Below are 56,476 nucleotides of genomic sequence, written 5' to 3' on the forward strand. Positions count from 1 at the left end.
GGCCCGACCGCCCCCATCCACCCCGCTCACACACCCGTGCCCAGAAGTCCCAGTCCCCCAACACACGCCTGCCCGGACCCTTCCGCACCCCCCACACCCCTGCCCGGACCCCCAGCCCCCGCCCCGCCCACACCGTGGCCGGGCCCCAACCCCCACACTGCCCACACCACGTGCTCCCGCCTAACCCATCTCACGCCCCCGGCCCCGCCCACACCCTGCCAGGACCCCAACCCCCTCCAACACCGCCTGGACCCTACGTTCCCGCCCCGCCCACCCCGCGCCCCAGATCCGCCTGTAACCCCTTCTCGCCCCGCCCCTTCTGTAGGTCCCGCCCCCAGCCCCAAGTGGCCCCGCACGGCTCCGTCCCCCACGCGCCGCGGCCGCGCGCAGACCCCGCTCTGCCCGCCACAGCGCAGTCCCGCCCCCCGCCTCACCAGGCGGCCGGCCCGGCGAGGCGGGCGGCGAAGGCACGTCCAGTCCCCCTGCAGGCCGCCTGCAGCGGGCACCCACGGGCCTCGCGACCCCCTTCCCCGGGCTGAGCCCCGAAGTCCTGAGCGCAAGACCTGGCGGGGTTCTTCCCGCACACCCTGGAAACCCGCCAGGGATCAATCGGAGCCCTCCAGCTACCTGCAGCGAGGGCGGCCACCTGCGGGCACAGGCGTGGATGTCCCCTCCTCCCTGCCCCCCTCGGCCCTCTGTCGGCCTGTCCGGAACCTGCGGGCAGCGGGACCGGGACCGTGGGGGGGGGGTGGCGGGGGCGGGGGAGCTCGTGCGTCCCCTCCCCTCGGCGCAGACCTCACCCAAGCCCCCAGCTCAGGTTCATCCGTGGCCTGTGCGGTGGCTCCAACGCCAGGATCCTGTTCCTGGAGACCACCTGGCGGGTTGGAGGTGGGGCAGGGCCGGGATGGCCCCCGGGCCCAAATAGCGGAACATGCAAAAGGACTGACATTTGGGCCAGGGAGAGGACGGGGTGAGGTGCTCACCCGCTAAGGTTCCTGGAGCCCCACCAAGAGTGGCCCCTGAGTGCCCAGGCGTGGCCGGAAGTTAGAGCCGCAGGTGAGTGGCCACCTGCGCTGAGGCTCCCAGAGGGCACCGCGGGCTCGCGGGGGGCAGGGCGGCTGGACAGTGGGGCCCGGGTGCTGGGGGGTAGGACACCCTGGCCAGGAGATGCGGGGTCAGGGTCCTCGGGGACCTTGATCAGACAGGGCCTCGGTGCCACTTAGCTTCGGCTTTTCTTGGGGTTCAGAGGAGGCTCTGCAAGAGGGTGGAAGTGAGGCTCTTCCTGGGCCGCTGGGGTGCAACTTCCTGCTGACACTTCCTGGCTCACAGTCCCTGCCCAGCTCTACGCAGAGGGCGTGTGGGCCGCCCTGGCCAGCGACCACGACAGTGACCACTTCACCCCGGAGGCCCGCCAGCAGGGGTGGAGACTGGGCAGGTGGGAGGCAGGTGGGGGGACAGGTGGGGAGCACGTCATTCCAGGGGCCACAGCGTACAGAGAGAACTGCCCCCGACCTTGACCTCTGACCGGTGCGGCCTCTCCCAGCCTTCCCAGAGGCCTGGTGGGCAGCTCACCGCGGCCTCCTCTGTGGGGCAGGGGACAGCCTTGACCCTGCTTCTGGTCCCCCGAGTCCAAGGCAGCCATGGACAGGGAGGGGAGACCCTGCTGTCATGACGCAGCCCCTGCCCAGCAGTGCCCGGCGTCCAGGGGGTCTGTCCCGGGAGGAGCTCGGCGCTGGTCTGCAGCACAGAGGGGCCCGGCACCTGGAGGAGCTGGGGTGGCCCGTCCCAGCCGCAGGAGGCTGCCGTGGACAGCGCTGCCCTCTGCTGGCAGGAGCGCGATAGCGCCCCAGAAGCCACAGCCGAAGGCGAGGAAAACTTGGGGCCCAGTTCCCTGGGACCCTACTGCCACACCCCAGTCTGCCCCCCACAAGGCCATGCTCCACCCCTTGGACACCCACGTGTCCCCCCCAGACACACTCAAGCCACAGCCACATGACTCGGAATGCGGTCAGTTTGGAATGGGGTTCCTGTGGAAGGCGGTTCAGGCTGAGGTCTGGCCAGCCCAACTCTCCAGCAGGGAGGACACCGGGGGAGGCTGGGGCCCCCACCTCGGGGGTCTGGCCTCCAGGCTGGGGGCGAGGGCACTGCTCACCTGCCCTCAGCCCTTCCTGTCCAGGCAACAGTCGGGCGCCGAGATGCCCGTCCCTCCAGTGGGCCTGGCCCATTGCCCAGAGCCCTTCACCCATGCTTGGGCCCCCAACCCCGAGACAGAAACGCCAGCCTGGACCCTTCAGGAGTTTGTGTTGGGGCCTGGCCCAGTGACCCCCTGTGCCCACAGTGCCCCGGTCCCTCCCATTACCCATCCATGGGCCTTCCAGACCTTGGCCTGCACCCCGCGCTCCCCATCACTATCCTCACGTGGGGCTTGGTGTGGAGAGGATCCCTGGGCCCCTAGGCGCCGCATCCTGGGGCGAGTCTAGACCCGTCCGGGTCACCCTTGCAGACAGGCACGGGCCCCAGTTCTCGTTACCGCTGTCACTTGCAGGCACCCCAGCGCACACTCCAGACGCACCCCGCCTACACCACAGGCTACACCTATCTACCCCCCCCCCCACTGCTGCCCTCACCCTGCCTGCCCCACCCACCGCCCACACCCATCTGCAGCCGCCTACACTCACCGTACCCGGCTGCCCCTGCCCACAGTCCCATCTCCCCATCTACACACTAGACGGGTCTGCGTCCCTGCTATGCCCCCTTCTGCCCAACCCGCCCCGGGCTTCTCCCCCCAGTGCACAAGCTACTCCTGCTCCTACAAGCGTCTGGCAGCTCAGGGGCCCCAGCCTGAAAACCATCTCGCTTGCCAAGCCCCGTGCCCGCTCCTCACCCACCCTATCCACTGTACCCAGACCGTCCAGGGTCCTCTAGCACTCTCGTCTCCCCACACTGTCCTCTGCACCCTCCCCCCGGGGTCCAGGCACAGTAACTAGCCCTGCGCCGGGCTGGGTGGACACAGACAGGCCCAGGGCTGCTGCTCCGGGTACCGCAGCCTCCACGGGGCGGGCAGGGGCGCATGTCCTGGGTGCAGCTCCCCACTCTGCCTGCCTTCTTGGGGGGCTGCAGCAGAGCCCAGCTCTTTCTGGGTTTTGTCCAGGGGCCGCGGGTGTCTGTGTGGACAGAAGCAAGAGCCCGGCTTCCGGGAGCCATCACTGGGGGCTCCCTTGGAGGAAAGGAAGAGGGAGTGAAAGCACCCCAGCCCTATGCCAGCACCGCGGGCATGGGGGGCCAGAGGAGAGGGGCTCCTCCCCAGGCCTGTCCGCAGCGCTCTGGACAGCCAGGAGACCTTGGCACATGCCGCTGGAGTCCACGCTGGCTAGGCTTCAGGGTCTTGGGATGGTGCCGGGAAGAGGAAGGGAATGGAGAATTGGGCATCTCTGAGGGACGTGAGCAAAAGTGACGGTGACGTCTGTGATTGAGACGCCACAACTCAGTTATTTCTAGTTGAGCTTCAGGTGTTGAGGGTTCCAGCAGCACCCCCCCCCCCGCCACTGCCACCTTCCTCCCCGCCCTCTCCCTGGGGGGCATCCTGTCAGCCTGGGGTCCCTGAGTCTCCTGTTCTGTTGCCCGAGCACTGAGCACTGAGCCCTGCCTGCCACCACCCCCCAAGTTGCTGGTCTGGGGTTTCTCCCAGGGGCTGGTTGAAGGAAAAGAATTTTGGCACTCTTCTTCCCAATTCCCACTTCGGGGCCCCTCGTTCCTGTTGAAGGTTCTCCTCTCTTCGGGGTGCCGCCTCTGGGGCTGGCGTGGTTGCCTGCGCCCTCCAGTCTTCACTACATCTCCAGAGGGGGGTCACCTCCATCCATTTGGTGGGGAGGAGCCACACCCAGTGGTACTCAGAGGTGACTCCTGGCTCTGTGCTCAGGGGTCACTCCTGGTGGTGTTGGGGGCTGGGATTGAAGTGGGTGCCTACATGCAAGAAAAGCACCTCGCCCCTCTGACACTCTGGCCCCCTGCCTGCGTGCTTCTGGGACAGTGTTCGCGACAATGACAGAAGAACTTCAGGTCACTTCTTGGTTTTATGACTGCCAAAATTCACTGCCCGGGCCTATCCACGTGCCCGCCTAGTTCCAGATCCTGGAGACGAGGTGAAGGGGCTGGTGCTACTGAACATCATGCACAATAGGACATAGATGAGGCAAAGACACAGGTGTAGACATGGATACACACACAGAAACACGCATATACAGATACACGCAGAGGTACAGAGATACACACACAAAGAACCCAGCACACAGCAATGACTAAATGATGAGCAGGGACAAAGGGGAGTGGAGGGTCTCTCCAAAGCGCCCGAAACGGACTGGGGGAGAATGGGCACTCAGGCCTGAGACAAGAGGCTCGCCAGGGAGGTGTGCAGGGAGCCACCTTGCGCCCCAAAGAGGAAGGAAGAGGGGTTGCACCAGAGAAAGTCCCTCCCACAGAGTGTGCTGCCAAGAGGGGGAGTGAATGCTCCCATGGAGTGCTGCTAAGGGCAGGAGAGTGCTCCCAGGGGTCCTGCAAGGGCGGGAGAGTGTTCCCAGGGATTCTGCAAGGGCAGGAGAGTGCTCCCAGGGGTCCTGCAAGGGCGGGAGAGTGTTCCCAGGGATTCTGCAAGGGCAGGAGAGTGCTCCCAGGGCTCCTGCAAGGACAGGAGAGTGTTCCCAGGGATTCCGCAAGGGCAGGAGAGTGCTCCCAGGAGTGCAGCTGAGAGCAGGAAAGCAGGAGAGTGCTCCCAGGAGTGCAGCCAAGAGCGGGAGAGCAGGAATGCTCCCAAGGGTGCAGCCGAGAGCAGGAGAGTGCTCTCAGGGGTTCCGCAAGGGTGGGAGAGTGCTCCCCCCGGTGGCGGCTGAGAGCAGGAGAGTGCTCCCAGGGCCTACAGAGCGGCCACTTGGGCGGAGCCCAGAACGGGCAGGCGCAGGCAATGTCCAAGGACCTGTGCGAGGATGTGCGTCCTGCGCCGTTTCTATCCACCGCAGCCAGGGCAGAGTGGCCGCAGCGCCCGGGGCCCCTGTACTAAGGAAGCGTCCAGGGGTCAGTGCCACCCGCTGGACCCTCGCTGCCCCTGAGACTGCGCTGGGCACCGGGAGCACATGCGGTGGTCGCCCGGAATAAAGGGCAGTGTCCGGGGGTGTGGGGACTGAGGCAGGCGGGCGGGCGTCCAGGGGCGAGGACGGTCGCGTCTGGGAAGGGGCGCTGTCCAGCCCGGTGACCGGCTGGGAGGCCTAGGCGGTGACCGGCGGCTTCCAGGTGGCTGTAGCGCAGAAGCGGGGACGCGGGCAGCGGGACGGTGACCCGGGCGTAAGCCCGACCCTATTCCGGAGGCCGCTGCCCTCAACAGGAGGCGAGCCGAGGCGCTGGTGGTGGGCCGCGGGGTCTAGGCCAGCGCCGCCCCCGCCCACCGCGCAGCGCCGGTGTCTCCCCGGCAACCGCGCTCTCGCCCCGCCCCTCCCTCAGGCAAACAGGAAGTGGAAATGGGCGTGGCTTGGCGGCCGCTTCCGGCGCGGAGAGGGGCGGGGGCGATTGTGACCGGCGGCGGGGCGGGACCAATCGCGGAAGGCGGCGGAGGCACGGGCCAATGTTGAGGGCCGGAGGGCGCGCGCGGGGGCGGGCCCGGGGCGGGGGCTCCGGAGCGGAGCCAATCGCGGCGGCCTGGGGGCGGGGCGGGGGCCGGGAGGCGGCGCGGACGGTGGCCGCGTCGGGGCGCGGGTCGGGGCCGGCGGCGGTCGCGGCGATGCTGCAGCTGCGGGACTCGGTGGACTCGGCGGGCACGAGCCCCACGGCGCTCCTGGCGGCCGACGAGGAGGTCGGGGCGGCCGGGCTGCGGCCGGGGGCGGGCACGCCGCAGCGCCAGACGCTGTGGCCGCTCAGCGTCCACGACCCCACCCGCCGCGCCCGGGTCAAGGAGTATTTTGTGTTCCGGGTAGGGCGGGGCGGGCCGGGGAGGGGCCGGGGGGCCGGGGGGGGGGGGGCGGGGGCGCCCCGCGTGGACGCGTCGTGACCGACCCTCGCGCCCCCGCCCAGCCCGGGACCATCGAGCAGGCGGTGGAGGAGATCCGCGTGGTGGTCCGGCCCGTGGAGGACGGCGACATCCAGGGCGTGTGGCTGCTGACCGAGTAAGCGGGGGTCCCGGGGTCCGCGGCCCCCGCGCCGCCGGCCCCACGCTCACCGCCGCCCTCGCGCAGGGTCGACCACTGGAACAACGAGAAGGAGCGGCTGGTGCTGGTCACCGACCGGGCGCTGCTCATCTGCAAGTACGACTTCATCAGCCTGCAGTGCGAGCAGGTGGTCAGGGTTGCGCTGGACGCCGTGGACACCATCTCCTTCGGGGAGTTCCAGTTCCCCCCCAAGTCACTCAACAAGTAAGCCCGTGGGCCCGGTGCGCGGTGGGTCCGTCCCCGCGGACCGGGAGCTGGCCGGGCCCCTCGCAGAGGGCCGACGCCGGCAGGGTGACAGATGCCAGCCCCTGCCTGGGCTGGGCAGTGCCCGCTTACGGGCACTCTGGTTCTTGGTTGTTTTTATTTCTTAAGAGAAAGAACAGCACCCTTTGAATTTTCAGATGTCACAGCATAGCTGGTAAGTTAAAAGACGTCCGTGGTCAACTGTCAAGAAAATGCAGGGGAGAGGCTGGAGTGATAGCACAGTGGGAGGGCGTCTGCCTTGCAGTGGCTGAATATGGTCCCCCGAGTACCTCCAGGAGTAATTCCTGAGTGCAGAACCAGGAGAAACCCCTGAGCATCATCATGTGTGACCTAAAAAGCAAAAAAATTTAAAAAAATTTTATAAAATGCAGGGGAATTTTCTGAAGTGCAAGAGAGCTGGGAGTTCATAATATGGATTAAATAGTTGAGCTTAATGGTCCGTTCCAGAGTTTGGGGTCTTGGGTTGGAATCCAGGTGTAGAGGGCCTGGGGGCAGCAGGGACCCACTCTGGGTTTCATCTGGAACCCCCAAACCAAAAACTGCAGCAGCGTGGCCGGGTGAGTGTCAGCTGCACCTGGTCACGGCGCCAAGGCTGGGCTGCCTCCTCAGTGTGGCCTGTGCAGAGAAGGCAAGGACAGGGGGACACAGCACCCCCGCCTCTCCTCACAGCTTGGCCGCCTTCTCCCCCTCAGGCGAGAAGGATTTGGGCTTCGTGTCCAGTGGGACAAGCAGAGCCGTGCCTCGTTCCTGAACAGGTGGAACCCCTGGTCCACCAATGTGCCCTATGCCACCTTCATTGAGCACCCGATGGCTGGCGCTGACGAGAAGACGGCGTCCCTGTGCCAGGTGAGGGGTCGCCTGAACTCACTGTGGCTAGTCAACCCCCAGGCCAGTAGCTGAAGAATGCTGGAGTGGCTGTACCCTGTGGCCAGTGGTGTCTGATCAGCCAGCTCTACTGTGGCCTCCCTTCCTCGCGGCTCGGGCCAGGAGGGTGTGCGTGCTTGCCTGCTCTTGGCCTTGCTCACGTGGCCTTGGGGGTGCTGAAGGCAGTGGGGGGGGACAGCTGGAGGCGAGGAGGGGTCCAGGGGCGCGCGGGCGGGTGTGGGGCTTTCCCTGGGGGTCCTGACAGGCCCCTGTTTCTCTAGCTGGAGGGTTTCAAAGCGCTGCTGATCCAGGCAGTGAAGAAGGCGCAGAAGGAGAGTCCGGCGGGTGGCCAGGCCGTGAGCGTGCTGGTGCTGGAGCGGCCGCTGCTGATCGAGACCTACGTGGGGCTCATGTCCTTCATCAACAACGAGGCCAAGCTGGGCTACTCCATGACCCGCGGCAAGATCGGCTTCTAGGGCCCCGGAATCGCGGCCCCTGCCTGGCTACAGGCCAGCGGGCCAAGTGCCCCTGGGCAGAGGGCCTGGCGCCTGGCTGGACGCACCCCCAGATGCTCTGCTTCGCGCCCTCCCGACCCGCCTCCTCGCATGGGCCCACTCCCTGTGCTCCCAGGGCGCCCGCACTCCGGCCTGCGGCCATGTCCACTAACTGCCCGGCTCATTTTGTACCCAAAGTTCCGTCTCTGTGAAGCTGGTTCAGAGGCAGCGGCAGGCCGGGCAGGGCCATCTGCTCATCAGCTGGGCACCGAGTCGCTTCTGTAAATGGGCGTTTGACCCAAGTCCTGCTTCTCAGAAATGAGTCTCTATCGTGTTCAGCCCTAGTGTCTGCAGATGGTCCCAAGGCCTGTGTGGTTGGGGACAGTCGTTCTGACAAGCGGTGCCAGGGGTGGGAACTCTGGGGAGAGCAGGTCTCAGGTGGCCCATGGGCTCCACGGACCCCGACTCCCTAGCTGCCCGGGGCCCTGTCAGTGCACAAGCTGCTCCAGGCGCGTTTAGCTGTGGGGTGCTTCCTGGGCCCAGGCAGGACCCACATGTACTGGCCACACCCCCAGGCTGCCAGGGTGCTGAGCCCCACGGTGCTCGGTGGGCTTGTAAACACATTCACAAATTGACGGGTGTGGGCACAGGTGCAAGCCCAGCCGAGCACTGCACGGGGCAAGTGCAGCACGTGGACAGTTCCTGGGATGCCGCCCCCTCGTGTGTGCAGTGACCAGGGCCCGGTGGCTTCCTTTCACAGCTGGCTTTGCACTGGCCCGTGGGCCTGGGTCTGGGTCCCTGGTCCTCCTGGCGGGCCGCTCAGCCCTGACTGCTGGCCCAGACCTGCCTTGTGGCCCACGGGGAGGGTAGCCGCTGGTCATTCCCCCAAGGCCACCCACACTCCTGAAGCCTGCCCCCCCCCCAGACACCCCCAGAGACCTCAAACCATACCTCGGACACCACGCCCAAAAAATCGGCCAATATTTATTTGTAGTAACAAAACAAGCTGTACATATTTACAGACGTGCCTGGCCCGGGAGGCCACACCTACATGTGCTTCCCTGCGGCCATGCCGATGCCCTCCTGCTCCAGGAAGCACAGGCAGAAATGGTCCTTGCCGAGGAGGGCCAGGGAGTCCCCCGAGCGGTGCCAGCACATGGAGAGTACCTGGAAGTCTCCTGCAGGGACAGGCGGGTCAGCGGGTAGCAGTGAGGGTGGGTGAGCCCTGGCCCCGACTCGCAGGCTTACCTTCACCAGGCACCTGTACCGACACACAGCCGGCAGGTGACCACAGGTATACTCTGGCCCCACCTGTGCACACAGCCAGCCGCGGCTGCCGGGGGTCCCACAGGAAGGAGCGCACGGGGGCCAGCTGCTCCAGCACCGCGAACAGCCTCAGCTTCTGCACATCCCAGATCCATACGGCATGCGGCATGTTGTCTGGAGGCGGCGCAAAGTCAGGGCGATTCCTGCTCCGCAGCCTCCGCCCGGCCCTGTCCATAGGCCCGGGTGCCCGCACTGACCATTCCTCGTTGCCAGGAAGTAGTTGTCGGGACTGAAGGCCAGCAGGCCCACGCCGATCTTGGGGTTTGCTCTGTCAGCCACGGGCTTCAGAGTCTGGAGGGAGACGGGCACCGAGGCGATCTCATCTGGAACGTCATTGGGGCGGGCGGGGTGGGCAGCCTTAGCAAGCACTGAGGGACGCCTTTGTCCCATGTCAGGGGAGCCAGGCCTCGGTGCGGGGAACGCCGTCAGTGACGAGCCTGGCAGCGGGCCTGCAGCCGCCCCCACCCGCAAGCAGCTGCTGAGCCACTGGGACCCCGTCCTCACTGTCCCGGAGCAGCCCCGCCATGGCCTCTGAAACTAATGGGGGTCTGTCCAGCTTGCATGACAGCGCAGTGACCTCACCACACGGCTAGTCAGCTGTGACTGGGGCTGCCCGCTCGGGCTTGTGCTCACATTTGCTCTCCACAGAGGCTCCGCGTGGAGGGAGGGGGCGCTGGCCCAGCGGCACACGGGGGCTCTTCTCGGCTTCCTTGTACACGACCTGGACGACACCATAGCAGCTGCCACTGCGAGGTAGCACTGGCCACCACCACCACCACCCGCAGGGTTGAGGCTGGCTGGCCTGAGGTGAGGGACACACACCCGGTGCCTGCAGTGCCGAGGCCCGGGGCATGGGCCATCAGCTATGTAGCCAGGGTGACACATGAGAGCAGTGACAGTGAACAGGCGGCTGTGACCAGAAGTCAGGTGCAGGGATAGGCGGGAGCTAAGGAGGCCATGGCCTACCGGGCACTTAGATCTCCCACCGTCCACAGGGTATCAGGGAGTGGGGTTCACTGCGCAGTGTGGGAGGGTGCACAGTGCAGTTCACTGGGGCCCCAGGGTGTCTGTGCATTGTCCCCGTGAGCATTCAGGGACATCACCCCAACTTCCCATACGCCCCGGAAGTGAAAGGTGGCCCTGCATCCTTCCTGGGAGCACTCACGACTTTGGAACTGCTGATGGTGGCGGGGTGCTCAAACTCTGTGAGCACCTTCCAGGTCACATGGTTTAGGACGCGCACCTGGAAGGGAGGGGCGGTCAGATGCGGGCCTGCACGCCGGGCCACGAGTTGGGACAGGGGCACTGCCCACCTTTCCGTCGTAGCTCCCGATCGCCAGGAACTGACTGCTGGGGCTCCAGGCCACAGACTTGATGCCCAGGGACCACTCATAGGCGCAGTAGGTGGCCAGCAGCCGGCCATCCAGGGAGTAGAGCAGGATCTTGTACTGCGGGTGGGAGCTGGGTCAGGGGTGGGCACGGGAGGCACCGGGCTGGCAGGGGTGGGGGGCGGGGCCGCACTCACCTCCAGGCAGCTGTCCCACACGGCCAGCACGCAACCGTTGGGGGCCCAGGCCACGCCCGCCAGGTCCTGTGTGTCCGTTTCAAAGTGCTGGCGGGAGAGACGGGTGAGCGGGGCCACTCGCCTCCTGGGCCATGGCCCCGCCCGCTCTCCCAGTCACCGCTGGCCGGGTCGGCATCAGACACGGTGAGACCTGGGGCTGGACGCAGTCGCGGGGACTGGGCCCTGCCCAGTGCTCCACCCAGTGCCCAGCCGCAAGCACGGGCCTCACCCGCAGCAGCTGCCAGTCGCCACAGACGAACACACTCACGTAGTCCTTGCAGTCACGCCGCTCAGCCACGGCCATGTGGCGGCCGTCCAGTGTGAAGGCGATGCCTGCAGGGGACAGTGGGGCCTCATTGAGGGTTGTGGCAGGGGCGGGGCCAGGGACCTGGTGGGTGGGGAAGGGACCTGGTGGGCGGGGCCAGGGCATGAGTGGGAATACAGGGGCAGTCCTCCAACCAGCACCCTCCAGGGCCCTGTGTAGAGTAGGTCTGGGGGTTCCAGCAAATACCCGGTGGGGGGCACAGGGCCATGGAGCGGGAATACGGAGCCAGAAGGGGGAGGCCGTGGCCGCCCCTCCCATGCGCAGTGGGCTCACCCTGCTGGCAGGCCTTCGGGTACTTGATGTAGGACACGGACTTGGTGCACAGGGACCAGACTGTGATGCGGAGCTGTAGGGAGAATGGGGGCTTTGGGGGCTGTGGGAGGGCACATGGCTCCACTGTCCGGCTGTCACCGTGTTTGAGGGGTCCCCTGGGACAGGGCCCCCACAATGGGGATCCCTGGGAGAGTGCACTGCCCAGAAGGGCAGGCTGGACTGGGGGCAGCTAGGGAGGAAGGGAGGAGGGGCGGAGGTGAGCCCCAGGCCAGGCCTCCTGCATGCAGTGTCCTGAGGAAGCAGCTATAGCAGCCAGGCCAGTTGTTCGTCCCTGCTGAGCCCCCCACAAAGGTGTGGCTTCTGGGAGCAGCACAGACGCGGATTCAGTCCAGCTGGTCTGCCCATGTCCAACCTCAAATCCCTGGCCTGAGTCAGTCTCTGCCCTCCCCCTGCCCTCTGCAGGGGCTTCAGAAAGGGTTTCTCTACCATGACCACTCTCCCATTCCCAGCTGAGGGGCAGGGACGAATCCCCGCAACGTGCGTCTGTGTCTCGTGAAGGGTAGAGCTCAGACAAGCCCCTGAGGCAGCAACTCGGCTCTGAGTGCGCATCCCACCCCCGCATCGAGCGGCCTCCAGCCCCACTGGAAATGCACTGTCCTGAGGGCAATAAACGCCTGGGAAGCCTGGCGGAGGGCAGGCGATGGCACTGTTGGGAGGAGCTGGACAGACCCTGCCCCTGGCGGACAAGGAGGCTCCAAGGAGCCGGACAGTGATGCGGCTGGGAAGGGCCTGGCGAGAGCCACACCGCAGGCGCCATTCCCAGCTCTGGCCGCGGGAGAGTGCTGAGGGCAGACGGACAGACAGACTCGTGAGCCCAGGAACATGCATGCAGGCGACGACGGTCCTGCAGAGCTGCCCAGTGTCACTGGGCTGGGGATGGCAGCGCTCACCCGCCCGCACATGCCCACCCCACAGCTCTGGCCAGTCCCTCTGGACAGCGGCTGAGCGCAAGACGGGGCTCTGCCCTTACAGGATCCTCCTCACGGGAAGAAGGAGACACCGACCAAACGGGCACCCGACGGACGAGCCGCCACCGAGCATCACTTTAAAGCCTCACAACTCAGAACACAGAGATGGGAGGGGGGGAAACTGGCAGTCAAGCCCAGTCCAACCCCAGCACCACAGAGACCCGACCCCCAGCACCACCAGGAGTGACCCCTGAGCACAGAGCCAGGCCTAAGCCCTAGCACTGCCAGGTGTGTCCTCAGAACAAATCAGAAAACTGAGCATAAAGATGGTATCCCAGTGTCAGGGCCTGACCTCCTCCGACCTGCCACGAAAACCCCCGCCATGCCCCCCCCTTGCAACACCCCCCCAACCATGTCTGCGCAATCCCCTCGGGCCACACTCACGTGGAACTCGGTGGTGTTGAGGATGTGGCGCCCGTCGGGGCCCCAGCAGGAGGCCACCAGCCCCGCTGAGCCCTCGTCAATCCTGCAGTGCCACTCGGGCTGCTCCAGGGACCACACCTGCACGCAGGGGGAAGGACAGGCTTGCCAGAGGGAACGCGGGGCACAGACACCAGCAGGGCCTGTCACCACCTGCTGGGTGGGCGGCCAGCATACTTCTGGACGGCTGCTCTCTCAGCCACCCTCGCACCCGGCACTTGGAGCTCCCGCCCCGCCCCGAGGCACCTCTGTGCCAGGGTCCGGCCGGGCAGCACCCCGAGAACCAGCCCGGCGTGCGGCTCCCCTCCCCCCCGCACTTACCTGCACCAGCCCCCGCTTGTACATGGCGCAGAGCAGGAAGAGAGAGTCGGCCGACCACTCTAGGTGCTGCACCCGGTCCAGGCACGGGAACAGCCGCAGCACCTGCAGTGTGTGCACATCCCGGACCACCAGCCGGTACTGAACGCAGGATGCCTGTGCAGGAAGCACCGTGGCCGCGGGGTCAGCGGGCAGCACCCGACCTTCCTCCAGACGGGGTGAGAGTGGGCCACAGTGGGAGGAACTAGCTCTGCACACGGCCCACTGGGCTCAACCCCTGGCATCCCACCGGGTGCCTGAGCTTGCCAGTTGTGAACCCTGGGCACTGTGGTGTGGTCCCAAAGCACAAAAATGAAGCGCTGGGAGCTTCCTTCCTTCTCTCCCCAGGGAGTCCAGCCTGGGAGCAGGTCTGCAGGGAGGATGCCTGGTCCAGGCCCTCCCTTGGGCCAGAACATGGGTCTCTGCCCAGTTCCTGCTGATTCTGAGGGAACTCTGGGGACTGTCAGAAAGACCAGCCCAGGAGGAGGGGCTCGGCAGTCCAGCCTAGGGGCAGGGGGTGATGGAAAGTTCCAGAGCAGAAGCCTCCAGAGGTCTGCACTGGGCCCTCCCAGGCTCTGTCCAGCTGAAGTGGGAGTCATTTCCACTGGGCGATTCCCCCCACCCCACAGTGCTGGGGTCGAAGCAGAGCTCACGCAGTGTGGCAGAGCTAGGGGCTGGCCCGTCTACGTGGACGAAGGCGGGCCTGGGAGACTGGTCTCAGCTTCCCCAAGGCCTGTGCCAAGGAGAGAGATGGGGACTGCACAGGTGAGGCTGAGGGCACTGGCCTCCCCTTCTCTCAAAGCAGTAGGCGGCTTCCAGTTTCCATACTAGGAGGGCTTAAGTCAGGGTGCAAAAGCAAAAAGGGTCCAAATTAAGCAACAACAAATAGTGTCTCTTTCAAATATCCACTGCAGTTTCCAAATGTTATTTGAAAGTGTAAATATACATGGGGGGAGATATTTGGAAAACATCTATTGGGGTTTTTTGGCTCAGAATGACTCAAGTGCCAGAGTTCCTGCCTGCCATCACATGTCCCCCAAAGTACCCCTTAAGTTAAAAAAAACTACTCTCAGGTTTTGGGGAGATTCTAGGATAAAGCTTCGATCAATAGGCTCACCTGTCCTGCCATCACACCCTCAAAAACCAGGACCCCGACTCCACAGCGATGGCCACCAGCCGGGCATGGGGGAACCCCTCCCGACCCCACCCAGGGCCCAAGTGTCCAGCATCTCCCAGGCTCTGAACCAGGCCACTGAGCCTCCGGGGCACAGGACCGGGGTCTCTGCGCCTTCTGCCCGCTGCAGCCAGGCACAAAGGTGCAAATCCCGGCCTGGGTAAGACCCACGCCGGGCGCTCCAGCCCCCACCCGGGCCCCAGCACGCACCACGGCGGGTTCCGGCGGGCATGGAGCAGCGGATTCCGCACCGGCAGGGACGCGAAGGGGCCGGGAAAGAGCGCGGAGGGCAGCAGGCACCGGGCAGCCCGCCCGGCTGGGAACCCACAGCCACCCCTGCGGGACGGCCCGCGCGCCCCTGACCACGACGCCGGGTGCGGGGAACGGCCGCTCGAGCCCCCGCGCCCCCCTGCTCGCTCCCCCCCCGCCCCGCCTGCAACGCTGCCAGGCCCCCGCCCGCCTGCTGCGCCCCCCCACCCCGCCTGCCTCGCTGCTCGCCCGCCTACCGAGCCCCCCGCCCCCCTGTCTGCCCCTCGCCCACTGCACCGCTGCCCGCCCCCCCTGCCCGCGTCCCCCGCCCGCCTGCTGAGCCCCCTGCCCCTCGCCCGCCTGCAGCGATGCCCGCTCCCCTGCCTGCGTCCCCCGCTGCCCTGCCCGCCTCCCGCCCGCCTGCAGCGCTGCCCGGGCCAGAGCTGCCCGGGTTCCCCCGAGCCGCCCCTGCGCTCGGATCCCGGGGTCCCCGAGGCCGCTCACCAGGTACTTGCCGTCCGGAGAGAACTTGCAGAGCTGCCCCGAGACCTTGAACATCTCCGAGAAGTCCATAGCCGCGCCGCCCGCTCGGACCCGCGCCGACAGCTGCCCAGCGCCCGCGGGCTCCCGCAACCGCCAGCCGCGGCCGGAAGTGAGCGCGAAAGCGGACTCGGCCAATCAGCGGCCGGGGCGCCGCGCGGCATTGTGGGGCTTGTAGTTCACGGGCCGGCGCGGCCGCGCTTCTCACGACCCGGGATTTCCGCGCGGGCCCGCGGGGCTGCAGCTCCCGGGTTCGCTCCCGCTGCGGGTGAGCGCGGGGCTCACGCCCGCGTCCGAGCTGCGCCCAGAGCACGCTCACTTCTCTCTTTGGCTGTTGGCTCTCGGGCCGCGGGCTACTCCCGAGTCGGTGCTGGGGGGTCGCTCCCGACGGTGCTGAGGGGACCCTGCGGGGCTGGAATCGAACTTGAGTCTCGCGCACCCAAAACCTACGCTCGGCCCCTCGAACGGTTTCCCTGACCCCGGGAACGAATCGTTTCTTGTGTAATTATGTCCCCGAGAACTGCCCTGGCACCCTCGCCCTGACGCTGGAAGCAGCCGCTGGTCTGAAGTTCGATTTCTCGGGGCGTCTGCGCTGGGTTCCCGCAGCGCCACTTTGCTCCGCGCCCGCGCGCGACCCCGCGCACGCCGAGCCCGCTCACAAACGCATCTCCACACTAGAACATTCGTTATCGCTTGTGTTTGGGCTGAGCCGGGTGTGCACCCCGCTCGCCCAGGGCTCCTCGGATCGCAGAGAGAACGGGTCTGGCCTTCGGACCCTGAGCAAACGCGTGGGGAGTGGCCGGGGTGCCCCAGCGCGAGCCCCGCCGCTGCCGGGTGGGAGGCCGTCGGGCTTGGTCTCCCGGTGTCCGGTCCGCGTCCCCTCCGGGCCTCGCCCACGCGGACCCCGACTGGACCGCGCGAACCCCGGGTTATGAGAAACTGCACCCAGACAGGCTCCTCCTGGCACCTGGCGTGCCCAGCGCCCTACCGGCCGTCTGCGGCGGCCCCGTGCGTGTCCTGCGTCCTGGGTCCCCGTCCCCGCGCTGGCCACCTCCGCCCCAGTGACCGTCTCTAAGCCACTGCAGTGAACAGGTGCAAGCGGGCGCGGGGCGGAGGCCCGCCCGACCTGCCGCGGGAGACGCGGGTCCGGGTCCGGGTCCGAGAGCGGGGACGGCGCAGGGAGCTGCGCGGGAGGTCTGCAGCGGACGCCGCGCTCCCGGGCCAACGCGTGGACACCGTGCGGGATGCAGCGCGAGCCTGCCGGGCGGAGACCGACCCGGGCACGCGCGGCCCTCCCCGGGCGGCGCCTGAAGGTGGCCCCGGCCCCCCACCTCGGTCAGGGCCGCCCCTCCCGCGGGACCCCGCGCTGTCCCCCGCGGAGCCTCCGTACCCCGCCGCGCGTCTCCCGCCGCCGATCCCGAGGCCGGAGGAGAGCGCCGGCGTCGGGGAGCGGACGGCACCCGCGCGCCCCGCACCCCGGTCCCGCGCGCCCGACCCGCGCCTCCCCGCGCGCCCAGGCGGCCGGGCCGTCCCGACAGCGGGAGGCCGGCGCGGCCCGCGTCCAGCTCGGGGCAGGCGGGCCCGCAGGGCGGGCTGGCGCGGCGCGCGGCAAAGGCGGCGGGAAGGAGGCGGGGCGAGCGCCCCGGGACCCCGACTCGGCCGCGGCCAGCTGGGGGGGCGGAGCGCCGGCGGCAGCCTGGCCCGGGCCGGCCCCGCCGCCCAGATCCTCCCGCCGCCCGGCCGAGCGGCCCGCGCTGCCTTCGCGCCCGGCCGGCCGCCGCCCCCGCCCCGCGCCCCCGCCCCGCGCCCATATAACCCGCCTCGCCGCCCGCGCCCGCCGCCGTCCAGCCGCCGCGCCCCTGCCCAGCCGGGCCGTGCCCGGCCAGCGCGCGTCCCGCCTCGGCCCGACGGCAACAGGTAGGCGGCGCCGGACCCGCCGGGGGCCTCACGCCGGGCAGCGCCGCGCCGCAGCTGGCGGCGGGACACGGTCACGCGCGGGGGCTCCCCGGCCGGGAGGAGAGGGCAGGGCGGTAGCCGCCCGGTCTGCAAGAGGCGGGCACCCTGCGGGTGCGGGGTCCGGGGGCGAGGCCTCCCGGGAAGAGGGTCTTCAGGCGCGAGTGCCTGCGGACTCGGCTCCCGGCCCGCCCCTGGCGCATGGCGGCGCTGGGTGGACCCCAGGCGGTGCCCTCTCAGTGGGCCGGATAGGAGCCGGGATCTAGGGACATGCGGGGCTGTCCAGAGGCGAGTGGGGGCGGGCGGGGCCTCTCTTGGCCCTGCCAGCCTTCCGCGTGGTCCAGCTCACTGCCCCGTCGGCCTGTCCTTCTGTCTGGCTGCACACAGACGGGCACAGACTGGCATACATCTCCATGCCAGTGTCGCGGGCCTGGGCGCTAAGACTGCAAGGTTCTTTCTGCCCCCGCACTTGGGCCCTGCGCCTGCTTTCAGGGGCTGGACTTTGGAGGGCTGCTGGAGTACCTGTACCCCCCTGCCAGCGGCCCAGGCGTGCTCTGATCGGGAGTGAGTGGGGTGTGACACGGCAGTCCTTTTCCTCTGTCAGCCGGTGACAGGGACCGTGCAGGGGCTGGGGTGTCCCCCATCTGCGAGGGCCCAGGGCTCTGTACCTGCTGCGGGGGCTCCTGCGTGGGGGGGCGCCGGTCCCTGTCTGCACTTCATCAGGGTCCAGAAGGGGCTGGTGAGCTGCAGCAGACCAGAGGCGGTGACGCTGGGACCCGTCCCCCTGCTGAGATGCAGGCCCAGGGGCGATGGGCAAGGGTCGGCTGGAGAGGCTCTGAGGTCAGCGTGGTGAGACCCCCACCTTGATAAGTAGAAAAGCCCCCCTCAACAGAGCAGGAAGGGGCGACCTGCCTCCGCCCAGGACAGCGCCCCACGCACGGTCTCCCTAGTATGGGCTCTCGGAGGAGGTGCTGCCCTCCTCACAGCCAGAGTTCCCTGGTCCTCCCTGCAGACCCCCTGCAAAGGGCACAGCAGCTTCCGATGCTCTGAGTCTGCCAGGTGGTGTAGCCTGTGTGTGTGGGGGGGGGGGGACTTTGTTTTGTTTTAGTTTGGGGGCCACACCCAGCGATGCTCAGGGCTTGCTCCTGGCTCTGTACTCAGGGGTCACTCCTGGTGGTGCTCCAGTGGGAGCCCGGGAATCAAACCCGGGTCAGCCAGGTGCAAGGCCAACGCCCTCCCCACTGTCTGTCTGCCCATGGCGTGAACATGCCCTTCCCGGGTGACTCCGTGCACTGAGCAATAAGGAAACGGATGTTCCGAGCGTCAGGCCGGGCCCTGCCAGGGCTCCCCAGGCTTCCTCACCCGCAGCCCGTGTGGAGCCTGAGGAGCCGTGCGTGTCTCTGCTGTCGGTCCTGGCTGTGCCATCCCCTCCCTGTCTCTGCCTGGGTTCATGGGAGGATTGGGGAGCCCGAAGCGCTTCCCTGGGCGGACTCCAGCCGTGCCCATGGACGCTGAGGGGCGCCTGCCATGGCCAGTGTGGCTTTGGGCTATGCTGTGAGCCAGCACACACCCCAAACTCCCTGCTGAAGAAAGTGGGGGCAGGACTGGGGGCCAGTTTCTCCCTGGGGCCCACTCTGGGGGGAACTGAGTCCATGGGGACCACAGTGCCCGCCCCTGGGTGCCCCACACTCTGAGCCCTCCCCATGTCCCCCTTCTGGCTGGCCCTTCCCTCTGGACGCCCCGCCCAGGCTGACCGCCTTGCACTGGGCTGGTCTGTCTGGGCTGTTTCCAGGGAGCTCCCTGAGGCAGCCCCCCACCTTGCCTCATGGCCCCCGGGCAGTGCCCCCCTGCCTCCCTCCAGCTCAGGTGAGACACAGCTGCCCAGGGGTCCTGCCCCCGCACCAGCTGGACAATCCCCAGAGGCCAGTGCTGGGTTGGCTGGGGCGCTGGGATTCTAATTGCTCACCTGCTGCTCGAGGTGGCGTCAGGCCCTGAGGGGGGGGGGGGCGTCATCTGGGGAGACCTCGGCTAATTGAGCAGGTTGGGGGCGGGGTTGGCTTGTTCTGGGCCCTTCAGAGGAGGCTTGGAGTCTCAGTCTGTACTGAGAACCTGGGGTCCCTCCATCCTCGGGGCTCACCTGGGTGGTGCTCAGGGTACAACCCAGTCAGCCTGGCACGGCTGAGTTCCTGACCCCCATCTCCCCTCAGCAGTGGCCCCCCCCCAGATGCCCCAGGGCCCAGACAAGAGGGATTCCCCACTTAGAAGCCACTTCCGGGAGCCCAGAGCCCAAGAAACAAAAGAAGCTGCCTGAGTTTGGGTGATGCCCTAGTCGGTTCCGAATTAGGAAGCGGGTGGCTGTGATTCGGATGCAAATCAGAGAAGCCCCAGGTACTTAATGTGGCGAGCGGCAATTAGGAGCAGGGCGTGCTGTGACCTGCCCTCCTGGCGGCCCGAGGTGCGGTGACTAATTACGGGGCTGTAATGAGGGAGAAGCCGCTGCGAACAGGCCCGGTGCTTTACCGGGAAGCTGCAAATTAAAAAGCAGTGACTGGTAAACAGGACGCTAATTGGATTAATGTGAACATAATGAATTTCCATAAAAATCAACAGACATGGGGCTCAGGGTTGGGGCATGGGGACCCAGAGGCAGGACCCCCATTCTCCCCGCTGCCACGAAGGTGCCTCCATCCTCTCCCTCAGTCACGGAGAAGCCAGATGCCTCAGTCACGGGGAAGCCCCACCTGGGACGGGGCCAGGCAGGTGCTTGGGGGCCAGCGGGGACCACAGAAGTGGAGGTGACGGAGGCCAGACAGGGGGCGCCCAGGCCTGGCCCCGGCCCCCCACCTGCAGCCTCTTCTTTAAGCCAAGGGGCCCACGGAGAGATGGAGTGAAGCAGATGTGGGCAGGAGGGGTCCCAGAGACGCGTCTGCATTACAGAACCACCCGCGTGAGGTTGTGCTCTGCCCTCCAGCCTGTGGGCACCTCTCTACCCCACAGGGACCAGGCTCCTGCCTCCCGCTGCCCTCACCTTGCTGTCTTACCCTGTCCCCCCTTTCTTCCCGCCTTACCCCTCCCCTTATCCTACTCTCTCCCTGCCTCACCCCTACCCTCATCCTGCTCTCTTCTTATCTTCACCCTGATCTCTTTCCACTTCACCCCTGCTCTCACCCTGTCTCCCAACTACCCTCACCCTGCTCTCTTCCCACTTTCTTCCTGCCTCACCCTGTCTCCCAGCCTCCCCCCCACCCTCCCCCTGCATTCTCCCCACTATCTCCCTGCTTCATCCCTTTCCCAGGCAGGAACACGGGGTCCCCAAACCAGGCGGGCTCTGCACCCCATGAGGATGGGCTTGGCTTTCTGAGCTCTGGGGTTTCAACCTTGAGGAAGGTGGGGCTCACTACAGAGCTGAGGACAGATGCCCCCGCCCCTCACTGAATGTCTGCCTTTTTCTGGGCCTTGTTCTCTGTGCGGCTGCCGAGAGCCCCCTCCCAGGTGCAGGACGAGGGGGTGTCTCCTGGTCCCACTGGGCACAGGGTGGCCACAGTGCAGTGAGTAGTGGAGTGCTCCCAGGTGGGCTCAGAAGAAAAGGCACCAAGGAACCCCAGTGGGGTCAAGGCGGGGTCCCAGGGTAGCAGGATGGGCCGGACCCTGTGGGACTGGGACCAGGAGCTAATCTCAGGTGACCCCCAAGGCCTCTGAGCAGGGAGGGGCCGCTCAGGCACAGAGGTTTTGCCTAAAAGGCCCGTGGCCCCAGCTGGGCCCCCAGGATCCCTGGGAATAGGACCCACCGGAGGCATCCAGTGTGTCTGTCTGTAGGATCATGTCCTCAGAGGTCACAGGGGTCAGAGTGGAGGTGCTGGGAGTCAGGGGTCAGCGCTCTGGGTCCCTCTGCAACCACGTGCCCCTCCATGGCTGCGAGACTGGCTGTCCATGGATGTCGCTGCCCAGGGCTGCATGTCCCTGGAGTCACTGCCCACGGAGGGATAACCTGTCCTTGGGGTCTCCCCAGAGGGGGGTGCCTGTCCTGGCCCTGGTGGGGCCAGGCTGGGAGACATTCAGAAGAGACCACAGCAGGTGTCACTGCAAAAAGACCCACCTCGGCCTCTGAATGACCCTTATGCTCTGGCTTGGCCCGCTGCCCTCCTGGAGGCACCAGCCACCAGTCCTCCCGCCCGCCACCTCAGCCTTACCTGGGCGTGTGTGTGTGTGTGGGGGGGTGCTTATTTGTTGGTTTTTTTTTCTTTTTGGGTCACACCTGGTGATGCACAGGGGTTACTCCTGGCTCAGGAATGCACCCAGGAATTAGTCCTGGCGGTGCTCGGGGACCAAATGGGATGCTGGGAATCGAACCCGAATTGGCTGGGTGCAAAGGCAAACACCCTACCCGCTGTGCTATCACTCCATCCCTATGGGCACATTTGTTACCTGGGCGTGTACATTGCTTGGGTGCATGAATGGACCTGGGCACGTGCATTGCCTTCACACGTGTGTACCTGGGCATATGCACGAACCTGATCGTGTGCATGAACATGTGCCTGGGCGCATGTGCGTGTTACCTGTGTGTGTGTGTGTGTGTGTGTGTGTGTGTGTATCTCAGCCGTGGGGTCCTGTACCCGGAGGCCTTCACTCAAACTTCTCGGGGCTGGCTGTGGGCTGTGCTCAGCGGCCCGGGCGCATCCTGTCTGCAGTCCAGCAGGCCGAGTCGGGGGCTCAGGAGAATCTCCCCATCTACCATTCCGCTCTGCCTGTCTGCCCTGTGAGTACCTACCGCCAACTCACCCAAGGCTCAGGCTCCTCTGCTCTAGGGTCCCAAACCTGTGCTCCGAGATTCAGAATGATGCCGCACTGCCCATCACACAGAATGCTGTGGTTGAGCACTATGTGTGTGCTCGTGTCTGTTTGCATACATCCATGAACCTTGCAGCTTGTATGTACACGTGTGTGGTGTACACGTCGGTGTGCTGCATATTCACAGGCACTGCAGCGCTCCTGCTGAACCGTTTGCACATCATGTATGTGTACACACACCAGACAGAAGTCTGGCTCTCGGCCAGGTCCTTGTGTCCACGAGTTTGAGTCCGGGGTCTTCGGGACGTACCTGGCCCCGACAGGAGTCAGTTGGGGTGCTGCTTCTGTTCTGTGCACACTTGGGGTGCCTACCTGAGCAGCGGCACGGGAGTCGGCAGCCGGCGCCTCCAGGCATGGCCACGGGCCAGAGGGCAGGGCCCTGTCACCAGGTCACTCACCACGGCCAGGGCACTGGGCCACGCTCCGCCCACGTCAGTCCCGAGGCTGTGGCTGCCGCTTTCGCAGCTCCAATGTCATCACCCGGGCAACCAGGACGCCGCCACTGCCCGCCCGCAGAGCTGAGGGCCGCTGCCCGCTGCAGACCCTCGGGGCCCAGGGTCGGCCAAGGTAGGCCCTGCCTTCCTGGGGAGCACAAGCACCCTATGGGCCGGATCCCCGGGGTGCCACACCCCGCCTAAGGCTCCCACCTGGTGGCTAGAAGTGATGTCAGGGGGCAGGGGACGGGTGGCTGGGCTGGTGGCCAGGCCAGTGTGGGCTGGCCCTGCCCTGATGGGACCAGCTGCCATGTCCATTCCCGGGGGTGACAGGACCGCTGGGTGGCTGGGACAGACCAGATGAGGGTTGGCTGTCACTGGTGTGTCTCGTCCCCTTGGAGACGCCGGACCCTCCTTCACTCACTGCCGGCCAGGGAGGGAGGCCAGCGCTCAGCCAGGGCCGCCCCGGCCTCTGCCCTGCTCCCTGGCTCCTGGCCGCCAGGCGCTGCCTGGCCTGGACTCCCGCGGTGCCCTAGATGCCAGAGCAGTGCGTGTGCGTGCTGTGTGTACATGTATATCGTGAGCACACATGCCACACACCAGGTGTTTATGCGTGCATGTGCACTGGGGCATGTCTGTGTAGTGTGTGCACGTGTGCGATCAGACTGTGATGTATACATGTGTGGTGTGTTTGTGATGTATGCACACACATAGGCCATGTAGGTGAGCTGTGTGGTGCGTTGCCATGTGCACTGACAGGTATGGTGTATATTCTTGTGTGACACGTGCAACATGGACACTGGGTTTAAGCTACGTGTGTGTGTGTGGGGTGCATGTGTGTATGAGTACTGATTTGCCCACCCTGTGTAGACATTAGGAAATGGGCTGGTGGAAAGTGGGTGCTGGCAGGGTTCCAACCCGGCCAGCATGTCCCAGGGACGCAGAGGCTCCCTGACCCCCGCATGGAGTGACCGGGACACACTGGTCCCATTATGCCATGGGGCCTCGGGGTGAGCCGATTTCCTGGAGCACCTGCCAGCAGGCATTGGCTGCCATGTTGGTTGCTGGATGCTGGGTGCCTGGTGCAGAGTCCTGGGTGCTGAGAGCGTGATGCTGGATGCTTGGTGCTGGGTGCTGAATGTGGTGCTGGATGCTGAGCAGACACTGGTGGGAGGCTGAGGAGGTGGGGCATGTTGGTGGGTGTGCAGGAGAGACGGTCCCTGGGGAGACTCAAAGTGGGTGACTTAGGGTGGGCACAAGCACCGGGGGCAGACACAACAGAGTGGGGACACACAGCACCAAGGGGGTCCCGAAGGGGGAGCAGCAGGCGGGGGCAGCCAGGCCCACCCAGGCTCTGGAAGCTGCTCTTCCTACACGGACAGAGGGGCGTGGGCGCTTGGTCCTGGCTGCCGGGCTCTTATTCCGGCCACTCATCTCCAGCCAAGTGGACAGAGCCTGGTGCCCCAGAAAGAGCACTGACTTTCCCCAGACTCCAGGACACAGCACGCACGTGTGCACTCATGCCTACATCTGCAGGTATATTCACACACGTGCCCACTCATAGTACATATCCACACACATATATGCACAGTCACATTCACACAAGCTCAGTATACAATACACATGTACATGTGCATATACATGTACACACACATGAACACACTCATACACAGTAGTCACTCATACATGCACACACATGCACACACCACACATACATGGACACACTCATACAGCCACGATATACATTCACGCACTACATATACACACACAGCACAATACTTGCACACCTGCCTGCATGTACATACACATATACATGTACATATTCTCATACTACTAACACATGCACTCACAGACGTATTCACATGTGATCACATGTTTACTTACCGATGAGCAGGTAACGGTCTGACCTCATTGGGTCTCATTGGTGTCCCCTTCTGCACCCTGCGCCACACTCCTCATATTGATCCCCGAGTCCCCCTGCTGCCCAGGGCCTTCTGTAGCCAAGAGCCCATGGGGACCCGCTCTCAGGCTTCAGGGGTGTCGGGACCCTGCCCTTCCTGGGGCCAGTGCTTGCTCCCTGTGCCCAGGGCAGGACCCGCAGGCAGGCAGACAGCCTGGCGACCCTGCAGAACTAGGGGTCACTGCTGTGTTCTCCCGAGCACTGAGGCCTCACGCGCAGCCTCTGTCTCGTGAGAACACCCGGGAAGCTGGGGCACTTCTGGGTGAAGGAGGCCATGCAGCTGGGCTGGGATTTGGGGAGAAGTTGTGCGACACTCACCCCCCACCCCCGGCAAACACACACACTTCCGATAGGTCTGACCTTGATTCACTGTGTCCAGAATTTACAGGTGCCCTGGGTCCTCAGGGGGTCTTGTGGGCAGAGTGAAGGCCCAGATGCACGAGGCAGGAGCCCTGCCAGAGACGGGAGGTCCTGTGTGTGCGTGAAGGTGCAGACTGGGCTGGCCCGGCGCACACGGTGGAGGTGGGAGTCTGGGCCGGAGCTGGGGGTGCCCCCTCTGGAGTCCAGATTAGGGGCATCTGGGGGCCAGTGCAGGGCAGAGGCCGTGAGGCAGTGGGCAAACAGGATCTGGTGGGAGTGAAACGGACACTTCTGGGGTTTGTCAGGACTGGACAGCTGCGGACACACCGGGCCTGTGAGGAGGGAAAAGAAGGGCATCAGCAGAGCCCGGGCCTGCACGAAGGCGGCCACTGTGACTGGCGGGAGGTGCCTTCACAGCGTCTTGTCCAGGAAGTGACTAGGTGCCGCCCTTCTCACATCCGACAGCTGGACCCACCTGTCCACACCCTCTCCCCTCATTCCTGCACAGTTCCCCCTCCCGTCTCCGCAGAGCTTGGGGCTGGCAAAACCCGAGGTTCTTGGCTGAGCTGGCCATGGTGGGGACGCGAGCCAGAGTGTACGTGCTCAGGGGTTCCGTGCTGGGCTGAAGGGGGTCTGCAGTGGGGGGCTGGGAGGGCCCATTGCATGGAAGCGCCTCCCGGTCCTCAGGCCAGTGACCCTGGATGGGGCTGGGACCTTGATTCACCGCACACTGAATTTACAGGTGGCCCTGGGCCCTTGTGGGGGTCCCAGGGTGGTCTGTGCTCAGCATTGCTCACGGCGCCCCCTCTGTACGCAGGAAGGGGAAACAAATCAGAGAGGGCCAGGAAGTGGCAGATGGTCCAGCAGACGGGCATGGGCACACGGACACCCTATGCATGAGGAGGGAGGAGGGGCGCTGGGTATGGGTCTCTGCCAGCACAGGGGGCAGCAGCCTGGCCGGTGGGCGGGAGCCGCCACAGACCCATCCACGCGGTGGGACCCTGGTTTCATTCAGCCACAGCTGCATGCCCTGTGGCCGCGTGCCTGTGCCCTGTGGTACCCTATGCCCTGTGTCCTAGGCCCTGTAGCTGGGCGTCTGGACTGCTGTGTGCCCGTCAGTTTTCCCATCATGCCCTGGGCTGCTGGTGTTCTGCGGATATGGCCACGTGTGCAGCCCGGTGGGGACCGTGGGGGAGCCGGGCCTGATTCTGGCTCCGTCTCTGGGGAGGGGTCCCATCTCCTGTGACCCTGTGGACACCACACTGCCCACAGCCCCCAGCCCTCGTGTGGGTGCTGGATCCCTGGTCCCAGCTTTCTGTGGGACGGTCACTGGATGGACAAGTGCCCAGGGAGACGCCCACCTAGCCATGCAGGGCAGAGCAGTGGGTCTGCCCACCTCTGAAGGCCAGGAGGGAGGGAGGGGAGGAGGGGAGGAGGGAAGCACTTCCTGCCCGCCTGGCTGTTTGCCTGTCCCCCTGTCTGGGGTGTGGAGGCTCCTTAGTCCCTCCCTACCAGGCAGAGGCTCAGGGAACTGTCCCAGGGTCAACGGGGGCCGCCCCGCCTCGCCCCACCCACCTCTCTGTGCCTCGCCCCACCCACCTCCCACGTGGTGTCCTGAGGCCAGAGAGGCCTGGGAGCTGCTGCCCTCACTCCAGCGACCCTGGGCCTGGCCACCATCCCACCATACCCCTCTGGGCGCCGCGAGGGGCAGCTGCTGCCCAGGGAGAGGGTCTCTGACGCTCTGCTGCCAGCCGGAGTCCCGTGCTCTGCCCAGGTAGGGGCTCGGGGCTTGGGCAGGCCTGGGGCCCTCCAGACAGTCTCGGTCCAGCCGCCACCCTGTTCCTGTCCGTCTAGGTTTCCGTGGTTGGTGGTGGTGGAGGTCTGGGGCGGGGCCGATGCTTGCCAGCCCGGCCCGGGGTGCCCTTGCTGTGGCTGAGCTCAGGTCGGGGGCTGTCCCAGCTGTCCCGCATTCGTCCATAGAGGGGTGCTGGAGCCCTGGGTGCGATGTTGGGGCGCAGGAGTGACCCCCAGCTCGGGAGCCGCCACCCTGCCACTAGGACTGGCCCCTCGCTGGGTTCTGGGGCCCTTCTGCTCTGCTCACCCCTTGCAGTGCTCGGCAGGTCCGGGGCCTCTGAGGTCTGGGGTCCTCCGGACAGAGCGAGCCAAGGACGTGCCTGTGAGGGGCCCTCTGACCTGGGCGGCCCCAGCTTGACCAGACCCCTCTTCTGGGGACTGCAGTGTCACCATCCCCCAGCCCCGGAAACAGTTGCAGATGTCACCAATGGGTCCCACCCTGACCGGAGCTGTGGCCTGGGAGCTGAGTCACCTCGAGAAGGCAGTGGGGTGTGAAGCCGGTCTTGGGGCTGGGTCAGGATCCCCACTTCAACGGTCCATTGTGGGAGGGACTGGGCATAGATGTGCACGCGCAAACACATACACACGCACACATACCTGCACAGGCCCCTGACATGGGGGCTTTGGCCCTTGAAGCACACGTGTCCCCCCAGAGCTGTCCCTCCTGCTGGGGCACGCTGTCACAGCCGCGCACTGCCCTCCGGATGCCATGGGCCCTTGCCCTGTGGGGGAGCATCTTTCTGCTGCTGCTCTTCTGCTGTTGAACCCGAGCCCTCTTGGGGCCCCTTTTGGCAGCTGTGCTCATGGGGACGAGGGGGAGATGCCGCTGTGCATTGGGGTGATTTCTCTGCCCACAAGAGGCGCCCCCAGGAAGCACCGCCTTGCTCTGTCCGGCCAGCAGGGACGCGGCAGCCCTGGGTACCCGCGTGTTCAGTTGGCATGTGGCGGGGCCAGCACTTCTCGGCCCACCTGCTGGCGACCACGCGCCCTCTCTGAGGGACCTCTCTGGGCAAGGGGGGGCTGTCCAGCCGGACATGGCTGACCTTCCGGGTCCCTATGGCCGCCCGAGGTGGCCTGGCCTGAGGCAATGGGCACCAGGGTCCACTCACCACTGGCCGTGCCGTCCCTCCCTACTGCGGTGGGCAGGTCTGGGCCTGTCCACTCGGGCACTGCCCGGCTGTGGCCAAGCGGATTCCCACGGCCTCTGGCCCAGGACCCAGAGGCGCGCCCAGGAAGGCTATGCTTGTCCCGCCCTCACTGTGCCAGGGTCAGGCGTGCCCACTCTCCTGGCTGGAGTGTCCCCCGCGCCTCGTGGCTTGTGTGAGGGCGGCAGGGCACAGCTCACGTGCCCAAGAGGGGGTGACAGGGTTGGGCCCCAGCGCGTCCATGCCCGCTGACACAGCTCCTGAGGGTGGCGCTGTCTGGCCAGGCTCAGCGAGTCCCTCCATGCTGGGGGTGGCCAAGGTTCCTTGAGAACAGGAGGGTCCCTCAGTGCTCACTGTCCCCTCCCTGCAGAGCGGGTGCCCTCGGGGACAAACGGGCAGGATGACCCAGACGCCCCCCACCGACGAGGGAGCCACGTTCGAGCACCTCTGGAATTCTCTGTGAGTACCCCAGGGCCGGGCTGTGTGGGGGCGCGGGTGGGGCCAGGGCTGACTGCGACACCCTCCCAGGGAGCCGGACAGCACCTACTTCGACCTGCCAGAGCCGAGCCGGGCCAGAGGCCAGGCGGGCGCCGGGGACAGCCTGCACGCCTTCCACATGCAGCCTGTGAGCGCAGGCATGGTGAGTCGTGGGGGGCAGGGCGGGGGGGCTGAGGGGGTGGACAGGGTGGGGGAGAAGATGGGGAGGATCAGTGGGAGGACCTGGGTGGAGGCTGGACGCAGCCTCAGTCCCTGCGGGTTGGCTGGGGGGTTCTCAGCGGCTCCCTGGGCGTCTCCTCTGGGCCCTTGTCCGAGGTTCGTGTCTCTCCGGGCCTGCACTCCTGACAGGGTGACAGGAAGGACCCCAGGAAGTTGCCTGCGCTGCTCGGGGGCGGGGCGTGACTGCCCAAGCCTGGTGCTGACCCGCCGGGCCGAGGGAGTGAGCACCCCAGGACAGTCCCCAAACAGAGTACCCTGAAGGGGCTTCTGGGCTCTGTGGAGCGCAGGGGGACGCCGAGCCCCTCTGTTATGGCGTCCGGGGGCTCCAGGATGGCCCGTCCCGACATCACCCCCACCGCATCCTCCCTGCTGGCCCTGGCTCTGCTCCCTGCGGGTACTGGGCTGGCCAGGGCTGGAGTGCCGGGTCCCCAAGACTCCTCAGGGCTGGTTTTGGGGTGAAGCGCTGGCCTGACCCACCCTGGCCTGTCTCTGCTTGGCCGAGTCGGGGGATGCAGCCCCCCCACAACGCCGGCTATGGGAACTGAGGACGGGGTCCCCGGAGGGTTCCTGCTCTGCCCGCTTTCCCTCCCCCTCATCCCTGTCACCCGGGGCTGTGAAGGCTGCCAGGACCTCATGGGCCTGTCTCGTTGGGGCTGTGTCTGTGGTCAGGGCGGGAGGCCCCGGGCTGTGCCTATCTGGGGCACGGGAGTCAGACAGAATGTGGGGGCAGAGATGGGGACCTGTTGTCCCACCTCTAGGCCTCGGTGGCCTGGGGTGTGAGGTGGGTACAGCTGAGGAAACCCTCGGAGCAGACTGTGGGGGTGGGGGACGCCACTGCAGGCTGAAGGTGACCGACAGGGCCAGCACTGGGTGTTGCTCCTCTCAGCCTCACCTGCCTGCCCTGGAGTCACTGTCCCCCCCAAAGGAGTCCCCCTGCACCTTCTGCAAGAGGAGATCGGGAAAGTCTAGGGGTCCCATCCCTGAGATGGGACCGAAGAGCAGTGGGCTGGGAGGCTGCCATGGGGTCCCCTGGGCCTCAGAGGTGACCCACTGCAAACACCCCCAGTCCAGTCCTCCTAGCCTGGACACGCACGAGTGGGGCAGACGGGGCGGGTAGGGCCGTGTGTGGCTGCCCCCTGCACTCTGGGGGTGCCACCCCTTCCAGCCTGTCTCTGCCCTGCACCTTTCTCAGGCCGCAGCTGAGGGGAACAGATGGGGGGATTTTAGCAGGAGCAGCCCCCAGGTCCCCTCCCTTGGGACCCTTCAGGCTCACTGGGGCTCCTTCAGGACACGGGGCAGCCCTGGGAAGATCCTCTGGCTGGGAAAGCGCATGGTGGGTCCCTGAGCTGAGTCAGAGGCACCTGTGGGTGTCAGGACAGAGGTGCCCTGGGGACCCCTCAGGCCACAGGGAGCCGGGTGGGGGGCAGGGCCCAAGGCTGGGGCAGTGGCAAAAGTGCCCTCAGCAGCGAGTTCTGCCAAGTGGGTGGTGAGGGCGCAGAGCCGGGGTCGTCACGGGCGTCCTGGGGCCCTCAGGCAGCTCTTGCCTGGCACATGGCCCTGTCCTGGCCCCAACCCTGCGCTCCGTTCTATGGCGGTGGGGGTGGCTGTAGGGCCCTGCCCGGTAGACCCCGTTCCCCCTCTTGCTCTCAGGCTGCTGGTGGGCACTCTCAGGGGCTCAGTGGGACCTGCCACGACCTATAGGGGGTAAACACGGGGCACAGCTACCCCCGAGCCCCCCAGAGGGACCCTCTGCTTGGGGCCGGGCTGGCACCAGTTTCCCTCCACACACCTGTGGGGTGGGGTCCACCCGGCTCACTCCTCAGCCCCCAGCCCAGCCTCTGCCAGGGGCCAGCGGGGTGGACCTCGTCTCTGGGCTCAGTTCCCAGCTGTCACCATGTCCCTGAGCTCCCAGGTAGCCCCAGGACACCTCCCTCGCTGCACAGCCCTTGGGGGGTTGGCACCGCCACCCTTCCAGGCACTCTGCCCACCTTGGGCCCCACTGGGACCCCGTTGGGAGTGGCCTGGCCTGCGGATGGCTCGAGAGCCTGCGTGGCCCCCGAGCCCACTGGGGACCTGGAGGAGAAGCGGGTGGAGCTGTGCCTGGGGCGGGCACTGCCCCCTCCCCAGGCGGTGGCGCTGCGGCCGGTACAGCCGCGGGCAAGCTGAGGCGTGCCCGGCGCCGCAGAGCAGGCAGGAGGGGCGGGAGGGGGGGCGCGTTTTGTTGTTAGAAGCAGGCGCAGGACCGAGCTGGGGAAAGCGCCAGGCAGCGGCACACGTGCGGGAGCATCCGCGGCGCCCGCGCCTCTCCCGGGCACCCCTGCCCGCTGGCCTGGCCTCGGCCCTCGTCCCCGGGCCACCCAGACCCATGCCTCGCCCCGCGGCACGCCACCATGCTGTACGTGAGTGACCCCACACAGCGCTTCTCCACGGTAGGTGGCCGCGTGCATGGGGGACATTGGTCCCCACGGCTGGGGATGCGTTGCCTGTGGATGCCAGTCTGGACGCCCGCCGTGGCGCAGTGAGCGGGGCAGATATGGGCACTGCACGCCTGGGCCAGCCAGGGGTAGCACCCCTTGGGGGCAGGACCTGGCACTGGGGGAAGGGTGGGTGTCTTTGGGGCAGCCTCACCCTGCTCCCTGCCCAGTGCTCAGGGTCCCTGGGGGCTCTCGCCTCAGGGCTGGGAAGTGGTTGTTCCCCAGGACTCCCACAGGGCAGGGTGGGACAAGGACAGACAGAGCACCTTGCAGCGAGCCTTGGTCTGGCTGCACCCCTACATGAGCAGGTCCAGGAAGCCACAGCTGCTCAGGCCACTCATTCTCTGTGAGGCCGAGGCTGCTGGAGCGCTGGCAGGTGTCAGGATGCTCGCAGCCGGGCAAGGGGTGGGGGGAGTGCGCACCTGTGTGTGCTCGGAAATGTAGCAGGGGTGTGTAGCGCCTGAGTAGGTAGGGGCAGGGTATGGGTGTGTATGGGGACGGGGCAGGGGTGCGTGTGCACCTGTGTGTGGGGGTGGGGGTGCCTGTGTGTGCGGGGGGGCAGAGGTGCATGTACACCTGTGTGGGGGAGGTGTGCACACACACATGAGTGTAAATACACGTATTCAGGATTGGGTGTGCACAACTGGGACTTCAGTCGTGTGGGCATGTGGGTGTCCGGGGGCGTGTGTGGTATCCAGGGGCGCGTGTGGTGTCCAGGGGTGTGTGTAGGTTCGCCCCATGCAGACAGAGGCATCCATGGTCATGAGCAGCTGTGTGCAGTGTCCCTGTGCCCAGGTCTGAAAGTGGACACCTGCCCGTGTCCCAGGGTCTGAGGGGGGTGGCTCCGTGCACCCCGGCACCAGATGTCTCTCTGAGATTCGTGTGTCCACAGATGGGGGTCCCGGGATGGGGGGAGCTCCAGCCTGACTCCAGGCAATGCGCACAGGACCGAGGGCCCTCAGGTGGCGGGAGCAAGTCAGAGGAGGCAGTGCAGTGCCCGGGAACACAGCACCAGGGTACTGTAAAGCTGGCATTAGGCTGGCAGCGATGGTCTGTGCAGGGGTGCGGGTGCTGCTGGGGGAGGGGGGCGAGTGGGTCTTGATGTGAAGCTTCAGCCTTTGTTCTGCTCGAGGGAGACCCAGACATGCTTCCCAGAGACAAGCCGGGGGGCCCAGAGCAGGGGCCTGGGAGATGCTGGTTGAGCACCGAGCGAATGGGGGTCGCACCCCCTGAGGAAGATCAGCTCTGGGTCATCAACTGGGCTGTCCTGGAGCCGGGCTCCCCCCGCCTGAGCTCTGGCCAGTGTCTCAGCGCAGCATGGGGTCCAGGGATGCTGGGGGCAGCTCTCTGGCATCTGTGGGCTCCACCCAGGTGTCACCCCACCCCCAGCTCCATGCATAAGGGGGATCTGGAGAGGCTGGGCTGGGCTCTCCCTCTGTCCATCCACATACACAGGTAGGAAGGCAGCAAGGATACCTGTGTCCGGAGCGGGAGGTGCCACAGGAAAGCCGGTGGCAGGCATGGGGCATCGGGCAATGCCCAGAAGCCAGGATGCAGCTGCAGTGCAGAGAGCGGCCACAGGAGGGCAGCAAGGGGGCGCGGCCCTGGAGAGGCGCAGGGCAGGCAGGCGGGGCTGCTGGACCTCAGGGTTCACAGTGTCCCAGCTTTCCACCCGAGACCCTGGATGCACAGTGCCCCCCGATGAGCCACCACAGGGGAATGTGGGGTGATACGCTGGAGTTTGGGGTACACATGAGCTGGGAGCCACCGACGCTGTCTGTGTGTCCCCAAGGTGTCCCTGCCTTGGGGCTGTCTGGGCCTGGGGCTCCTGCTTGGACCCCAGCCTCCCTGCGGGCTTTTCCTCCACCATCCGGGGCCCACTGCACCGCCAGGTCAGCCTCTGCGGGGGGACAGACCACGGGGTGGGGGGGGGCAGGGTGCGCCTAGGCCAAGCTCTGGGGCCGGTAGGGGACAAGGGGCCAATGGTGCTGTGGAGGAGGGGCAGGCCTGTCCCCTAGCGCCGCCTGTGCCGGCTCTGTCCCCTCGGTGTGTGCGGGCAGCCAGTGTGCAGGTGGCAGCCAGCCTCACAGCCCTGCACACACACGCCTGGACCCCAAGGTGCGGAAAGTTCCACACGGCCCCGCGTCAGATTGGGCAAGGCCCGGCTGTGCGGGTGAGTGTGAGGCGCATATTTGCAGGGGCAGGAGTTGCCGGCGCATGTCGGAGCTTGTCGGCATTTCCATCCGTTTAATCACAGCCGCGCAGATACCGCGGGGAATACCAGCGGGACGGAGGGCTCGCCGGCACGGTGCTCGGTGCTTGCTTCCTCTGGGTGAGGCCGCGCCAGGCCCGGACCTGCCCGATGCCATGAGCGGACTCACTCCATCACTCCCTGCTGGACACCCGCTGGCCGGCCTGGGCAGTGCTGGGCTGCCCTCGGGGGGCTCCCATACACTGCGTGTTAGCGTCAGATGCACACCTGCACCCCGCAGGGGGTCCCATGCATGTCCTTCGGGAAACCCGGGCTGGTGGCCTTCACCCCTTTTCCCACAGGGAGCTTGTCCTGCCCGACTAACAGGAGGGGCGCTGGGTGCCCAGACAGAATGGTAACCAAGGCCCCCACCGTGGGGTGGGCTCTCAGAGTACCCAGGAGAGGGAGTGTGGGTTGGGGGGGGGGAGTGTGGAAAGCTTGTGGTCATCCAGGCGGGGCTACAGCAGACCCCTAAGGAGCTCAGCACTGAGTTGGGGGCCCAATGAACACATCTCTGCAGGCCCATGGAGGGGACAGGGATGGGGCTGCAGCGGGGTACAGCATCTCCTTAGGGAACTCTCAGCCTCCCTGAGGTCCCCGCTGGGACTGGCCCCTTTTCCCTCAGATGAGGGGTCATGAGGACATGGAAGGAAAGTGCCAAGGGCTGGGAACACAGAGAAGTGATGCCCTCCTGGGGGCAGCTGGGATTCTAGAAGCTTCCCTCCCAAGCCAACAGGCCCCTCACTGGACAGCTGGGTGTTGAGAGTTGGGTATCCCCTGGCTTGGAGCTCCTTCTCCTTCCTGCTGTCTGCCACAGCACTCCTGTACGTCTGTCCCTGCTGCATGGGGGCGGGGGTGCATGGTACATCCAGTGAGAGCTTTCCAGAACATTCTCTGGGACACTGAAGTAGCACTAGAGAGAGGAAAGGGCACAGGCGGGCCATGGTGCTGGGCAAGGTGATGGTGGTGGGGCCGGCAGCCCTGGCCTCAGGAAAAGCATGGTGGGAGCGTGCAGCCAAGACGCTTATTTCCTCTCCGCTGTCACCAACTGGGCGCCCCCCAGCCCCGCCTCTGCCCCGTGCAGTGAGCAGAGAGGGCGGCACAGGCGCCTCAATCTCTGGCATGGGCGGGTTCGCACCCTCATGGCGCGTGTGGGAGATGGGGGGCTGGCTGCAGGCTCTCTCCAAGGACAGACCAGGGAAGTGGGGAGCTGCTGTCGGAAGGTGAGGGATGCGGGGCCCAGTGCACAGGTGTGCATCTGTTGGTGAAGGCCGGGGGGAGGTAGGGAGGCAGCCCAGAACATGGGGACACCTGGGGCAGGCCTGGGAGGCTGCTGGGAGGAGGTGGTCTGCACAGGGGAGCCCACTATTCCCAGAGGGGGGCTCTAGGGGACCACAATCTGCCGGGGAGCCAGGAGGCTCCCCACAGGTTGCAGGAACTCTGGGCTGGGTGTGAGTCCCACCTGGCCAGCCGGGAGAGGGGACCAGGTGACCTCTGACCCTCAGGGCCCTTCTCCATAGGTCAGCTGCAGCAGCTTGGAGTGGTGTTCCGGGCACTGTGCAGACCCCCCACCACGACCTCCAGCATTCAGGCCGATGAGCTCCCCTCAGCTGGGCAGCAGTCTGCACCTGAGGCCTGCTGGGAGACAGGGCGGGTGTCCCCTGGGTTCTGGAGAACGAGGCCAGGCAGCTCCCAGGGGAGGGGGTTGCCCGGGCCGTCACTCCCGCCGGGAGGCCACCCTGGCTGCCTGCTGCCTGCCTGGGTCAGGCCCCGGAGCTCCGGCACATGTGGGCACATGTGGGCACATGTGGGCTGCCTGGGGCCGGGCGTGTCCGATCAACCCTCTTGGGAGCTCTTCCTGAAAGCAAAACAAACTGAAAAAGTCCTGCTTCTGCCCGCGTCCCTCCCTGCTGCCAAGCGGGTCCCCCCCTGCTTCCGGGCCTCAGCTTGGGCAGGACCCCACCCTCTTCCAAGACCCCCACACCGGCCTCTGCCACCGTCTGGCCTGCAGGGGTTCAGGCTCCTGGGCTGGGCCTGGGCATGCAGTGAGCCTGGCCGCCCAGGGAGGGGTTCGGAGAACACCGGGGTCAGGCAGAGCACACGGTCATTCCCGGGGTTCCGACAGCGCAAGCCCAGTGAGGCTGACGGGAAGATCTGTCACATGGGGGGGGCTGGTGGGGGCCAACACAGCGCCCTGCACACCGCAGGAAGTGGGGGTGGGCAGCAGCGTCCACTGAGGCAGAGGCCCTGCTGCCCTCCCTGCCCCAGGACTTCGCATGGGCCCTGAGGTCCCTCAACCCATGGGGGACAGCGCAGAAGGTCGCTGCGACCGCCTGCTGAGCTCGGTCCCCCTGTGCCTGTGGGGCTGCGCCTCAGATCCTATCAGCGCACCCTGGTTCCCTGACTCATCCCCTGGCACCCACTATGCGCCTGCAAGAATGTGGACAAGTTAAAATCTGAACAGCACCTCGCGCGCAGGGCTGCCGGCTGCTCTGCGCTCAGAGCAGGAGCTGTGGCCAGGGGGAGGCCTGCCTGGGGTGGCAGCCAGCCTCAGGAGACCCCGTCACCGGGAGAGGCATTCCGAGGCCAGGGGGCCCCCACTTCGGGACTCGCAGTCTTTTCTTTTGGGGTCACACCTAGCGATGCACAGGGGTTACTCCTGGCTCTGCACTCAGGAATCACTCCTGGCAGTGCTCAGGGGACCATATGGGATGCTGGGAATCCAGGTCGGCCACGTGCAAGGCAAACGCCCTACCTGCTGTGCTATTGCTCCAGCCCCTCACAGTCTCTTCTGTAGTGAGCGGGGCCGTTTGCTCCCTCACCCAACACCATCCACCACCAGCTACTCCAGCCCCACCCCCATCCAGCACCCACCACCCACTCCCTCAACCATCTACCTGCCTACCCGTCCGTCCATTTGTCCCTGTGTCTGTTCGTCTGCATATCCCCCATCTGTCCATCTGTCTCCCATGTGTCCATCTGTCCCCCCCATGACCATGTGTCTGTCCCTCATCTGTCCACCCACCTCTGTCTACCATCCGCCATTCATCCCTCTTTAGCACCCCCATCCCCCACCATCTGTGCCCCCACACGCGTCCCAAGGAACGTGTGCCCCGCTCCCATGCCCCGGGAGGGAACTGACACAGAAGGAATCGGCCACATGAGTCGCTGCATTTTCTAGGTGACACAATTGAACAGGGTGAAACAGGTGGAAGCAGCATGCTCTGGCCTCACCCTGGCCACGGTCCTGCACCATCTGTCTGCCTGCGTATGGGGTTCTACTGACCATCTTGCTGCAGCGGGACCGGGACCGTAGGGCTTGGCCATTGCCCTCCCCAGAGGTGCTGTGTCTGTCCCAACTGGGCGCCAGGGAGGTCGCATCACGGTGCTGATACCCACAACTCTCGGGGTACAGAGTGGCAGGTGTGTCCCAGTCTCGGAGGCTGGTTCCATCCTAACAACAGCTCATGGGTCGCCACTCCCACTCACCTGACCTGGACATCCGGCAGTAGTCATAGGCTAGTGACATGGAGACACTTGTCACCTGAGGACCGCATCACCCTGGGCCGTGTCTTGTGTGTGTGGCAGGGGAATCCCTGAACAGCGAATTGGGGGGTCCCATGGCTACCACACCCATGGCTCTGGGCATCCTCCAAGGGCTGGTCACTCAGCCTGTCTGCCCACTGGGAGCAAAGCTGGGGGACAGTGCCATAATCCCCTGTGCCCCAGCCCTGTTCTTTCTCAGGGACAGCACGGGCTGGCTCTCCTGGCCCCCAAGAGCAGTGAACCCCCTAAGACAGTGGGAGGAAGACAGGCTGGTGAAAGGGTGCTCCTGTCCCCAGCCCTCCCGGGGGGCCCCAAGACATCTGCCTACTGGTACACACTCCCAGGGCACCCCAGACTGGGAGCCTCCACAGGAGCAAGCCACACCCCCCAGTGCCTCAGTTTCCTCATCTGTTAGGGCAGGGGGGCAGGCTGGGTGAGGGAGCTGCATGATGGACACCGCAGCCTGAAGCCCCCCCCCACAGCAGCTTCCACGGCACCCCGCCTTCTGCACTCACTGAAGGGCATGGGGGCGAGGAAAGGGCCACACCCTCCCTGGGGGAGGGGCAGGAGAGCGGCCCGGGGACCTTCAGGTGGGGCAGGCTCACTAAGCCTTGCACACCCGGAGCCCCTGCCTCGGAACTGGAGGACCCCGGCCGGGTCTCCCACACTTGTCCCAGCTGCAGTGGGCACCCACTCCCTGACAGGCAGGTGAAGGTGTCAGAGGCTCCCACACAGGCGGTGGCCTGCCGGGCGGGGCCGGGCCCTTTAAGGCTCCTGTAACAGGACACCTGCCCCAGCCCCCTGACGCGCCCGCCCTCCCCGCCAGTCCCAGTTCGATTTGCTGAGCAGCACCATGGACCAGATGAGCAGCCGCGCGGCCTCGGCCAGCCCCTACACCCCGGAGCACGCGGCCAGCGTGCCCACCCACTCGCCCTACGCGCAGCCCAGCTCCACCTTCGACACCATGTCGCCCGCGCCCGTCATCCCGTCCAACGCCGACTACCCCGGCCCCCACCACTTCGAGGTCACCTTCCAGCAATCCAGCACGGCCAAGTCGGCCACCTGGACGGTGAGTGCTGGGGCACATCTGGGGGGCGAGGGCTGCGTCGAGTGGCCAGGGGTGCATCAGGGCCAGGGCTGTGGAGCGCAAGGTTTCACCTGGCCGGCGGGAGGCTTGGCGAGCAGTGGGGGGACAGTCTGGGCACGCCCACCCTTCAGACAGGCAGGGGCAGATGGGTAGCCTGAGCTGGTCAGCCTCATGCCCAGCTGTGGTCTCAGGGACCCTGTGCTTGGTGGGGCTCTACTTCGGGGGACAGTGGTGTGGGACGGGGGGGGGGGGTGACAGGACCCAGGGGGCTCTCGGCAAGCGGGGATCAGCGTGGCTGGGTGTCCAGGGGACTGTCTCTGCCTGTTCTCAGCTGGGCTGAGCGGTGAGGGATGGAGCCCACAGACTGGCCCCTGGAAGCACTTTCGAGTGCCCGGGAGTGCCCAGGGCTCTGACACCAGGACTGTCTGCCAGCCTACAGTCAGGACAGGACTGGATGGGGGCGGCGCTGGTGCTCAGGTGGGATGCTGGCATGGGACTTCGAGTTCCGACCCACTGAGTCCAGACATCAGGGATGAGCACCCCCCACAGAGCAGGCCCGTCATCACCAGCCCCCACCTCCTAACAGTGCCCGGAGCCTGGGCTCTGCCCCTTTAAGTCCGGCTGGCTAGCAGAGCTGCGGTTTTCCCACGCTCCTTTGGGGGCTGGAGGTGGGCGGGACGCAGGTAGCCTTGGGGCATCTGTGGGTCCTTGGGGCTCCCTGAGTAGGCGGGCCTGACCTGTCAGACCACAGTCCGGCTTTCCTGGCTGCTGACAGGGGGGTCATACATTCCACGCCCCGTGTGTCTTGCTCTTCCTGACAGTACAACTGTACAACAGCTTGCACACCCCAGGGAAGGACACCCGCCGTGGCCCCCCACAGTGGTCAGGCCCGGGGTCCAAGTTCTGTCCCCACTTCTTCTGTCTGAGACTGCTGGGCAGCTCGGCCGCTGCATGAGGGGCTGGCGGCACCTCCGGAGGAGAACTGCCCCCCAGGAAGAGAGACATGGGCCCTCAGCCCTCCCCACCCCTGCCCCCGTGCTAGTGCCCCTCAGGGGGTCTCCTGGGGTGGTCTGCCCAAGATGGAAACACCCCACCCTGCCATATCGTGGGGCAAGGAGGGCTCTGCTCTGCCCGTGCCCCTGCAGCTCCTAGGAGCTGCCTCCTGCCTGTGTGGAGCCCATGGGGACAGCAGGAGTGTGTGCATGTGTGTGTGCGTGCGTGTGTGTGTGTATGTGTGTCCCCTCAGCAGTGTGTGGGGGGCTCGGGTGGGGGAAGCAAACACTGGGAATGAGTCTTTGGCGCCTGTTGCCGGAGCAGCCCCCTGCAGGCTTCCTGCCCTGCCAGGGGTGGGGGTGGGGTCAACCTCAGCTCCCAGCTCTGGGGTCCAGCTGTGCGGCTGCTGCCTGGGCTTGTTACTGGACCCCTGAGACTCGCTGTGTGCGACCCCCACCAGGCCAGCCTGCTGGTAACTGGTAGATAATTCCCATCTTTCTCACATGCGATTCCAGACCATCCACCTCCTCTGTCTCGCTCAGGACAAGCCTCTCGCCAGCCCCGGTGACCGCAGCTGTTAATGGGCCTTGGGCCTGCGCTCGCCCGACCACATCCCCCGCAGCCCCTACCCGCAGTCCTCTGCCTTCCCTCTGTCACCCACCGCGCACAGCACGTTCGGGACACAGTGCAGGCACAGACACAGGCACGGCACCACATGCACACATGTGTCCACGTCCTATATGCAAGCTCACAAACATGCATGCACACACATGTGCGCACACACCTGCAGGTGTCCCCAGGTTGCTGTCCAGGATTTAGAGGGTCAGCAGGGGAGGGGGTTCCAGCTGCAGCCAGAGAAAAATCTGAGATGGAACGAGGGCCGGGACAGATGGGGGGGTTAGGTGGACGGAGGACAGGGAAGATGGAAGAGTCTGAGACAGCACTGGGGGCAGGGGGCTCTGCACGGTGAGACTCTGCACAGGGTCTATTTCCCAATCTTCCCCGGACCTCTTGGAACAGGGTCAGGTGCCGGGAAGGGCCAGGTCCAGGCCTGCTGGCCCCAGAGACAGAGCCTAGCCAAGGGCGGGGGGCTACCGGGGCCTCTGTCCCTGCAACGCTGGTGTGACTGGGATGAGGCCCCGGGGGTCCTGCAGTGGGGCGAGGGTCGTTGATGGTTTCTGGGTGCCAAGAGAGGGCCGCGGGTCAGACAGGAAGGCTGGGTCGGGGGGATCAGCGGTCAGGGCGGGCAGTGTGGGGCAGAGGGGTTGGTCCTGGTCTGTCTGTCCAGGGCTGGCCGCCCCGGGAGAATGCGGCTGAGTCAACGCAGATGGATTTGAGAGAAAACTTTCCAGCCCCTCGGAGGTGTGTGAGCAGGAATATAATAGTGGAGGTGTCCCAACACGACCGAGGGATCAATTGCGTTATCCTAAAAGTTTATGGAATGCATACGTGGAAATAATACCTTTCCTGGCACCAGACACAATTATGCAGTTACGCCGCACGGAGCTAACATGCTGATCGTGGACACGGACACAGGTCAACTGGGAATGTCCCTATGCCCGTGTCCCGGCCAGCTGGCTTCCCTTGACCAGGAGGTCACAGAACCGGGGCTTTGGGACACATCCCCAAGGTCCCACAGCCCAGGGGTGCATGTGGGCTGCCCCTGCCTCCTGCCACTTGGGTGCGTGGAGGGAGGGGCCTGTTGGTGGCCCCAGGGCCAGCTTGCTTGGTGGCCTGGCGCTCAGGTGGACAAGCACCATGGGTGTGGCAGGAAGAACCGTCTCCTGAGTCTTTTCTAAGGATTCCAGAGAAGTGTGTTGGTGTGGGGCACCCCGGAACAGCCCCTCTGAACCCCAGAGGGACTGGGGGGCAGGGAGGCACGTGGGTGCAGCTGGGTGCCTGCCTGGCATCGTCAAAGGAGCAATTGCTCCCTGATCCTGGCAGGCTGTGAGGACCCCAGGGAGTCCCATGGGTATGAGGGGGCCCACCCCCAGGTGTCCTGCACCCCGGACACCCTTGCTCTCTGGGGTGACCACAGGCAGGCTGCTCCCCCCAACCCTTTAGGACCTGCACCCCTCGCTGATGAGTGTCCAGGACAGGCTGGATTTCTGGGACGGCGTTGCCTTGGCATGGGCCAGTGCCCTCTTCAGCAGTGCGGACGTGGGGTCCTCCTGGGCTACAGCAGTGGCTAGGGCTTGGACACTGACCCAGGGATTGTGCGGGTGACTGAGCCTCAGGGATCCAAACAGGGGTGTCCTGTGGCCAGTGTTGTGGGATCTGCTATGAGATTCGCTCTGAGTCCAGACTCAAAGTCGAGTTCCCAGCCCCCAGCAAGACCCAAGGCTACCCTGCTTCTTGCAAACACTGGGGTCTCAGGGCTGGACTGGGGGGGGGGGGCCCTGGAGGTGGCAGGGAGCAGCAAGGGCCCAGGGTCCCCTTTCCTCTATGCCTCGGGGAGCTGCTCTCCCTGGGCCCTGCTCCAGTTGGAGAAGACCCTAATGTGGTGGGGTGGGCATGTGAACTCCCACCACGCCTTCAGACCGGGGGGCTGGGGGCAGGCAGACCTTCGCCCTCGCCCCACTGAGCACCAGTCCACACGTGCCCACCCACACATTTGGGCACTAGCCTCCTACCTGCCAGAGAAGCTGGCAGGCACCTCGGTGAGGAGCTGTGCTCGCAGGCGGGCGGGGAGGCGAGAGGCAGGGGTCCTGCTGGGGCTGAGGGCCGGGACGGCTGTCCCCCCCTCCCCTGTCCACTGTCGCCAGTGTAGCTGAGAGGCCTCTGGACACTCCCGAAGCCCCGAGCCCTCCCCAGGGCCAGGCAGTTTGCGGCCTGACTCCAACCTGTGGCTGGGACCGTGCCAGTACTTTCTCCATGAGCCTGAGGCCACAGGAGACGCAGCCAGGGCAGTCACAGGACAGAGACCCCCACACCTGGACCCACGGGAACCCAGCCCTGGGGGGACCCCCAACTCCATGAACCCAGACCTGTCCCCAAAGCCTCGAAACAGACTGTCTGCCCCCAGGTACAGGGAGACACGGCAACACGGCTGGGTCCAGGACAAGCCCGGTGGGAGGGGCCCTCCAGCCTGCAGACCCCATGGGCACTTAGGTGAATGGATGAGAGGGGTTCAGGTGCCTCTCCAGGACAAGGGGGTCCTGACAGCTGGTGGCAGTGAACTCGGGATGATGGGACAGAACAGAGCGTCAGGGTGCCACACCCGTGCCCAACTCTCTCTCCCCCCACACAGGCCCAGGAGGGGGGGGGTCCCTGTTCAGGGTCTGGCTTGGGGGGGTGCCTATGCCAGCCCCTCCCCCTGACTTCCTGATGGTCACTGGGGCCCGGCCACCTGTCCCTACGCCACCTGCTCTCAGGCATCTGGCCTGCAAGGGGAAGGGGTGTCGGCCCCAGTGGGCTCGGCTGGGTCCTATGAGGGGCCCTCTTGCTCTCCAGGTGCCTGACGCGGGCAGGCGAGAGTGACAGTATCCCCGACGCTGGTGACACCAGCCTAGCTCTGAGCATCTCCTACACCAGGTCAGGACAGGCTGAGCCCCAGGAGTCTAGGAGCCGGGAAGGGAAGGACTCAGGGTCTCTGGCAGGTCGGGAAGCCAGGTGAGGCGCGAGTGGGCCTGAGTACCAGCACGCACAAAGCAGGCGAGAGTGGCTCTAAAAGTCATTTACAAAAGAGAAGTTGGGGCGCAAGGCGGCCTTCCCAGTGTCTTATAGCAGATTCACCCAAGCTGGTTAACGGTATTTGCGGTTTGCAAGACGCTGCACGTCCCTGGGAAATGACAGACAAGTCATTATCACCTCCCGCTCCTCCTGCCCAAACCTGCCGGAGCCGGCACCCAGCTGCCGAGCGAGCGGGCGCAAGGAAATTAACAGCCACCGCGCGCCCGCCGCCCCCGCGCCAGCCCTGCCAGGCCTCCCAGCCAGGCCGGGGCCCATGGAGGACCGGGGGGCTGGTGAGAAGGGGAGGGACGGGCGGGCACGCTCGGTGTCTGGGCAGAGCTTCCGCGAGCAGAAAGATCCGACCGCATCCATCCCGGCGCGGGCAAGTCTGGGCGGGTCCGTGTCAACAGCCAAAGATAAATAAGATTTTATCAGCTCCGAATCTGTTGAGACACATCCATCTAGCGGTTCTGGGGAAGGCGAGGCAGGAGGGCGGGGGCACATGCCCCTCTCCCCAGCCGGGTCCTGGGACTGTGGTATTTCAGGCACCACCTGACACGCCACAGGACCCCCGCTGTCCCACACGGCCAGGCCACACTAGGTCCAGCCCCGGCCAGGCTGGAGGGCAGTGGTGGGTGTGTCCTCGGCCAGGGCACAGTTAAGGACAGTCTTGGCAAGTGGGCCTGGCGGGGTGGCCCCCTCCACTCCAGAGCCTGGGAAGACCCCCGCGGCCGTGTGCGCGGCTGGCTCCCTGCTGCCTGTACACCAGCCCCCAGCTCTGGCTTCGGTACCAGGGACAGCGCCGAGCCCATGGTGGGGGCGGGGCTGTGGGAGCAAGTGTTCTGCGCAGGCGCCCATGGGGCTGGGGTGTCCCCCACGGTCCAGGCCCCAGCAGCACTCCACCGAAGGGGAGGGCTTGTGGACACCTTTGCTGGGCTCCTCACTTCTGTGGCCACCAGGCTGCGGGCACAGCCAGGGTCATGCTGGGGGCATAAAGGAGACCCCGTCCTGCTGAGGTCCCTGTCTATGGAGGACACCACCAGCGAGGCCCAGAGCCATGGGGTCCCCTCCTGCACCCCCATCGTTGCCTCTCCTCCACTTGTACTCGAGGACCAGCCGAAATATGACCTGGCAGCCCAGGAGCAGGGCGGGGCTCTAGGCCCAACATCTGCTGGGCCCCATGACGCTACCCGGCCACTTTCCCCACCTAGGGCTGGGGGATAGGAAGTGAATCCGACACGGGAGGAGGATCGAGGGGCCTCTAGGGGATCTCCTAGCAGGTGGGTTCCCAGGGCTGTGTTAGTGCCCCAATTCCCCCATTCCCGGGGGTTCCCACCCCAAGTTCCACCCTGAGGGGCACCCAGTCCAAGGAAGATCCCTGGTCTCAGCCCAGCAAAGCCCCACCCCGGCTTTCACAGACAAGCATCATGCTGGACCCCCGCTTCCAGAGGGATGGGGTCCCCAGCAGCTCCTTCCTGTTCTTGTTTTAGTTCATTTACTTCGACTCAGGGGTCACGGCTGGCCGGGCTCAGAAAGGAGCCCTGGTAGGGTTTGGGGGACCATATATGGTACCAGGCATTGGGTGAGGCCTGGCTGTGTGCAGGGCAAGTGTCTAACCCCCGTACCGTCTCTCTGGCCCCCTGCTCTCCACTGACCACATCCACTGAGTGGTCACCAACGTGCCTCTCCTGCAACTTAGGCAGGAAGCTCTGGGCCCACTGACAGTACCCTCCCAGCCCTGCTGGCCACACACTGCTGAGTGGCGCTTTGAAAGAACCCAGAGAACAGCCAGGAAGCATGCACAGGGACAGCCCAGCATTGCTGGTGGGCAAAGGTGGGAGTCATGTGACCGGCCTCACCCTAGCTTCCCACCCCCCAGTACTCCCCGCTGTTGAAGAAACTCTACTGCCAGATTGCCAAGACCTGCCCCATCCAGATCAAGGTGTCCACGCCGCCACCCCCAGGCACCGCCATCCGTGCCATGCCCGTCTACAAGAAGGCGGAGCATGTCACCGAGGTGGTGAAACGCTGCCCCAACCACGAGCTCGGAAGGGACTTCAATGAAGGTGAGGGCCAGTGCTTGGGACATGGACACCACCCAACGGGAGGGTCTAACCAGGTCTGGGGGGCTGCCCCTGCTAGTAGGGCTGGGAAGGGGTCAGCAGGTAGGGCAACATTTGCCCTGTCCTATTCCCCCTGGTTCTGGTGAGACCCAGGTGCATGGGCCACAAAGTTCTCGGGTTCCAGGCCATGTGGTCCCCACCTGCTGGGATACACCAGGTCGCAGGGTGGCCACTGGCCTCCCTCCGAAGCGCTGTCCCCTCTGGCAGGACAGTCTGCACCAGCCAGCCACCTCATCCGTGTGGAAGGCAACAACCTGTCCCAGTATGTGGATGACCCCGTGACCGGCAGGCAGAGCGTCATGGTGCCCTACGAACCCCCCCAGGTAGGTCAGGTCACCGTAGGGTGGGGGACCCCCAGGGCTACTGCTACTGGTGACCTCTGTCCTGTCTCTGAGTCACATGCCTGCCCCCATGGAGTGGCTGTAACACCCTCACAAATCTCCCTACTTCAGGGCTGGGTTAGGTGGGATCCCGAGGCTTCCTGGGCTTCAGAGTCCCCAACTCCTGTGGGGACTGTCCTTTGCCCATCCCACCCCACCTCCCCCCATCCAGCCCCTGCATTGGGGGTCTGCCAGTATCTTGAGGCAACGGATGGTTCTGACCCAGGTTATTTCTCAAAGCATGCCTGTTGGCAAGCGTATGCGCACACATGTGTGCGTGCGTGTGTGATTGGCACCTGCGTCTCTGCCAGTACCAAGAACCTGGGACTCGTGTGCCCTCTGGTGGCCACCATGCGTCACACAGGCAACTCCATAAAGCCTGGCTGTTTCTGTCCACTGTCTGGATCCTCCCACCCGGTACCAGGCAACCATCACCACAGCCCACGCCATGGTTCTGGGACACCCCACTCAGGAACCCAGAGTTCCTGGGAACCAGACATGTGGGCTGGGAGAGGGGCTGCTGGCCAGCTGTCCCCTTAGCCAGGAATGCACCACACACCCGCAACATGCGAAACATACCCGTGTCCATCCGGGGCAGCACAGGCCCCAGAGCCACCCTTACCATGGCAGCCAGCCTGCCACAAGTGTTGGTAGGATAAGGCCAGTAACAGGGAGGGACACGCTGCTGGACAGCGGATGGGCAGGTGGAGGGGGACACACACGGCTGAAGGGCAGCAGGAAGGTGGTTCTCGGGAAGCACAGGAGGGTGTTAAGGGCAGGAGGTGTCCGAGGGAGCCACAGCTGCGCCCTGGCACTCACACTGCTGCCCTGCATGCAGGTGGGCACAGAATTCACCACCATCCTCTACAACTTCATGTGCAACAGCAGCTGCGTGGGGGGCATGAACCGAAGGCCCATCCTCATCATCATCACCCTGGAGACCCGAGAGTAAGCGGGGCGTCGGGGGGGGGTGGTGGGGACCTGGCCAACAGGGAGGGGAGGGGCTGGTGAGGGACAGGGGAGGGGCAGGTGTTGGACAGGAGCGAGGCAAATCTGGGGAAGGGTTTCAGGCTGGACAGTAAGATCCCCAGCATAATCCTTCTGTGCCCCCACAGTGGGCAGGTGCTGGGCCGCAGGTCCTTTGAGGGCCGCATCTGTGCCTGTCCGGGCCGAGACCGCAAGGCCGACGAGGACCATTACCGGGAGCAGCAGGCGCTGACCGAGAGCGCCACCAAGAACGGGGCCGCCAGCAAGCGCGGTGAGCAAGGGCGGGCACGGGCATGGAGGGCGCCCTGGGCACTGCTGGGTCCAGAGTGCAGGGGACAGACCGGCCCTTCCCCCGCGCAGCCTTCAAGCAGAGCCCTCCTGCCATTCCTGCGCTCGGCACCAACGTGAAGAAGAGGCGGCACGGGGATGAGGACATGTACTACCTGCACGTGAGCGGCCCAGGGCCCTGGGGGTGCATGTCTCAAGGAGAGAGCCAGACTGTTGACCGGAGTCGGGGCACATCCCAGCACCGAGCTGGTCTTCTGGGGGGCGGGGTCTTCTCCGTGGGCACCCACCCAGTTCCTGGAGCTCTGGAATGAGCCCCCATTCTAATGTCCCTGTTAGTGCACCTGCCCCCCTCCCCCCGCCCAGCACCCCGTCTGCACTGGAGATGGGGCAGTGAAAGGTGGGTGCTTGGACCCACTCCGGGGCGAAAGAAGAGGGGGAACCCAGGTGCTCACCGTGGGTGCTGTGGGGGGCTGTTGGGCAGACTGTCTGTGTGCGCCCAGGTGCGGGGCCGGGAGAACTTTGAGATCCTGATGAAGGTCAAGGAGAGCCTGGAGCTCATGGAGCTGGTGCCTCAGCCGCTGGTGGACTCCTACAGGCAGCAGCAGCAGCTCCTGCAGAGGCCGTGAGTGCCGCCCTGGGAGGGGCCTCCTGCCCGCCAGGGGGGAGGAGCCTTTCCATCCACAGGGGAGGAGCCTGTTCACCTGCCCACTGGGGGAGGAGCCTCTCCTTGTCCACAGGAGGGAGGGCTCTCCCAACATGCCTTCTGGCCTAGGAGAGGGGGATCTCCCAAGATCACCCCATTCTGCTCACCCACCCGGGGGCACCAGAAACCATGTCCTCTCAGTGTGGGTCCCCCAGCTGGGATAGCTGGGAGCACCCCTTGGAGTACTCCCTCTGGAAAGCCTCTTAATTACTCGGGTTAGGTCCATCACTCCCGCCCCCAAATTTCTGCTGCTGGAGGGCAAGCAGGATCTTCCCAGCTCACACAGCCTCTCTTGCGGGTGGGGGGGGGGGGGCTCCAGCCAGCCTACCTCCCTCTCACTGTGGGGCCAGTGGTGGAGGTGATGTGGCCAAAGCAGCTGTCTGTCCCTCAGGAGCCATCTGCAGCCCACGACCTATGGGCCAGTGCTGTCCCCAGCGAACAAAGTGCATGGGGGCGTGAACAAGCTGCCCTCTGTCACCCAGCTGGTGGGCCAGCCTCCCCCGCACGGCTCAGCGCCAGGGCCCAGCCTGGGTCCCATGGGTAAGTGGTGGGCCAGGGGGCTGGGCAGGGACCCCCACAGTCTGACCCCTCTCGGGTGCCCTGCTCACCACTTGGCACCACCACCCTCCATCCCCTCCCCTCCCCTCCCTGATGGTGGGACCTGCTTCCCACAGGCGCCGGGATGCTCACCCACCACGGCCAGGCACTGCCAGCCAACAGCGAGATGAACGGTGCCCACAGCTCCCAGACTATGGTCTCGGGGTCCCACTGCACCCCACCACCTCCCTACCATGCTGACCCCAGCCTGGTCAGGTATGTGGTCTGTGGGCCCTGCATCTGTCTTGAGCTGTCACCCTGTCCGCCTGGACAGAGGCACGAGAGGTTATGGGAGAGACCTAGGGGCTCCCTGGACGCACTCATGGCCCTGAGGTGGGGGCTGGCGGGGCCATGTTGCTGGAACTGAGAGGCTGATGCTGGTTCTGTCTAACTGCAGCTTCCTGAATGGACTGGGGTGCCCCAACTGCATTGAGTACTTCACCTCCCAGGGGCTACAGAACATCTACCACCTGCAGAACCTGACCATAGAGGTATGCCCATGAGCATCTCTCCCTCCCGCCTCCTGCCGCTCTGGGGGCTGAGGCCACCTCCCACCCAGGCCTCCAGGCAAAGCTGCAAATATGGTGGCGGGGGTGAGCGGGGGAAGAGCAGGCAGGATCTCTGGATGAGGGGCGCAGACTTTTACAGTCTGAACTGAAGTAAGGAGGGCAAAGGCTGGGGGTCTTGGGGCTGATCCAGCTCAGCACCACTCATCTGGGGAAACTGAGGTCCAGACAGCAAGGCCTGGCCCACAGCCATCGCTTTCCTGGACACACAGGCAACTGCCGCGGTTCTCCTTGCATTAATCGAGGAGAGCGGCCAATGGCCCACATCCGGAGACTGGCAGCCACACTAGCTCCAGCCAGTGTCCTGTCCAGGCCCCAGCCCACTGGCATCCCATCCCTGGGCCCCGGCCAGGCCAGTCCTCATGTGGGGGCCCGCTCTGTCTCTGAGGGTCGGGTCTGGGGCGGGGGAGCCAGTGGATGACCTCCAACAACAACGCCCTCCGCAGGACCTGGGGGCCCTGAAGATCCCGGACCAGTACCGGATGACCATCTGGCGGGGCCTGCAGGACCTGAAGCAGGGCCCCGACTATGGGGCGGCGCAGCAGCTCATCCGCTCCAGCAGCAACGCGGCCACCATCTCCATCGGCAGCTCAGGCGAGCTGCAGCGCCAGCGCGTCATGGAGGCCGTGCACTTCCGCGTGCGCCACACCATCACCATCCCCAACCGTGGCCCCGCTGTGCCTGATGAGTGGGCCGACTTTGGCTTCGACCTGCCCGACTGCCGGCCCCGCAAGCAGCCCATCAAGGAGGAACTCACGGAGAGCGAAGTCCACTGAGGGGCGTGCACCGCAGCCCCCCCACCCCAGACACTTCCTTTGGGCCAGAAACTCCGGGGGGCCAGGCCCGTGGGCTGGGCCCAGAAGATGCCCATCCGCCCCGCAGACAGTGGCATGGATGGCCCCAATCGCTCCGCTCACACGCTCCTTCCTGCCTTCCCTCGAGGACTCAGCGTTCGGGTGGGGTGCACCCCCCTCGGCCATGCAGCAGGCCTTCCCTGGCCGAGGCCGGAGCCCTCTGCTGGACTGGAGGGTCTGGCCACCCCCTCACACGTGACGGCTGGCTCAACCCCTCCACCCCTTCCTGCCCAATGGAGAAGCAGAGTTCTGCAGGAACTGGAGGTGGTGGGCAGGGGCGGCTGTGCCAGTGGGCACCCCAGCCGGGGGTGGCTCAGAACAGAGCCGCCCCTCAGCCAGGACCAGCAGGCCGAGGGCAGACTGGGGACACTCCATGGCTTGTTTTCAGACCTGAGGTGCAGAGGAAGGGGTGAGGCGAACCTGTCTGCGCCCTTTCTGACTGAGGTGAGGAACAGCAGGCGGTTCAGAGGCAGCACCCCATTCTGAGGTGCTCTGACCCTTGCCGGTACAGCCAGGGGGTGACCAGCCACCACAGCGGTGGGCCTTGTCCACGGCACAGGGTTTCCTGCCCTGTGGAGCCTTGTCAGAGTGGGCTCAGGCTCCTGGGCAGGTAGGGGCTGCAGAGCCAGCCTGCTGGGGCTGGACTGCGGAAGCCCAAGCCCTTCAGAAGGTCCAGCACCAGGTGGGGAGCGCTCTGCTCAACCCAAGGGTTCAGGGGGTTGCAGCACAGAAGGAAGCCTCATGGAGGTGTCCAGACGGGGTGCAGGGAGGAGTCCTGATCCGACTGATCCTGGACTTGCAGGATGCAGATGTCCTCAGCCATTTACCCAGACAGGATCAGTGTGACCTGATAAAGCAACCATCAGGGTGGTCGGGGTGCCCAGGACAGAGCCAGGACCAGCAGCCAGCTCCCACGGGTGAAGGGCCCTTGCTCCTGGGGGACCTCTGGTCAGTCCAAAATACACATCGTGTGCAGCCCACACGGCCTCCTAGGCTGGCAGGCACCTGCCTGCCTGCTGCCCTGGCTCCGTCTTGAGGCTGGGTAAGGATGCAGTTCTGCTGTCCCACAGTGAGGAGAACTGAAGCACAGAGAGACCAAGTTCTGGTTGTGATGGAGCCAGGCTGCAGCCCGGCACTTGCCCCACTGACCATGCAGGAGCCTCAGGAATACAGCTCTGACCCTGGGGTTCCAGGAACAGAGAGGCAGCCAAGTCCCCCAGCCTGGCCTCGTCTCTCCCGGCACTTTCTGGGTGGGCCTGGGACTGGAGCATGGGGATATGAGAGACCCCACTGCAGGCTCCAGCAAACACAGTGAAGCAGGAGTGCAGACACGATGGACAGAAACATTGGGCGGGGCGCAGGACGTCAGGAGCGGACCGTGAGCACCCCGCATACCCCACAAACCTGAGAGGCACCCACAACCCGGGGCCTTTTCTCCCACAGCAGACTCAGTCGTTGGTGCGGAGCTCGGCCTGCGGTAAGGGCATCATCAGCTGACAGGAGCAGTCCTGTGGGTTTGAACTCGTGTTCTGCAGAACAATACGGGAAGAACAAAGGTCAGGCAGAGGCTTCCCCAGCTGCGCTAGAGGCACTCCACAGGAAGGAGCAGAGAGGTCGTGGGGCTCGAGCTGGCGACATCTGAGCCAGAAGCAGGAGTCCAGGAGAAGCTGCCGGTGTCCAGCTTGCCGGCCCCAGCTCCAGGCCTGGGCTGCTACCAGCGGCTGATCCCCAGGTCTGCATGGTGCTGCCCGCACCCGTTCCCCTACACGCACAAACTTGAACAGAGTAATTTGTTCTTAACACCAACTGCCCTTCCGGCAGGCTCGGTAAAGCACTTTACTGCTTTAAGGTTTCGAAGCCCCATATCACCCGTGTTTTTTAATGTAATATAATGCTTCTTCAAGCAGTATTAACGGATACATTCCAGCCATATTAACAACTTCTTTTGGTAACTTAATCTTGGAGAAACGTGTTATTTTTTTAGCTGTGTTTTGGTGGGAAGTGTTGGTTTTGTAACAATAAAGCACATGTTCCAATGACAGGGTCAGCTGGATCCATTTGGTTCCCATCCCACAACCTCCCAACCAGGTGGCCCCTCAAAACCTGGAGACCCACATCCTCCTGTCCTCCATGGACACACTCCTCCCCCCCCCCAGGGCTCAGTCCTGACTCTCCTAGAGACACTTCCTGAGGGGCCTATGTATGGACCTCAAAACGGCCACCTCAGGCACCATCCACAAAGGATTAGGCCAGGTTCTTTCAGCACTGGCAGAAGGGGAGAAAGGGAAGTATTTAAAGCAAGTACTCACCCTTGGGGACATCAGAAATCCCCAACCTGACTGATCTGATCTAAGGCTGCACTGGGCTTACTGCAAATCTGAGGCAGTAATATTCTAGATGCGAGCAAAAGGCAGATCTGTTAAAAGAATTCTAGGAGCTGGGAGATATAGTATGGGGTCAGGCACCATGTGGTCCTCAGAGAAGCAATGGGGGACCCAAGCAGCATAGAATCCTCACACTCTCTGTCCCTTACGTCTGTTATGAAGGAAATGAGCAGAGGACAGAGAAGTCTGATGGGGCGTTCTACATACTCCAACCCGCAAATCTCAGCATTGTACCACCTGTGCTGGGTTCTTCTGGACATCACTTAAGATAAATAGCATGCTGCACACCACAGCTTTTCTGTGTTCGGACTCAGCAGCTTTTTATTTAACAGCTCACGGAGGTCTAACTCTACAGGCTGCAGTGGCCCTGGAAACAAGTACCTCGATCTGGAGAACCCTAATTACTGCCTCACTCCTTTCTTCTTGCCATTCTACTCACCACTTCTACTACTTGCTTCTCCTTCTAGGAAGACTAGCATCAGACCCAACAATAATCCCAGGACCCTTTCTAGCCAGTGCCCTGGCTTTTTATATACGACGTATCCACCCCCCCATTAGCTGATTCTGCTATCTTATTGGCTGCAACGTATGAGGTCATCTATAAACAGCCAATCTGGTTGCACACGCAAATAAGAACGTGGGGAATGGGGAAACCAATCAGATCACAGATGTCCTTATATGGTCTTGCAAGACGCTAGCACTTGCTCTATGTAAATAAAGCCTATGAGGTGACCAAGTGGGGATTATGGGACAACCAATCAGATCACAGATAACCTTATATGGACTTGCCGTATAAGGTGCTCTCTCGTGCTCTATGCAAATGTATGAGCCTGAGCATATAAGCGGTTCCATCAGTAGCTGGCCGTCCCTTCTCACGTCCTCCTGGAGCTCTCCCTTGAGGACCCCGAGCCCCCCACCAAGCCTGGTCAGAAATCTACGATTCAGCTTGTTGCAGCCAGCAGGCTTGTTGGCGGAGATGGCCGGGTGGGAACCCTCACCAGCCCATGACGCCCCTTCCCCCGCTCTAGCAGGTCGTGTGCTGCCCGACCGGTGGTTCCCTGACCACGGGGTCGCCAGGCCCAGCCTCTGCCAGGAGGGGATGCAGGGGCAGGCGGTGTCCCTGCCGGGAGACCAGCGGAGGAAACACATCTGCACCATTCCTGCCGAGTGCGCCAACCTAGCACTACTCAGGGCCCCTGCGACCCTGCAATGACCCGGAACTGGCTATGGTGGTCTAAGACTCTGGTGTAGGGGCGGGGCACGAGTGGGGAGGGGTCTGGGCAGGGGATGTGTCTCCGTAGATGGGATGTGGACGCCCGGCAGTGGCCAGTGTGCAAAGATCTGGCTGCACTTTTTCTCTGAGTTCTCCGCCTTCCAGTGGTTTTTCATTTTCCCCAACGTGCAGCACCGTCGCGAGTTCAATCTCCCTGATTGGTGGAAGGGCACTGTATATTTACGAATTTGGATCTGCATAAATACAGCGGTTATGGAGCGTGCCATGTGCATAGCAGACCCCACTCCAAATCCTCCGGGCGCACATGTTTCTTTGAGCACCGCCAGGTGTGGTCCCTCAGCACAGAGCCAGGAGAAAGCCCTGAGCACTGTCAGGTTGTTGCAGATGAAAACAGATATAAAGGGCTGGAGTTATAGTACAGCAGGTAGGGTGCTTGCCTTGCATGGGGCTCACCTGGGTGCGATTCCTGGCATCAATTATGATCACCAAGCACTCTAGGAGTGAACCCTGAGTGCAGAGCCGGGAGAGAGGAAGGAAGTTCATTTGGAGGGCCTGAAGCTCATGATGGAGTGCCTGTCTGATAAGCCTGATGCTATAAGACTGAGTTTGGGCAATGCCATCATATGCCCAGGGCAATGCCAGGGGCTGCACTGTTTGGAATCCTGCGCACCCCAGCGAAGTTTCACAACAGAAACAGTGAAAGGAGAGAAGAAACATTCAAAACAACAAAATTGGGCTGGAGAGACAGGACAGGGGGTAAAGCACTTGCTTTGTATACTGCTGACCCTAGTTTATTTTTTTTCTATTTTTTTTGGAGGGTCACACCCGGCGATGCACAGGGGTCACTCCTAGCTCTGCACTCAAGAATTACCCCTGGCGTTGCTCAGGGGACCACATGGGGCGCTGGGAATCGAACCCAGGTCAGCTGCGTGCAAGGCAAACGCCGTACCTGCTGTGCTATCATTCCAGCCCCTGACCCTGGTTTAATCGTTGGCACTACCTGTGGTCCCCCAGCACTGCCAGTAGTAACCCCTGAGCACAGAACCAAGAGAAATCCAAAAATCCTCTCAAGGACTTTGGGGGTGACCCCAAACCTAAAAAAAATAACAACAGTAATATGGTATTTATCTCTAGTTAAAAGAAAGTTGCAGTCGGAGTCATAGTAAGTGGGGAGGACGTTTGCCTTGCATATGGCCCACCTGGATTCTGCACCCCAAATGTTCTCCTGTGCACCACCAACAATGATTCCAGAGTGCAGAGCCAGGAGTAACCCGAGTGTCACTGGGTGTGGCCCTCCCGTTGATCGTCGATTTGCTCGAGCGGGCCCAGTAACATCTCCATTGGAGACTTTGTTGTTACTGTGTCTCGCATATCAAATACTCTCGGTAGCTTGCCGGGCTCTCCGAGAGGGGCGGAGGAATCGAACTCGGGTCGGCCATGTTGGCCGCTTGTAAGGCAAACGCCCTACCGCTGTGCTATCGCTCCCAAAAATCCACAAAGTAAGGAAGTGGAAGGAAAACTGGGGATATTTGCAGAGGTAGGTTAAGAGTGCTATTTGGAACACTGGACATCTGAAATCCAATTGTAAATGTTTTTGTAGCTTTGTAATTTACCGTGATTCAGTAGAAAATACAAGGAAGGTGAGTTTGTGCCTATCTCCTTTTAGTGCCTCCTTCAGAGAATGAAGCTGGTTCACCCCTCCGCTCCCAGGCCCTGAGAGCTGGGGTACCTTTCCTTCAACCTCCAGTTGCAGGTGGGGGGCTGTGGGACAGTGCGGATCCAGGCAGTTCCTCATCCATCTCAGGTGGTCATTTGGGGTCCTGCACAAATCAGCTCTGCACAAAGCTCTAAACTGTGTCTGGGTTTTCCCACCTGACCTCTGTCTGCGTCTATGAGGAAAGGACCCCTCCTGGACCCAGAGGTCATGAGGGCTGGCTGGGCCTGTGCGACAGAGAGGAGAGGGGGAGAGGGGAAGGAGAGGGGCTTGCTGCCCCTTCAGACCTGCAGGGCTTGTCACGTGTGCTCTGTCTCACAGTGCAGTGACCCCAGCAAGGATACCCATGTGACCGGAGCTGATATGAGTCACAGGGTGCAGGATCGCTGATGGGAATGGGAGCACCCCCATTCAGACCCAAGGGGTTTTAAGGCAGAATGTAAAGCCTCGGGTTGGTGGGGGACCTGAACTCACTGATGAGAGTACTACCTGGCCGACTGAGCTATTACTCCAGTCCCTCTGCATTTGGGGAGGGGAGACACACAGTGCTCAGGGGCTACTCCTGGCTAGGTTCTCCCCAGGCAGTGCTCAGAAATCATGCTGCATCAGGAATTGGATGGAGCCTGTTGTTTGCAAAGTATATGGGTAGTCTGTTGAGCACTCCCTCTCCTTCCCTCTCTCTCTGCTGCCATCTCCATTTGAATTTTATTTAAAAAAAATTTTTTTTTGGTTTTTGGGTCACACCCAGCAATTCTCAGGGGTAACTCCTGGTTCCGTGCTCAGGGATCACTCCTGGTGGTGCTTGGGGGATCATATGGGATGCCAGGGATCGAATCTGGGTTGGTCACGGGCAAGGCCAGCGCTATCGCTCTGGCCCCTCATTCATTGAATTTTAGAACAACATCCTCAGCGCAGAAAGCAGGGCTATGCCCACCCTTTGCTATCGATACCCCTTCTCCCCTTATACCCCGGAAGCGACTTGCTTCCATGCCCGTAGTGGCTTCTGCCCCTGTGGTTGCACAGGGCCTATGGTACCGTGGCTGGGAGTTGTGGCTCCTTCCTCCTGTGGCCCTATGGTTCCATGGCTCTGTGTTCCGGTGCCCACGATTCCATGGCCCCGTGGGTTCGTGAGCCTATGGTTCCACAGCTCCGAGACCCCACGGTTCCATTCCTTGGCTCTGTGGTCCCAAGGCTTCGTGACTCCATGGCCCCGTGGGTCCACAGTCCTGTGGCCATGACCCCCCGTTGTGGTTCCATGGCCCTGTGACCCCACGGTCTGTGGTTCCATGGTTTTGTATCTTTATGCTGCGTGGCTCTGCCAGTTCCTTCCATCTCATCATGCACCCCCACAGTCTGGCGGCTTTTTATTGGGAAGAGGATATTCCTGGTTAAACCAAAATTTGAGAACCCAGGGAAGTTGGGCAGGACTCGGAGAACGAGTGCAAAAGAAAATCATCAGGCAGTAGCTTGACCCAGTGGTGCTGGGTGCCCTCCTGGGAATTCCGTCAGTCAATGTGAGGGCCTGAGGGTGTGGGGCTGTGGTGCAGGGCCACTGAGGCGACCCTGTGGTGCTACGGAATTACTCCCACTCGCACCTGGGGCTCATAGTTGGCAGTGCTCAGGGGACAACACAGTGTCAGGGATCACATGTCAGAGTCCTGCACCTTGACCACTGAGTCATCTCCTGGCCCCTCTGAGGATTTCTTCATGTCCTTTGCCAACCTGAGGTCCAGTGTCCAGGAAGGAAGTGAGATTAGCACTCAGTTCTTCTCTGTCATGGCTCACCAGGTACCAGCCCTCAGAGGTTTGTCTCCACGGATTAACAAAACCCTCTGTGTCCTGGCCAGCAGACCAAATCTATCCTCTGTCCTCCACTCCTAGCTCCTGTGCCCTCAGCTACTCTTCTTCCTTATACCACACAGTATGCCATCTGCACACGGAGATATTACATAGCCCGTCCCCTTAGTTGTTTCTGCCAGCTCATTGGTCACACCAATCAGATCTCCTGTATCCTCTGACCAATCAGATAGTATATGTAGATGTTGGACTAACTGAAATTCCCAGGGACAGTAACACTCCCTCCCATGGGGTGACCTGAGTTCCCACCCTCTCGTTATTTCTGCTACCTGATTGGGCTGTGGATCCACCAACTGGATCCCATTTGAGAAACTAACTTAATGTTCCCCTTACTTGCGAGCCCCCTCATTTCCTCTGTAACAAACCCTAAGGCAGGGTCTGGGGGAGACTGTGTGTGTGTGTGTGTGGGGGGTTGATGTGATGGGG

General features: G+C 64.2%; 3 protein-coding genes across 3 annotated transcripts; 2 read left to right on the top strand and 1 right to left on the bottom strand.

The window, feature by feature from the left end:
• Positions 1-5,704: 5,704 nt before the first annotated feature.
• On the top strand, positions 5,705-7,915 carry TPRG1L (tumor protein p63 regulated 1 like). The gene is made up of 5 exons (XM_056128415.1): positions 5,705-5,956; positions 6,058-6,149; positions 6,219-6,395; positions 7,148-7,301; positions 7,601-7,915. The coding sequence occupies exons 1-5, from the start codon at positions 5,768-5,770 to the stop codon at positions 7,793-7,795; spliced, it is 807 nt and encodes a 268-aa protein (XP_055984390.1). The 5' UTR covers positions 5,705-5,767; the 3' UTR covers positions 7,796-7,915.
• A 940-nt stretch (positions 7,916-8,855) lies between these two features.
• On the bottom strand, positions 8,856-15,195 carry WRAP73 (WD repeat containing, antisense to TP73). The gene is made up of 12 exons (XM_056128413.1): positions 15,034-15,195; positions 13,071-13,223; positions 12,714-12,830; positions 11,302-11,374; positions 10,933-11,036; positions 10,665-10,751; positions 10,453-10,587; positions 10,305-10,382; positions 9,773-9,860; positions 9,337-9,462; positions 9,062-9,253; positions 8,856-8,991 (listed from the first exon to the last, which is right to left on the bottom strand). The coding sequence occupies exons 1-12, from the start codon at positions 15,100-15,102 to the stop codon at positions 8,861-8,863; spliced, it is 1,353 nt and encodes a 450-aa protein (XP_055984388.1). The 5' UTR covers positions 15,103-15,195; the 3' UTR covers positions 8,856-8,860.
• A 15,489-nt stretch (positions 15,196-30,684) lies between these two features.
• Positions 30,685-48,793, top strand: TP73 (tumor protein p73). The gene is made up of 12 exons (XM_056128401.1): positions 30,685-30,769; positions 37,438-37,680; positions 44,243-44,429; positions 44,694-44,809; positions 45,705-45,814; positions 45,982-46,124; positions 46,214-46,302; positions 46,642-46,763; positions 47,236-47,384; positions 47,519-47,657; positions 47,839-47,932; positions 48,454-48,793. The coding sequence occupies exons 1-12, from the start codon at positions 30,731-30,733 to the stop codon at positions 48,781-48,783; spliced, it is 1,761 nt and encodes a 586-aa protein (XP_055984376.1). The 5' UTR covers positions 30,685-30,730; the 3' UTR covers positions 48,784-48,793.
• The last annotated feature ends 7,683 nt before the right edge of the window (positions 48,794-56,476 follow it).

The sequence above is a fragment of the Sorex fumeus genome, unplaced genomic scaffold (genome assembly GCF_029834395.1).
Source record: "Sorex fumeus unplaced genomic scaffold, SorFum_2.1 ptg000064l, whole genome shotgun sequence".
NCBI lineage: Eukaryota > Metazoa > Chordata > Mammalia > Eulipotyphla > Soricidae > Sorex > Sorex fumeus.

Coding starts and splice junctions, on each gene's coding strand:
- TPRG1L (XM_056128415.1), top strand. CDS start 5,768: ATGCTGCAGCTGCGGGACTCGGTGGACTCGGCGGGCACGAGCCCCACG. Junction 6,150..6,218: donor GGCGTGTGGCTGCTGACCGA/GTAAGCGGGGGT, acceptor GCCCTCGCGCAG/GGTCGACCACTGGAACAACG. Junction 7,302..7,600: donor AGACGGCGTCCCTGTGCCAG/GTGAGGGGTCGC, acceptor CTGTTTCTCTAG/CTGGAGGGTTTCAAAGCGCT.
- WRAP73 (XM_056128413.1), bottom strand. CDS start 15,102: ATGGACTTCTCGGAGATGTTCAAGGTCTCGGGGCAGCTCTGCAAGTTC. Junction 13,224..15,033: donor CTCCGGACGGCAAGTACCTG/GTGAGCGGCCTC, acceptor CTTCCTGCACAG/GCATCCTGCGTTCAGTACCG. Junction 9,254..9,336: donor CTTCCTGGCAACGAGGAATG/GTCAGTGCGGGC, acceptor CGCCGCCTCCAG/ACAACATGCCGCATGCCGTA.
- TP73 (XM_056128401.1), top strand. CDS start 30,731: ATGCTGTACGTGAGTGACCCCACACAGCGCTTCTCCACG. Junction 44,430..44,693: donor CGGAAGGGACTTCAATGAAG/GTGAGGGCCAGT, acceptor CCCCTCTGGCAG/GACAGTCTGCACCAGCCAGC. Junction 47,933..48,453: donor TGCAGAACCTGACCATAGAG/GTATGCCCATGA, acceptor CGCCCTCCGCAG/GACCTGGGGGCCCTGAAGAT.